Raw genomic sequence first — 54,424 nt, 5'->3', positions numbered from 1 at the left:
GTACCCTACCCAACCTTTTCACCGCCATGGTTTTGCCCAAACCCAATTTTATCAGTGGTGATTGCGGACCTGTTTACAGGGACTTGGGGTGAACAGGTTGAAAATGATGGGGTTACCCGGTATACCAACAATGGTGAAAGGATTTATACAGCAAGTTATTGGGGCTGATGTAAAGCGTCTCGGAAACTGTTATCCAAAGGGGTGGCTGAATCTCACCGTTATAATTGAATAATACAAATAGACTCCCTAAGTTGCTGTGAATGGTGACAATCGACCAATCAGATATAACCTTCCGAGCACGCTGCACATCAGCAGTGATATTGAGGAAAGAAGTGTGACATTATGATGATAAAGCATCATGTCTGATGCTGATCTGCTGGTAGATCTCTAAATGAGAATTTTAGCTTCACAATATCCAATAATTTCGTTCACACGGCATATTGAGTATTAAAATTGTAACATGTTTGAGGAAACTACTTTATTTAGCACTGAAAAATATTGAGAAATAAATTGCACAATTCTTACTTTCATGAATGATAACATTCTGTGTACATTAATTAAATATTTACTATTGAACATTTCTTGTCATTTTCATGTTTCATGGGATAATAATCTGGAAATTACCAACTCATACTGATTTGTGGGAATAAAACCTGTACCAATATTTTCCAACATTTCTAAGAGTTGTAGCACCCTAGAACATTATTTTCTTTTCAAAGCTCTGTATACCTTGTTTGTTCTCCTGTTTGGCAATTACATTTCAACATGAATTTTATGTTGCTTCATAGTACTTTCGTCCATAAAGCAAGCCCACACATGTCCATTATTGCATCAGGGATGTTGAGCCAGTTGTAATGAGGGCATTGTGGAAATTATATGTTACAGCTAGAGTATAATGCTTCTGATTTTTGTCCATCGTTTTTGTGTAATCAAGATCTTTCACCAACTCCTTGTAACCTATTCACCCCTGAATTCACTGTGAACAAGTCCACAGTTACCATTGAAAACAAGATGAATTTGGGCCAAACCATGTGGTGAGAGGGTTCAAGAATTGGTGCATTATTCCACAATAGTTGTAATACAGTTGAGACTCTCCATAATGTACAGTAGAAATCTCCTCAGTGCTTTTTTTTCTAGGTGATAGTAAAATTTCATAAAATGACCTTCAATCTGAGACTTAAAGTTTGTTATTGTTAATGTCATGGTTACCTTTGCTAATAACATCAAATTGGCGGTGAAATACCCCATCATTAACAGAAATTCCCAAGCAGTTTCACCTCACAAAGTAACTTTCATTTCCTGCTGGCCGTTTCAAATAGCGACATCACTTATGGAAAGAGATCCCTTCAGGACAAAAACAGAATCCTGCAGGAATTGTCAAGTCTCATTGCCAGCACATTTGCATGTAAACAGTCTTTGACACATGGGAGTGGCCTTTTGTGTAGAAGACTTATGAGCTCGAAGCATATTGTCTCTGGTAATTTCAAGTATATTAGAGGCAACAGAACTCACAAACAGAACATATCTAAAGATCAATTCTTCTGTAATTGCTACTTTTTAAATCAGAAAAATTACTTCTTTTTCATCCAAGCATGGTATTGAAAATATTCCGAGGAAGTCTTTGGTTGGCACGATGGGCTCTTTTATTTTGGCATTACAACTGCTTGCACTATGTCAACATCATTTATATGTTGTGAAACATCATTGTTTCGTTCAGATGTTGATCTCAATTTTGAGATCTAAGGTAATAAGAAAGGAATTTTCTACAATGTCATGTAATGGAGTTTATCAACAATTTAATAGCTGGTTGTTGTAAGCTGGGCGAGAGACTGTGTCACTTTTAACTCCTGGCATGTCTGTCTATGCTGTCTGTGGAATTCATGAAAACAGAAATGTCAATCAGAAATTTAGCTGGTGATCTGTACCCAACCACATAATACTCAATAATTGTGTTTTTATAATATTTGCTGGGTAGTGGTGAACTACAAAAGATTGTACTCCGTGAAGTCAATTTCAACAAAACTATGATATTATGATAGATCATACCCAGAAACTGATTCAGAAAGACGCTAACTTTTGCTCAAACTTTCCTCCGTGAAACTTTCAACCACTCTCTTTCAAAACCCAGAATAAATACAGTACCAGGGAGCACCATGCACATTTGGATGTCAAATTACCCAATATTCATCAATGCTTGAAATTCAAAATGGCCACCACACCAGTTACCTGTAACTCTATGGGGAAAAACAAATTTTCTAATTTCACAAAAGTAGCCAGTGAAAACTATCGCTTTCAAGGAAATCTTCAAAATGAGCCCCACAATTGGTGGACCAGAATAACTTTGTAAAAGTTTGAGAGTCTGAAAATCTGTCCCTGAGGCACTTTCTTCCTAAAAATAAAAAAAATTTCATCAACACTTCAGCCTGACTCTCAACTCCAGATACATTGTGAGAAACCAGTGAATACTAAGCTGAGAACACTTCACTCAACAAGTCTACGTTTTGACCAAGATGTATTATGAATGACAGCGGAGCAATTTGAAAACGTATGAATTATGAAATGTATAGCAACACACAACACGGCAATCTCACGTTACTCCTTTGCTTTCCTGAGTTTATTAATAACTCAAAATGTTACACTTCATACCACTTAACGATAAAATGTTCCATTGAAATGTAAAAAAAAGGAATTCTGTGAAAAAACCCTCACTCGCACTGTAATCTATTGAAAATGAAAGAAAGGAAAATCCCACTTTAATCTAAAACAGTTCGTTAATATTTTATGTTTGCTGTGTTTGTTTAAACCATGAAATGGGTTTGAATGCGCGCACATGAAAGGTTTATAGCTTTTCAGTTCCAGTTACTGCCTGTTTAATGGCAACCATTTACTCGTCCGAAAATTGTAGAAATGAATTATTCACATCATTTCAATAGAAAATCAACAAAATGGTGATGTTTCCATCCCCACCCATTATATTTCTGTCAATTTGTGCATTATTTGGAATTCTATTATCATTTTAGTTTCTTTGAAGAAGCTGATCAATATAAAGATGGATAAAACATGTCACCTGTTCCAAATAGAGGAAGACAGACGACAAAAATTGCATAACGTTATGGTATCTTTCAGAAATGTGCCATATGGTTTATGCTAATGAGCAGCTCTTACTGCACAGCAAACTTTAGTGTGAAGTGTGGCTAGGTATTTTTCACTCCTAATTGACAAGTTCAATGATTTCAAGGTTGATGTTGGAGTTGATTTTACATTATTTTGACATTCAGGAAAACACCCAACAAGTTTTGTGCCCCTGATTGTTACATGTATGTTGGTATGCATGTGAACTCACAGTTGGAGCATAGTCTAACGCATTGACCACAATGTCATCCAGTTATTTGAGCACATGTTTTGCCAAAACTATGTCATTTCCGACATCTAAAGTTAAAAAAAAAATGTGCAGGTAATGTGATGTGTTACATTTGGGTCACTGACTGATAAGTCCAAGCAACACAGCTCTGCTGTTTGATGATGAAAAATGCTGGGTGATAAATTTGCTGAGATTTGAAGCTGTCACCCCTGACTTAGCCCTGATTACGTTTTCATTTCGTTTTATTACGCAGCCGGAGGGCAATGATTTGTCTGTGTGCATTTAATAAAGTCAAATCTTGCCTGTGTAAGCTTGACAAACAGCCCGTGTTTGATCAGCTCTGGAGAACATTAGGTTTGAGTTTGTAATGAAACGTGACTGTGCATAATTTTGGGGCCAGTATCACTGCACAGTGATGGAGCACACTGAGATCCAAACTTTGAGCTGATTTCTCACACCACATAGATGGTTGATTGAACAATTAACACAATAAGTGACACTGTCAGCCTATGTTTTTTGATACATGGTATCTTGAGATTTTCTACTGCTACGAGTGAACACTTGTTGATTCCGTCACAGACTGGAGTCTGACTGAAGTTTAAGTTAGGGGATCAACGGATTGTTCATGCAAGTATTAAAGCTGAAGAACCCAAGCGATACTGGGATAAATTGCCTCTCTACCGGTATAATTTGTGAAACTTCACGGCAGTTGTCAAAGTGACTTTGTTACGTTATTTTTCTTTCATTTTAAGAGTGATTAGCTTTGTTCTGCTGATTTTAACCATAAAGTAATGATCAGAGTCATTGGATGGTCAGAACCCCACTTTTGCAGATGTAGTATGTATTGGTAAAATTTCTGACCTATGGTAGTATTACCAGATATGATGTCATCAATACATTTCATGATGTGATAGCAGGGCTTGTGTTGACATTTTAAAAATGATCAATCATGATTAATTAAGTGAAAAGAGTAAAAAATTTACATTTTGTAGAAAGAAAATTAAATTTTAAGTTAAGTCAGTACGCACTTTGAAAGTTGAAAACTTAAATTTGTGCTCAAACCTTCCTCAATGAAACTTTCAGCCACTCTCTCACCAAATCAAGAATAAAAATCAGGGGTCACAATGCAAAGTTTAGTACTAAAGAAACAAATTACCTAACATTTACCGATATTTGAAATTTAAAATGGCTGCCATCCCTGTGTTAACTCTATGGGGAAAGATATAAAATATTTGATTTTTGAAAAACTTTGACTATGAAAATTTTTATTACACCAAGAGCTTTAGAAATGAACCCCACAAGTGGTAGATCAGAAAAGAATAAAAATCTTATGGAGTCCGAATATCTGTCCCTGAGGCAATTCCTACCTTAGTGATAAAGTACTGCTACCATTTGCCCTTTAACTTTTTGATAATTATTTACCCCTGTCGCATAGCATGACTTGTGGCTGACACCATAAAAAAAACACTGTTGAAACAATTTTTGAAAACTCCAATAATACATTTTCACCTAAATCATAGAAGACTGACTGATAGAATCTTGGGTACGCACAAGGTAGTACACAGATTGTGTATTCCCAGGGAATCACAAGCAAGAGTGAAAACAAGGATTATGAGGAAGTAACTGCATTGTTAATGGAGAAATGTAGAGTATAATGTAAGATACGTTTTAGGGAAATGTTTACTGACTTGCTGCGCTGGCAGGGTAGCAATTTTAGAGCTATTTCCTAATCCATCACTGATCACCTGATCAAGGCACGCGTCCTGAAGGCTTTTCATTAGACAAGTCTGGTGTACCATAGGTGCCAATTTTGCAGTGCTTGCACAATGCCCCAGAGGTCTCACATTGTTAACAGCAGATGGAGCAGAGAATTTCACGAGAGATTGGTCTTTCTCTCGGCTGCTGTGATCATTTTAGCTGTACTGCTGCGTGTTGTAAGAGTCCTTCACCTTCGTGTTTTGAAACGCTGGTCATATTTTTCAACAAGCTGTTACAAAAGTACAGTACAAAGGTACTTACTTTGTGCCATATTCATATGAAAATCATTGTCCTTTTTGTACCTAAAAAAGGACAGGTCACAATTTCCTATTGAATTTACTTGTACTTTAGGAATTCGCCATCCAAATATCAACGGCAACTAAATTTTGGTTTCATCTGTTATCCATTCAATGCTCAAAAATAGACTTGGTATAAATACAGACACTTATTCATTGAACATTAAAATGACACAAAAATATTGCTAGTTGTGTTGAACATGAATTTTGTAATATATTTTGAGATGTTATGAGTAGAAATTTGAAAATCAACAAAAGGATTAACCTATGTCAACCCTATTCCCTTGTAAATGGGACCAACTAACCGAACCGTGTTCAACAAAGGGTCATGTGAAATCCTAACGGTGATAGGGATTTACTTTTGAGAAGTGTGAAACAGAGAATAATGTTCTGTCACAGTATAAGTACATGGTTACATGTGAATTGTAACTTCCTTGATTTGTTTTTTTACCATAAGAAAAATTTCAGACTGAAAAATTGCAAGCTGACTCTTCGCTAGTTTAAATACATAGCATTAATGGTACCGGTACTGTACAACAAGTATATGACATATGGTCTGGCTGGTGGGAAATTGATTTTTGACGGGTGGGCAGTCGGAAAAAAACATGAGCTGAAGATTTTCCAAGTTTCTGTGTCACTGTTACCAATTTTAGAAGTTTGCCATTTCACAGATGTTGGCCAGCTAACCCACTCACCACCCACACACACTGTAGTCGAGTCAGATCATACAATATCAGATTATGGGCAAATCTGAACCACTAGGAGTTCAATTGTTAATGTGTCCAATTAAGTCTGCCAGGCTGTTCTGCATGCAGTCGTATCTCCATGTCTAGCAGCTAGCTCTCCATCAAACACTGAACACAGCCAAGTCATTCAGTGTCACTTTGTAATTTTCATTTATTTATTGCCAAGCATCCTTCAACATGTTCCCTTCAGGCAGTGATTCAAACTGCCCTTTTGAGAAAGATGAAAGTCAAAAAAAGACCCTAAAAATGTAAAAGAGAGAGAGAGAAAAAAATGACAGAAAAAATGAAAGAGAGAGAGAAGGAAAGTTTATTATGTCTTTGTAATTGCGCATCAATTTATGGCATGTTAGTACTTTTCCATGAAATTGAAAAGCTTTAGTTTCTTTGTAACATGCACCTTTCCTTGTGAAATCAGTGACCCTTTGCAAAACAAGTCAAAAAGGCTGACAAATTGGCCCATGCCAGCACTCTGCAGCGGTAATGAGGGCCCTAGCTACTGAGATCTGTTAGAAGCCAGAGTCGTGTCTCGTCATGCAGAACACATTAACAAGGCAGAGCACATCTGATCCTAGTCTGCTAGTCTGTGTGGGGAAGAACAAGCGTCTTCTCATATAACCTCACAAATGGAGCATTTTTCTTTTGCTCAGGTCATAATGCATTTTTTCTTGATTGCCAAGCTATTACTAGTGAGTTTATGGTGGCCTAAAATATTACAAACTGGCAATGGAGGGACAAATTGGAGACTGCAGATTGTGATTGCTTCTGAAAGCAAGAGAATTTCTGATCTCACCTCAAAAGCAAGGCTAAAGCCGGTCAGGGATGTACGGGACAGTAAAATTAGCATAAACCGCAATATTTGTGACATCAAGTACTGATACAGCCCTGACCAATAATAACAAAATCTGAGTGGGCAGGATGGTCATGTCAATTTTATAAAAAATACGCTGCCTCCTTTCTTGTATAGATTCTAGTCATGATATCTACCATACCAGTAGATGTCCACACAGTCCACCGATATGCACCTCCATTGCCCTTTGGTTAGATCCAACCACACCATTGAAGGCAAATGGTTTCTATGGACTTTCAATTTCTGAAGGGTAGAAAAGGCGGTGTCAATCACTAGAGATGAGTGTTAGATTTGGCAGCATGATTCAAGAGATACCAACAGAACTCTCTATACAACATCAAACTGGCAAAAATGAGTCCAGGAATTTTGTATTTCACGTGGCACACTGGTATAGTAGCAATCTTATAAAAAACACAAAGACAAATATTAGACAATAGTGCAAGGGGTAATCAGTCGTTTTAGATAACAAACTACGGCATTGTGAATCTAATAGCACACACTGCTGGGGTGTTGCAAATTTGAACAGAAATGTGCTGTTTCCACTCAGAAATATTCTGTTTTATTCACCATGTTAGTTTAACATTTCCAAAGTGTCCCCCAGTATTTTTGTAAATTTATTGTGTCAGAAAAGAATGAATGATTAATAGCAAAATTCACTGAAGTCCATGAATGGATACATAGATGGAAAGTGTGTAACAGAATACACAAATACACTGTAAAAGGTAATGGACTTAAAAACAGCTGTGAATAAATAACCTTGTTTCATCTAACGCTGTTATTTTTACAGTAAAATAGAAATCTATTATGTTAAGCACAGAAAATCTCTGGAGTTTTTCAGATGGCAATGAATTGAAAAGAATAGATGCATATACTCATGTGATTCGGTTGCAAGTTTTTCTATGACAAATATTAAAAATGTAGTACCGAAAAGATCTCGCTGATATTGAAAGGTTGAAGATTTACAGGAAAAGAATTGAGGTGTTGAGTTGCTGTCAACTGTGTAGGAGTAGAAGTCATGCACCATCTATTGAGATTAGCATTGCGTATTCAGACCACGTTACTTGTACATCAAATATTGACTTACTCTGTGGCAGGTGGCAGATTTTTTATCGCTTGGCATTTCATATTCTTCCTGCTAGACATCTGACAGGCCTTACCGGTTCCTGATTGTGAACATTCAGAAAATCCTACTTTCACTTCATATGAAAGGGATTATCTATCATAAACCGTGCTCAATCACCTTTCTTAATCTAGCCAAAGAACTGCTGATTGCCAGATTCAATTCTCGTTATTCTCTGCAATCTTTTTGTGATTTTCCCAAATTTACTGGATGCAGTCCCCACGTTATCCATTCGTAGCTTGCAGAAATAGTGTCACTTATTTGCTTTGAGATTTTTGCCCATGTCCTGTTCCTAGATTGGTAAGAAATGAGATACTATCATGCATAGATATGATATTGTAGTCATTATTAGAATTTTGGATTTTAACAACTATTGCCAAAAGATCAACGTGATATGAAAAACATGTTCTTTTGAATTTATTAGATTAGATACAAATGGGACATAGACCCTCGTATTTCATTCCCTGTGGTGGGATAAATCGTAAAATTTCTTTCTCAAAACAATCCAAATATTCCTAGTTAACTGCACCTTCAGAACACCCAACACGAACCATATATTACCCTTTTAAGATATACGGTAGCTTGTACCTCAGAAGTTGTTTGAAGTTATCAACGTGTAAGAAATACCAAACATAGGTAAGACTGGTCACTGACTTGTCTATTGCCTTAAGAAAATCAGTTTGATAGTTATCTATCCTATACCAGGTACCTCTACCTCAGTTTCAAAATCACTTCATTTGTGAACAATTTGGTTTTCAAATGCTGCTAAATTGAATCTGATGTTCAGTGAGTGTACAAATCACGAAATAATCACTTATTTTCTACCGATGTTTTCAAGTGAATTAAGATTAATTCACTCTACTCAGGTTACATGTAGAACATTGCAATGCTGCAGGATAAATGAATTGTAAGTGTCAGCAATGGTGATTGGCAGATACCAATAAATGTTCTCTGGCTACTGAGTGATCCAGCCAATAGACACCACTGAGAAGTATGCACATGCAGGATAAATGAATTGTAAGTGTCAGCAATGGTGATTGGCAGATACCAATAAATGTTCTCTGGCTACTGAGTGATCCAGCCAATAGACACCACTGAGAAGTGCACATGCAGAATAAATGAATTGTAAGTGTCAGCAATGGTGATTGGCAGATACCAATAAATGTTCTCTGGCTACTGAGTGATCCAGCCAATAGACACCACTGAGAAGTACACAGATGCAGGATAATGAATTGTTAAGTGTGAGCTATGGTGATGGCAGATACCAATTAATGTTTTCTGACTACTGAGTGATCCAGCCAATAGACACCACTGAGAAGTATGCACATGCAGGAAAAATGAATTGTTAAGTGTGAGCTATGGTGATTGGCAGATACCAATTAATGTTTTCTGACTACTGAGTGATCCAGCCAATAGACACCACTGAGAAGTATGCACATGCAGGATAAATGAATTGTTAAGTGTGAGCTATGGTGATTGGCAGATACCAATTAATGTTTTCTGACTACTGAGTGATCCAGCCAATACCATTGAGAAGTACACAGATGCAGGATATTTTTGGGCAGGTCCCTTTATCACAATAAATTCTAATTGATTCCCATTGTATACAATGGTTTAATATGGGCAGTAAATTGAAAGATAGGGATGACGAAATTCTAGTAATAATTTATACTTTTGATCAGTGATAGTATTTTGTTGTTAAAATGTCCAAGACTTTAGGATAACCTTTTGAAAAGTATCTATATGTCAATAGATACCTTGGTTAGGTCATGATACAGTTTCAAATACTGCTGAATAACAACAAATAAATATGCAATAACTTGTTTTTTCCCCCACTCTATCATTGAGCAGCCATATTCTTGCAGGGGCTTCATAATTGTTGCTCACTTTACGGTATGATGGCTAGTGTTCAGGCTAGTGTACAGTACAGGTGGCATCTGTTTGAAGACCAAAACTTTTCAATCAATGGAATTTCAAATTGATGACAAGAATTGTAAAGATCACTGTTGCCATCCATCTTATGATAAACCCTGACACCGTAGTTTTCAATTGCTTGAGTGCATGGCATTGATTTCAAGGAAAGTTCTGATAAAAATTAGGTTAATAAACTTGGTGGGGATGTTAATCAATTTCAGCAAGTGATTGTTGATTTGTCGATTGTTTTACAAATCTCATGAAGACATTATATGAAACATTTGCCTTGGTGACTAGGGATGTGATAACCTATTTTGATTTCAACATTCATGGCAGACCAAAGCCAATCAGTGTTGGGTACACTCCGTGTGCAGCTTTTACCATTATGACTGTAGGGTAAGGCAGTCAGGATCATTGGACTAATCAGATAGAATTTGTGTAAGCGAAAGTAAGTGATCCTAAATGAAAGATTGATGTGAAAATGGTAAATTGAACTTTTGGTGAAGCTTCCCTTTGTAGCAGTCATGCATTTCAAACTACATCTCGGGGTTCAAAGACTTCAGACGCCCTATGGGTTACCTTTCTACGACTGTATACTATTTTTGGAATATAAAAGAGAGTAAAAAGCTGAGTTAATGTGCTACTGAGTCCAGGTGGCTTTCTTTTTTCTTCAGAATATTTCAAAAAAAGTGTTTCATGAATCAAAGTGCTTGTAAATAATTCAGATACAATTATTCAGTAGTGGACGTACGGCTGCAATTTTCTTTTTTATTTGAACCAATGAGGGCCATTCTGGGAAAAATTTTGTTTCTCAAACAAGTTAACTGAAAATCTGACATGAAACATCAAGTGAAAATTTTTCTAAGTTTAGTGTCACTTTTATTGAATTTATTTAATAATACCATTGAACTTCACAATGGGTCTTCAGGTGAAGGTGTAAAAAAACTCTCTTTCTTTCAAGTCTACCAATTTTTTTTTTTGAAATTTTGTTTAAAATAGACATGTTAGTTGGTGCAATGTGTATTTGGGTGAGGAACACTGAATAGATGTGTCCCTTTCAGATACTGATAGATCAGACATTAATCCCGGACATAATTTTTTTTCTTTTCACTTCAATATTAAATATTAAGTTTCACGTCAGAGAAAGAACATAAAACTGATTAAATCACACAGAATAAGCAGATAGATCATTGTAATGTAGAAACACATATCGAGAGATTTTATTTCATAACTACACCTGGATGATAATTTAGATACCTAAGCATCAACAATTGTCACCCCAGGATACTGGAATATATGTTTAATCGCTTTACCCCCTCTGTTTGGTCTTATTTATTCTTTTCAATTCATCAGTAGGGCATGTTTATTCGTATTTAGGGGAGTAGTGGATTGTGAAATGATATTGTATGGATATACCGGTACAGGAGAAATTCTAAATGTCAAGACAAAATCAAATCCGACGGGTTATTCGTCTACTGATTTGCCTGTATCTGGCCATTTTTCACTTTCCCTTTTCTCCAAAACAATAATTTGCTTTTGTCTGGCCAAACAAATTGCTGAAATAGATAATTATCGAATAAAGAATGGGTCGTTACTTCCACTGAACTTTTCACAGTGACTGCGATGCACCGTAAATGTTAAAAGAACATGGTAGATTGCCTCCATCATCCCGCGGTACCTCAGAGGGATTACCTACTCCCTAGATATGGACCAAATTAATGATATTGCCAAAGTAGACGACATTTACACAGCAAGACTACATCATCATGGTGCTAAATTCTCTTTTATCTGGTACAGTAAACCACTGTCCTTAACTGTGTTCTATACAACATATACCATAATTTGTAAGCGTTATCGTAGTACCACTGGGCATGTGTCTGAGTCAATTTAACTCTGTTGCTGAATATATGAGATATGAAATGCATAACTAGTGCTAATTTCTTTACCGTCAGAACTTGGGATTTTTTTTGAAGGGAGATTTTGTAAATAAGGAAATAAGTTTGGACATGGGATAATCTTAACAAGCTTCAAATGGCTTTTGTGGACTGAAATTAATGGCCTTGGAGTCCAATATATGGACATCAGGGCCTTTGAGACTCTGTGACTAAAGGCCATAAAAATTCATATCCGGTCCATAAAGATTTTATCATACACTGCTAGTAAACCCCAAGCGTATTTGAAGCCCCACAGAATTAGGGTTTATGAAGCTGAGGAGAAATATTAGAAGAGAAACTGTAACCTTATCACCATTTTGATTCAAAAAAACTACCTGACAGGCAAAGCTGACGTATTACCTCACCTGGCAAAACTGTGGATGAATTTTGAATATCGTAGTGTTTTTATATCAAATCAAACACTTTAATAGCACGTCAGACCAGAATAAAAGAAGTTCACTGATCTGCTTATTAGGGATTTCATTCAGGCAAAGATTTTAGAATTTGGTTGTGATAATGGAAAATTGTACATCAAGCCCAAGTACTTCTCCCATACCATTGTATATATGGGGATGTTTGTTCCGAAATTTACACTCTGCTCGTGTCATACGAAAAAAGTAAAACAAATTTACAAATCTCAAAAGAAACTGGCATGTATCAGTTTGCCTGTAATTGAGTTTAGCAATGTACATGACAGTACAAAATGTGATCCTCAGAGAAAGCTCTGAATTGTACCCTGCTAACCCTTTTGAATGGCCAGTTTTGGTTTTTGCCCAGTGATCTTCCTCAGTAAAGTTGAACCTGTGCATCGGGAGATGGGGGTGACGAGGTCAAATGTTGGAAAATCGGACATACTGTAATTTAATTTTCATGGCTTTGAAAGTGACTTGCTGCAAAGAATTACTGTTGAGGTAAACACTACATTAACTCAGACATATTCACTTTAATGCTAAAAAACCACCTGTCGGTCCCAGAAAATGGTTTCCTCTGTGAAATTTTATTTGTGCAATCACTTTTAATGGACGTTTATCTCAACTGCATTTGTCAGGAATGAGTTACCATGCAGAAATGATGATCATCAGCATTGCCATGGTAACACCATCTATTTGTGATTGGTTGAGTGATCAATAAACTCAGAACAATCCAAGTGCATTGTGGGAAATGTCTACCTCACAATGGAAACTTCATAGTGCTTGTCAAGAAGATGCAGTTCTTGGAAATTTATTTTTGCTCTGAGTTTTTAATTTCTTTTGAACCCACTTACGTGTTTCTGTACCCAGAGACATACAAAGTGCACAATTGCAATATTGCCTATGACAAGTGTTTCCCAGAAGTCAAAGACACCCATCTGGAGAGACCGGAATCCAATTATCATTATTAACTTATTTCATTTCTCAGAATGTCATAAAATGATATCAGGTCCCCTGTCAGTGTGGCTGTTTTCAAATTCAATTGAATTGGAAGGCAAAACAAATGTGACAGCCATGTAGTGGGGCATATGATCATGTAGTTTGAATATAATGGAGAAATGGATTTGGCCCGTAGGTCTCCCCCTCTGATAGTCTGTTCTGCATATCATTGAAGAGTCAAACCAGAGTGATTAAATTTTGAAGAGAAGTTTGCACAGGCTACAGAAAAGAAACGAAATTAATCCAAGCATTGGGAACTGTCTACATCTTGCAAGCTGGTTTTATGTCAAATTTTTTGAGAAAGAGTTGTTAAAAGTAAACCAAGAAACTCAACGCATTGTACTGAAGCTGTGAAACGTTTTGTGTCAACAGTTTCTGGTAGAATGTTATCAATTTTAACCATGATTTCTTTGTAGGGTCTTGGTATAATTTTGCAATGTGGTTAGATAAGTATGATAATTCCATTGCCAATTTTACTACTCTTCATATGCTGTGTATTGTTTTTTGCATACAGGATTTCAAATGTACCTGATTCGAACACTCTAATATGTTCAGGAACTCAAGATGTCACCAATTCTGTAATCTGAATACTAACATTTCTATCACAAATTTCAATATTGTGTTACTTCCTATTAACTAGATACCGTATTTTGTTTGCCTTGACGTTAATTGTGCAACTAAAAATTGTGATGCATCTTCAAATGCAAGCCCTAGCAGCTACAAACTGAGACAGTTTTTGCAGTTTTTTTTTTGTTTGATGCATCAATTTCACTTTCTCCGTCTACTTTGCAGAACATGGCAAATATTAAAATTCAACTAGTGAAGACAACTTTATGTAAACCAAAGTTTACTGGATGTGCAATGAGACTGCTGATAATTATATGTTAGTCTTTATAGAAATTCCATTGTCAATAACAAATTATACACTTGGCAGTATTCAACACTATACATATTGACAATGACAGGTCAAATTTTGGGTAATTTCCAAATTCTCCGTTCCCCATTGAGAATTAAAACTGAGAAACTGAAGTAGAAACATGCAAATGTAAAGTTTGAGGGTTATATAGAAAAAACAAACCTGTCAAGCTTACTGTAACTGTGGGCGTAAGGTTACGTGAGAAATCTAGCACTTCCTGGAAAAATCATGTGGATTCCTCAAATTGAATTATTTTTGATCAGGCAGGATAGAAAGAGTTTGGATTTGAATGCACTCTAGAGTTTTACAAAGAGATGTGGGAACTGAATTATTTATCTACAGCCAGTCTTCTCCATCTGTTGTAAGGGTCTTCTCCTGGGAAGGGAGACCATTGCTTTTAACAGGAAACGACAGAATAAGAGAATTTACGTGTCAATGCTGATTTAGTCAGTGCCTCATGAAATTCAGGTAACTGCATACTGACATGTCCGCGATTTCTGAGTACTGCACCCAGCTAAGCCCTTGAGAGAAATAGTTCTGATATTTTTGCAAGGATAGATTGCAATGTAGATAGGTACCTGAGCTGGACAGTGGTGTTGCATCTGTGTACGCGAGATTTGGATAGGAAAATGTGTTCATTTCCGAGAATTTGCCGATTTAGTATGTACATATAGTATATGCAAATGATACTACTCCGTCTTGATTTCAATGAATACGAATTCAATATATTGTTATGAATCTCATCGCAGTAATGTTTAGATAGTGAGGACATATGCTCCTCGATGGTCCATGAATACAAAATATTTTCTTATGAATTCAGTAACAGTTGGACGATACGGATATGCTCCCTGAGACCTCTAAATTTGAATGTAGTGTGGAATCTGGTTAGGATCACATGGAAATGATGTGGTTATTTCCTAAAACAGGATGTGTTTGTAGCTGATTTTGTTTTAAATGTCACCCACCCAGCAATGACTAGAGCTGTTAGTTGTATTACCATATCCCAAAATATTTTGAATGACGATATTACGGAGTCATGCAATTCAAATGGCAGTGATGGTATACTCCCTCAGAAGGCCTGAGTCTGACATTTCCCATGAAGCCTTGATAACTCAGGCATAACTTGTATTACATCTCTACCACCATAGTCTTGGTAGAGTTGTATACCTTGTACCACTACTACCATTCTAAAAGTTTACAATGTGAAATAACAGTATTGTACAAAAAGGTATCTTCCAAGCCATAAGAAGTCAGACTGTCTTCAAAGTTCTCCAATTCATTAGCCCTTTCACCCCCAGTTCCCTGTATACAGGTCCAACTTTACCATAGAAAACAATTGATTTGGGACAAACCAGGTGGTGAAAGGGTTAAACAGAGATCATCTTCCTGAGATAAGTCTACATTTGCAAAATAGAAATCCATTTTGAAATCGACAACTTCAACTGCAGTAAATTATGCCTATACTGCCTGTAATATCCACAGAATACCTTTCACATAGGATATCACCATGGTTCTTTTTACATTACCCAGTCACTGTGTTTGGAGATCACTGCCTGGGGCCAAGGTGAACGTGTTCATTACTTTCCCATTCACAGTCTTTGTGGTATTCTATCCCAGAATTCATCACTGTTACAGTGACATTTACGCGCACAAGTCAAACATCCCCGAAGTAGCGGCAAAGCCACAAACTGAGTCTGAGTCATCAAGTGTAGCATCAAGTTTTAATGAAGCGCTTCAGATCGATGTCTACCAATGATTTAACATTAAAAATAGAAATGGAACTTTCATAATGACAAATGCTCAATATTCAGATTATTCCTTTTTGATGGAAGAAGAAAGGATGACATCTTTGCAGCTGGTGCACCCTGGGATTGAAAGGTTGTGATTTTAAGTGCAATGCCAAATTAGATACTGATATATATAGCTCAAGTGTATGCGACCTTAAAAAACATTGAGCATGTATCTCCTTCAAGTTGTTACTCATTTTCTCTGATGGAAGGCATAAATGAGAAGCTTGAGAGAATGGAGGAAAATCATTTATTCTCTTTGAATGACCCTTGGAGTTTCACTCTGCATATACCGGTATACCGGGTATATCCATACACCAGTGTGGTTCAAGAGGCATTCATTTGGGCGTATTAACATGCATGTACCGATGGATCGTCAGTACATCTCTACAGAGTTTTGTTGGACAGTATTTACATGCCCCCTCCCGATGCAAATACATGATAAACATAGGCGACTACTGTATTTCTTTACACTTAGTAGGTTTCAAGTGTGTTTTGAATCTTGCCTCATACCGTATGTGAAGATGCTTCTGGATTTCTTTAATTACAACTGAACACAGTACTTGTAAATGTTTATCAATTTTCTCATGATTACTGCAAGGGAACTATTGCAATTACTTAACACATCAGTCTGTTTTACTTTTACCTTATCCTGCACTGAACCACCAAAAACAAGGGTGTAACTGTACCGGTACGTCCAATCAATGTGCATACGGCTAAACACTACAGTTACTGTACGTTGCACATTTGGCCAGGTGGTATATTTTAGTATGCAAATTCAACTCTTGGTTTCTTAGAGACAGTGTACTGGTATTTGTTATTATGCTAATAAGTATCCATGGCTCAATCAAACTAAAATCTCCAAACATACATTATCATCCTCATCATTAATTGAAAACTTGTTTCAGATCTTTAATTTTGAAAATACATACTGCACAAGAATAATTGCCATGGACAATTTGATATGATACAAAAATAACATGAACTAAATTCCCTATTACAAGTTTCCTATATGTTTTCTCCTGTCTTCTGTACAGCACCAGATTATGATGCCCCTTTCTTCCTTGACTGCTGTGGTCTGACAAGACGAGTGCTCCGAGACTTGAAGGAGGACTTTGGCTTTGTCGTTGGTCCATGGAATCAGGCCTACCAATATGACACGTTGCCAATCACCATAGAAAAAGAAGAAGACATGAAGCCCGGTGACTTGGTCTTCATATCAGCAGTATTTTTCAATCCAAAAGGTGAGAAATCCAACACTCTACTCATTTATATGGATGCTGTGTCTTCCAGGCTCTAAATCTTATCAGTGGCTGCCAATTACGGCCGTATATTCTTCAACCTCAGTGAATTTCCCCTATTTTTTGTCTGTAAATTATCAGCTTGGTTTTGTGTGTCAGTTTATTCAGGATTCTCAGGGAAGGTAGATGTGGGTGTAGATTGTGATCAGTTTGTGTCACTATTGAGGCCTGGTTGTCTTTTCAATGATGAGCTATTGTCAGGTCCAATTTGTTTGACATTATCTTGTGAGTTGTACTCTGTGAGTCCTGATAAATGTGACCAGATTGTCTCTCAAAATCAATGCACTTAGAAAACCTCCGTATACAAGGGTATTTGCAAGCTTGTCAAAGCAAAAAATACAAGCTATCGGTACAATTGTGAGCACTGCCTCTGAATACTAAAATCACACATTTCTTACTAAATGGCTACTTAGCAATAACTTTTGATAATACTTTCACAATTTTATAGAATTTTTGTCTTGAATATCTGCAGGTTCTCGTTCTACTCGCCAAAGTATACTGAAACACCTATTTTGCTTGTCCGCTCATGTACCGGTATGTGTATACCGGTACATGAAAAATGCCCTGTTAATATCATCAACATTTGAACTCTAGTCTGTACCAGAATTCACTTGTCAACAGTAACGATGCAGTCTGTACAGTACATGTACAGGCTGGTTTGACAAGCTCAATACCGTACCTCAACATGCTTCACGGAGTAGAATAAGAAACTGTAATTGACAACAAAATCAGAGAAAAAAAATCATCCAATTTACAGCTGTATAAAGTTGTACAAACATTTATCCCTGTCACAAGCAATAGAAAAAATAGAAAGGCAGATATTTATGTTCAAGAATTTGACATCATCTTATGGCTGCATGCACTATCTGAACTCCTGCCAAGAAAATAAAATTGAGAAAATGCAGATGAATAATGTATGTTTGCTTTTTCCAGCTGACTCTAAACAAAATTTAACACAGAAACAAGTGATGACAGAGACTTTAATTTTCTCAGTACATTGCAAATCTGTCTGCATGATTCAGTCTACGTGGGCAGGCTTGTAATCCTGAGAAGAGATAATTTCCTTTTTCAATACTTTTGTTGGATAATATATTGACTGCCGGCTCTTAGTTTATTAAAACATGTTGAAACAATTGTGTGGCATTTGTGAACACAGCCTTGAAGCAAAGGGCCAGCTCTTTAATTTACTGTACCATATGTGTACACAAAATTATGAGTCAAGACAAAAATTCATTGATCAACAATATTGAATATAGGGTACATCTAAAGGTTTGTTTACAAGTTGAGTACTGGGTATTTCAACACGTGTTTGTGGGAAATAGACCAAGAAATTAGAGTCTTTACATAAACAGAATAGATGCAGCCATAGATACAGCTGTACTGGCTAAGTACTGGTGATTAAACATTATGTATGGTACATCTTGTGGATTTTTCATATAATCTATCGATCCTCGTTCACTCATTCATCCATTCATTTATTCATTCTTTCTTTCCTACACTCATTCATTTATTTTGTTTATTCATTCACTCATTTATTCATTAATTAAATAGGAAATTTCCATTCATTCATTTTTGCGCACCATTTTTGAAAAATGTCTAAAACTGATTTCATAAATCTGCATTGGTAGTGACATACCATTTTTTGCGTCATCAATTTGTCTGCTAGTCAAACCGAAAGCCCCCTAGATCTAGGTTTTCTCAGCATTTTGTAGTCTGACAAAAACTCAAACGTTACACACATTTGTATAGGAGATTTAGCATTGTAAATCTTCACTATAGGAGGCTTAGCGTTGTAAATCTTCAATTCCAGACAAGACATAAGCACTAGCATTCTCTCCACTTCTATCTTCTATTTGACCTAAGGGTGTGCTATCATTTCTCAGTACCTGCCTGTTGCAGAGCCTAAGTGTGGACATCAATCATATTTTGACAAAACATGTGCATTTCAATATGACACTATACCCTGGGCTACATATACATCAGAAATACATTATGCAGACAAGTTCTATTACTTGTCAGAGCTGTCTATACTTTTCTATGGACCGTTTTAATACCTCTTTAAGCTGTCAGTTTCAAGTGGTAATACAGTAATGTATTACAGAAATTAAGTTTTTCATGACCACAGCTTACAGACATATGATGTTAACAACATATTATACTACGAGTATGAAAAGCCTTACATCAATCAATGTTCAATTTTGACATATTTTATTCCTAGTTTTACAAATTTGTGAACAGCCTTGCTTGAATGTCGCACCTCAAACTGAGCCATAATTCCATGTTTGTAATTCAGATGTTTAATTAGTTTCTTTGGTTCCCATGCAGTTCTTTCACAAAGAGTAGTGGCGATAACGTGTTTGATAAGGAAAAATTCAAAACTGTGCAGTGTATACATTTATACATATAGTGTGACATTAAACAGTCTTCTTTGTCAAATTCTACGCACTCTTTAAATTCTCAGACAACCAAAATGATAAAATGTTTGTATATGCTACAATGATCTGCTGTGCTGGTAAACCATCTAACCACTGTATCCTCTATTTTGTAGTCAACCAAAATGATAAATGTTTGTATATGCTACAATGATCTGCTGTGCTGGTAAACCATCTAACCACTGTATCCTCTATTTTGTAGTCAATCACATCTCCACAGCTCAACAAATATAACCCCTCAATATATAAACAATTGTTTACAATATCAGCAAAGCATAAATGAAAAAAAATCAAAAATTGTTTATTGTTGTCACAGAGATCACATTGCAAAGTATAAAAAATTCATATTTTAATTCTGACTTGAATTTGTCACCAGATTGCTTAAGAAAGTAATAATTTCAAACAGTAGCTTTCTTATTTACAAGAAACTTTAAACCCATGATTCTTTTACCAGCAACTTTATTGAGTTGCAATAAGATGATGAATCGTGCCACGGTACATGTCAACTCCAAGAAATATTGCTATGGAGATTTTCTAGGATTCATATTGTCAACGACTCCTTCTGAAAGCCTTGTAAATTACAAATTTCCATTTTGAAATTGTTTAACATTGTCATTTTCAATTATTTAAAGGTATATTTGACTCATTAATCAAAACGACTTTGATGGATTTGTGTAATAGATTATATTTGTCATTAAGTTCTTCCATTTTTGTATATGTACAGCTCGCAAACAGCGTCACAATATGGTTCACGTTGAGATCTGGGCAGGAGATGACATAAAGACAGTGGGTGCAAGATGGCAGAAGGGGCATGTACAAGTGTTTGATTCCTACAAATTTGTATCCAAGAGCTACCATAGTATGGTATATCACTTCAAATCCATCGATACCTGGCTGCAAGGCATCTGCAAAAGGTAAAAGTCCTCAACAATGCAACTTCTCAACTCATTGTTCACTTTTGCTTTACTATACTGCGTTGGCTGTCAGAAATCTGAAAATAGGTCTTTACAATTTCAGCTTCCTTTTTCATTGCAATTCAGCGTTTTTCTCTTAGACATCCCTGTTGGCCGGGGCTTCCATTGTACTTTATTTCATCATCTGTGCACCAAGTCACACTTCTTGATTTTGTTGTTGACAGAATGCAGTATAGTTGCTAAACTTTACAAGGTTATATATGTGTGTATGCAATTTGGTCAGTAGGTGCTTGTACATGTAGATTCTGCGCGACTGACACCTTTGAAAAGATAATATACTGGTTAAATGTATTAATGTTGCTCTCAGTTTGTTTTAATAAACAAAATACAAATAAATACAGCCTGTGCAGGTATGTATGGCATAATGGTTAATACGTGGATATAAACTTTGATAAGGTATTCATTAGATTTTAATTTAAAAAACTAATTAATAGTAGCTTCTTGAAAGTAAAAGAAATCAAGTCAGCTTGTTATGGAGGTACCTTTAAGTGGTATTCACATAATAAAATGGCTTTGAAATTCCCAGATACGAAAACCTTCCCTACCAATGGTACATGTCTTAGCTCTGTCAATTCTCACTTAGAAGTTTAGTATTACAATCGCAAAATATTTATCATAACATAGAATGATCAAAATGTGATGCGTTCATGCATTTTTTTGCCCACTCCAGTTACTGCCCGGAGCATCCATGGCGCAAGTCCAAATATGAACCTGGAAAGAAGTCAGTTTTTGCTCTGGAGGATTCAGACATAGAGGAAGACGAAGCGGCAGAAGATTTTGATGATGGGGATTACGTGGGAGATAACGCCACAGAGTATTGTCATGACAACAAGGAGGACATCTCAGGGAACTCCAGAACTTTCTTATCAGGTGAAGTAAGAAGTGATGCAGGTGACTTGATTGACATGACGACACAGAGTCATGAAGGGGATGTTGTAAATGAAGTTTTAATGCATGAGCAAAATAACGAGGTGCCGGGAGTCCTCTCCACGTCTGAAGATGACACAGGCAAACACAATAAAAGGACTGGAGACAGCGTTGAGGAGGACGCTGTGTGCATCAATGAGACCGAAGACGATGACAATTCCTTCAGTGACAACTGCTCAATCTGCGAGATGGGCACCAGCGATGATGAAGATAGGGACGTTGATTGTTGCTGCGGCAACGGCGGCGAGGATGAATACGTCATTGATAGTTACTATGGTGAGATAGAGGATGAGAGTGAAGATGATGATGAACCGTGTGACGGGGACGACAAACAAACAAGTAAAGGGTCTTCAATAGGCGGCAGGGGTTAGTATATTGCATCTTATTCAGTTTGCAAACCATGCTGAGATATTTTACACGAAATTTTTTGTTTGGGATATTCTTTTGCCTTTTTCACATTATCACATCCACATTTTTCAATCTGTAAAATCTGAACTTTAAGCAGAACTCTGCGTAGATTTTGCACCCACCTGGAGATGCTGAAACAATAGAGAGAGACATGCCTGACAGACAGATAGATATGAATAGCAAAAGCACTGATGCAATAAACGTATTTTCCACATCACTCACTGATAGCAATACAGAAATTTATTTTTGATGCAGCTATTAATGCTGAAAAGTTGAGGAGGAAAACAAAAGATTAATGCTCCGATGATTCCTGCCCTTATCATAAATGACAAAAGTGGATAAATAAGCTCACTCACAGACAATCACAAATTGCACTTCTTATCATCCTGTGTCAAGTTCTTATCAAAGCCGAGTTGAAGTTTCCATTACAAGTTTACAGATAAGTCCTCTCACAAGGGAATTGCAAACAGGCTTTGTCTTAAGTGTGAGGAGATAACCACATTAGCGTATAATGTGTCAGGGGAGAGTTTTTTGGATGCTCAAATTTTCAACATACTTTTCTGATCAGCTGTTTGAGCGAAGTCATTTTGAAGACTGTAGGGTTTTCACTCTCTCTCTTTGAGCCATAGAATGTGACTGTGGCAGCCATTTTATATTTTCAAAAATTTGAAAATTTTAGGTATAAAATGTTCCTCTTGTCTCAAATCTTTTCACTTTGATTTCTGTTTTTTATACTAGAGGGCGTGGTTGACAATGAGTTAAAGTCACCTTGTAGAAAGTTTTGGCAAAACTTTAAAACGTCCTGTTTTGAGGCGTGTGACTTGTCCCATACTTTAAACCATATCATCAGTTGTTTTGTGTCGACGCACAAGTTCAAGTTGTTCAAAATTTTCCATTATTGACACTGCAGAGTCACTTGCATGTAATGAAAGTTTCAATGGCTTGATGTGGTCAGAAAACTATAGTTAGTAGTAGTGTGAGCATGTTGGCTCTGAAGATACTGTATGCCTGTGCAGGATTTTCTTAGTCTTTTAGTTATGCCTCTGCAATGGCAGTCAATACGGTATACCTTTTCAATCTACCAAACTGTTCAGCAAATCGTTTGCTTTGAAAGAGAAAGACTGTGCAATATTTGGCAAATTGTAAAAAACTTGCCATGACATCGAAAAGTGGAGAACATTTTTACCCTGGTAGGGAAAATATTTTTGTAAAGTATTGTATTTCATGGCATGCGTCATAGGTGGACTAAGGATGTTGGAAACATCTTTTTAGAAAGATGCAATATTCTTCTTGTGAAAGGATATCATCCTTGGTGATGATTGACAACATCATCTTTACAAAAGAGAAAATTGTCATTACTACTTAGATGAAGTCATTAGTCCAGAAACTACAGGTGCAATTTCATAAATAATCCCTCATCGGAGAACCAGATTAGTGAGAGATCTAGACAGACAACCCTCTCTGAAGCAAATTTCAGGGTTTTTTTGGCGAGAGAAAGAATAAAAATTATAAAAATAAGGGGAAGCTGAGATGATGCGTGCGTTTGGAAAGGAAATGAAGACCGTCGGGATGGAATTGACAGATTTGCTCAAAGCTGATTGATGACTGCGGCTTTGAGTCGTGATTCTCTGTGTAATTCATTATTGTGTGAAGAGATTATAATCAACTATGGGATTACAGAAAAGTTTAATAAAAGGAACAGCCTGACGTCCGTATCCTGCAACTACTAAATGAAGCCGTGGTTTCTTTTTGCTTTCTGCAGCCATTTGGGAACTGATTCCATCGGTGTTATTTCTCACTTTTCCTTAACACCAGGGTCTGGTTTCTGATGCATATCACATTTGCATATAATTTCACCACCACAAAATATTTACACAATGTTGGACTTCTGTTGTAGGGAAAATGAATTTTCTTCGAAAAGGTGAATATTCCGTGAATACTTAATTAAGACTGTGGAGACATGTCTAACATGATTGACTACAGAGAGGGCTGTTTTTATCTCTTAATTCTTCATGAACAGTAATTCACAGTGAACAGCTCAAGATAATTTGTGTAAATTCTTTTCCCTGTTGATTTAAGAGACAGACAACCATTTAAAGAGATTTTGCTCAAACTCCAATCATTTTTGTCACAAATGTGGCCAGACCACATCCAGTTAGTGCCACGATGAGCTTACAAAAACCAATGCTAACTCTATATCAAATTATTTTTGTACATGTTTCTTTCATTATTTTTCCCATATAACAGTGAATTTGAAAGATAGTAATAAATGCTCAACGTGTTTTTTTTCGCAAAGAGGACTATTGTTTCCCCCTCCCCATCCCCCCTGCAAAGGTCAAAAGCTCAAAGACACAATTTGGAGGACGCTTCAAAACTTGCTTTCTCCTGAAAAATTCTCACTTCTAATTTCCTCACAAAGAGAATAGTACTCTCTTGTCTCCTCCAGTAACTGTCCAAATCAAATTTCCCGGAGCAAACTTCACTCACCTTGTTACGACCAAATCAAATTTCCTCCGAGGCACGTCCTCGCTTACATCTTCAGGAAATAGAATCTTCATCCCATGTCTCACTTGGCAAAACGGAAGTCAGAATTCCTGTGTTACGGTAGACTTAAGTAGCTATTTCAGTCTTAGCCTTGCATGCTCAGTCTTTGTCGCATATTGCTTTCTTGATAGCCAGGAGATAGATGCTATGTCATGGCTAATTAGTGCGACATTTTTATGTAAAATTGTACTTTTTAAACTGAACGCTACAATTAGATCTAATACAGAGATAATTACGTCCAATCTAGACCTGAGCACCTTATTATTGACACAAAAAGAATTTAACTCAAGTGAAGAAACCAAAACAAGCTGATAATGATTGAATTACTTATGGAAAATAAAAGTGACCTATGAATAGTTTTTTCTTGAGTCTTTGAGCTGCCGTATATACCTAAATGTACCGAAAAATAGTGGCAAAATTTGATATAAATATCATTGAACACTAGTACAAATTAATACCAGTAGACAGACTTCACATTACTGCCAATGATACAGATTTATCTTTGTGTTCAATTTATGTTGATACATGATAACATTTTTCGGAGCTTGTGATTGTAAATTTTCTGATTAGTGTACCTGTCCAGACAAACTACATAATGTCTGCCTTGTTTATCATTTGTAATCATATTTAATCTGATAATCTCCAAACATCATTTCTCAGTATTCTCTGAATAGTAGCACCCTATGAATGGCTCTCAATAGTGAAAATACGCTACTTCCAAGATGCTTTCTCATAAACACAAGCTGGTCTCCTGAGAGACAATCTAATGAATGGCTGAATTGAAAACTCCCAGCTCTTCTTGTACAAATAAAGCTAATAAAAACACCTTATTCAACCGTTGAATATGTTTAGAAAAACTAATGTTGCAAAGGCATCATCAAATAAACCTTTTTTGCTGTATTTTTTTTGATATTGTGAATGAAAATTTGATTAGGACATACAGACATACCGCTTTGAGTGAAAGAGGATATTTGTTTTGCAGTGACTATATCCTCTGACAGAACAATAGACTTGATTGTGTGTGTGAAATTAAATCTTGGAATTAGGTTCAGCTACTAGTAATTCCATTCAGGATTGTGTATTTTCAGCTTGTTAAAGCAATAATTAGAAAACTTGATGAGGAATTTGATTGCAAGAAATTGTGATTACAAGAAAGCTATAAGGGTTGTGGAAACGCACTGACAAATTGTACAGCCACTGATGAAACAAACATCTATTCATCTACTGTTTTTTTGGTGTACCTCTTTGAAAATGAAATGTAGGAACTGGAGAGAGACAATTTCTTGAACAGCTAAAACCAAAGGTTAGTACAGAGACAGCAATAAACCATGATGATGTCATCATAAACTTAGATTTGTTGGAAATATTGATATTGTACAGTGTTTAATATGAGTACCTGGAGGAATTTTAAAGATCAAAAATGATGCCTGTCTTTTTACATTCTTTTTACATGAATGTAACATTTGTTGTAATAGAATACGTGAAACGTGGAATTTGAATGGGCAGTCGTAAAAACAAATTACAGGATAACTGAGTATAGAAATAAGTTGATTTTGACACTTTTCTATAGACATTTTTGTTTGAACTGCTATCACATAATTTCGCTTTGCTTGTTTGAAATGAACTATACAATAGCCAGTGAGTATCATCTATTTTCCAGCAGATCCACTGATTTTAGATCAGTAGAAACAGCAGAATATGATAAACAATTTTTGAAGTTTTAATAATATCCTACATGAAATTTGCACAAGTGGACAAAGCGAAATATATTGCAAAATGTGTGTCATATATGACAACATTGTTAATCTTCACAACATATCAGGGGAAAGGGAATTACTTTGTGTTTGTCTTAATTGTTAAATCAGGATTAAAAATTGCAAGCTCATTTGATATAGTTTTTGATATGATGAAAGAAAATCACCCTTAGGCCAAGAGCATCTTGATATTAGGAGAAAATAAATCAGAGATATTTCTAGAGATGCACCTTATGCCTATGTTCCGTTACAGGGTATTGTAAAACACCAAATGTTAATAGAAGGTGTCATTTGAAAATGTACCTGTAGTCTTATTTTGTTTGTCCTGCTATGACAGTGGATCTGTACATCCACTTGGTAATCGTGTGTATTGAAAGTGACACAGATGGACATGAGAAGTTGATGATCTTCCTCTATTGTTATTGAAAAATAAATCTGCTTTCAATATTACCGTGGCAACTCCTTCCATGCCATGCTGTCAAGTGAAGTGAGATGGTTGGGGCTTGAGAAATTGATTAAAATGAGGTCTTTTGTGAAAAAGTTTTGTGAAAATGGGACGTTGAAATGATGTGAAATGTTGAAAATGAGTTTGCGTAGTACGTGTCGGTTGTCTGTTACAGAGCATTGAAAAGCTGTAAGACTTTGACAGGAATCATCTGGGCCGCGTATTCAAATTGTGATGTACGGCTATTATTGAACTGGGCTGTTTTTGATAGGCTACGTCAAGCTGCATTGGGGCTTGCACAAAATGCATACAGGCGCAGACATCAATAAACCACTCAGAGTGATAAGAAGGGGACTTGACAGTTTTCACATTGGAAATGTCAAAAGTTAGCCGAACACGCTAATGCGCAAATCTAATTTGGCACGTGGTGAAATTCTGCCTGGTGTCACATGCTATATGTTTACAAAGGCAGCGGCTTAGCCTGACACCGCTTGTGTCTTATCAAGTGGTTTTCCACAAAAGTGCCAGGATATTGCCCTGGGGGAAAGTGAATTTCGAAATGTGTATCCTTATAATTGGTAGAATTAAAATAAAATTACTGGTAATTTTCATGGTGAAATTACTGGCTCGACTTGATCACTTCAAATCTTAACCACGAATACCATACTACCGGTACATGTATGATATTGTTGATAATATACCGGTAGCTACGTATTCTTATTCTTTAAAGTCAAATTTTTCTCTTACAAAAAATGCAACTCTTATTCAAAATTCATTTGTTTCCAAAACATCAGTACTTCATAGTCTTCATGTATCTTTTTCTTTCACAATATTGAAACCACTGTGTTCTGAAAAAGATTGATAAAGATTCACCTCAGTAGCTTACGTAAATATCATTATTTGTATGCTCCTAATGAACACATATCAGATGGACTACCTTAAATTCCAAGAAAGTAAAAAGCATGTTATCTTCACAGACTGCTGGATAACACTCGTGAAGTCCCTAATGAAATCAACTGTACTTTTTAATGTTATTACATGCATTGTCGTCTTGGATACCATAATTCTGTCAATTTCCGTATTGTATTTGCATATCATTAGGTATAGTTTGCAAAAAAATACTAATGGGAAGATGACAGAAACCAGTTGAATTGAAACCTTAGTGTCCACACTTGAAGTGAGATATTTGACAGGTCATTGTTGTGGATTTGAAGTACCAATTATCATTAACTGTTAATATTTTGTTTGCAATTACACACTGATAATTGCTCAATCCCACAGCTCAATCCACTTGTACAGAGGATGGTAAATGTGATACACTTGATGCTCTTCAACACACTTAAAATATGAAAGTCAAAAATTTTTAAAGAGCACATTGCCATTCTAGAAAGTTGATGAGATATGTTCCAAAGCTGCAAAATAAAATACAATTTGTAAAGTGAAGTTATATGATTGATATAATTGAAATTGAAGAAAAAGGAATTTTCTCATCAATTCATGTTTTTAAACATTTTGGTTTTTACAAATTTGCATTTTGAAACTGTAAATTTGCATAATATTATAAGTGATCACAGATTATGTATCAATTGAACTTGTTAACTTGCAGAGTGTATCCAACCTCCTGTGTTGTCTAGGTTTTCTATGCCTGCTGTAATGACACGTATCAATATACTATATAGTATCAGAAATACCCATATCAGTTTCTGTATATTTCTGTTAAATTTTTGATACTTATAGCTGAAAACTTCCCCCACAATGTTTCTTTCTCAACTCAGCATCAGTCTTATCATTGGCCAGCATTTTATCATTGGCCAGCCTTTTTTCATCGGCCAGCATTTTAACTCGACAACACAGAGCAGTATCTTTGATAGATGCAAATAGCATTTTTTCCTGAGACATGTCAGTTGCAATGCTGTCTTGACAGCAAGATTTATGGTGCAATAATCATTGGAAAATTCACATCTCTTAATGCCCAGATTTTTATCAAATTTAAAATGGCTTCCCTCAGAGCCAGCTGTATTTGAAGAGGACAGATTGTTCATGTACAAGGGTTTTACTCTAATCTTTCTTAAGGGTATACCCCATCCTACTTCTCTGATGAAACCATAAACTTTGTATCGTATATATCAAGGGCAAATACGTCAGTTCTTTTCCAGTTTAAACTTTTGTTTTGTTTTTGTTTTGTTGATGTTCTGTATGTAACCCAAAGCTAATCATCTTGAGAGTTAGTTGACTGTGAACATCATTTCCACTCGCAGAGATCAAAACCATGTCACAGATGACGATGGTTACTGCAGAAGCAAGAGTGACATGGTAGTGAGAAAAATTTGTGTTTTATCACTACATTTACCAGACTGTTTCACTTATCCTACATTCTTTCAACGTTTATTTGTAGTTGTCAGAGGAGAATTTGCATTACCCTGGTAGTGCATTTTTTATACAATTTTAATTTCCTCAGTAGAAATACTGTAATTTTCCACTACTGTAACAGTGGATTGACAGAATAGAAGATATGTAAATGACCGCATACATAATGAAAGACTCTGATTACCTAGAACTGCTGGTTTTGGTTGGGTTACAATACAAAAAGTGCTGTTCTCACAGTCACATCTATGCTGGAGTTTGACACCACTGTCCTTCAATCACAGCCTTGTCACTCTTTCCACTGGGTCAAGCAAGATACCTTTTTAAATCCACTGGGTTTCAATGTACACTCCTGGAAATTCCTTGAAATTCCTTGAATTTTAAAGCCTCCTGGAAAGCTGTTGAAAAGTTCTTGGAAATGAAATTGAATCCTGGAAAGTCCTTGAAACATTGATAATCCACCCACAGTTTTCAGAAATATAACAAGATTATCAATCACGATATCGTAAAAATGTCTAAAATGTTTTGCATTAATGATACCGGTACCTGGAAAATGGTATTTAGGACCTCGAAAAGTCCTTGAAAATTGCTGAAAAAGTCCTTGAATATTTGATAAATGACTTTTGAGTGTATGGACCCTGAAGCCATTAAAAAATTCTTTTTAGAATTTTCTAATGGTGCAAAGTTAATCATCAGAACATTGTTAAGAATATGTAAACTGCTTCTCATTATGTAGCGTATCAAAGCAAATAAGATCACTTCCTTAATCTTTTACATTTATTTATTCATTTATTGAAAGCTCCTACTTGTAAGAATATGAAACCTTTCTGTAATCCTGTAATCTCATACTGAGAGACAAAGTCAGATATGTTTACAATTAATGTAAAAGGTTTCCATCAAATGTACAAAATGTCGAATATATTTTCTTGATAAATGGATTCATTAATGGAATGTGTATCAAAGAACATTGTTTGAATATGCAAATTAACCTCTAGTTATTCTCAGAGAAGAATATCTATGGGCCTAAAATCCTGCACGATTTAAAATTACAGACATAAAACTTTTTTGATTTTCAACAGAAATATACCTTATGATATGCAGTAAAATCTATTCATGAATCAGCACTAACAATCTTTGCATGTCATGATCTATTTCTATCCAAAATGGAAGCTGTATCCTATCGGAGTGTTTAGCTCCATAAAGCTCTATTTCTGTGTTCTCAAGTGTAATGTATGACGCAGAGCAGTTGACACATATGATTCAATTTATCAAATATTGTAAGAAGACATAATGCAAGCTTATAAGTATCATTTGAAATATGTTTTGTACATTGTATGACATAGTAATATTCCCACATCAGGGAAGGCAAAGAGCCTGCTAATGAAATGTCAGAATTATTGATTATTTCATTAGGAGGCTTGGAAGGTCAGCCAAGTTTCCATTAGTGACCTTTGAGTCATTAAAGTATAGGATAAAGCCCGAGTACGAGGGCTCTTCTGGTATATAAAGTCCAAGCCAACGATAAAATGTCGAGGCCGCAGGCCGAGACATTTTATCGTAGGGTTGGACTTTATATACCAGAAGAGCCCGAGGACGAGGGTTTTATCCGACTTAAAAAACTATCGCCCCTAACTGATATATTTTCGTTTTCAATGTGTTTACGTCAACCGTCCCTTTGTCAATGTAACATGTTTGGGATATGAATTAAAACTTTTATTTGTTAAATAGCCTTCCAATGTAATGGAACATCCTATAAATGCCCTAGGGCACATACATAAATGCCCTAGGGCACAGCAGATTTTGGTTGCAGCTGGTTTCCGCTGTGTTACCAAATTTGAATATTAAAACGTACCAGATGTCTATAGAATATGACATGTTCACTTTTGATTGGACAGTACTTTACTACGGCGCTGTCATTCGTTTCTGGAATTTGGTGACCAAGGCTTTATGAGTAAATAAAACACCCTGAATTGAGCACTCTGATTGGTCAATCAACAGTAGATAGATTTTAAGTTGCTGCATAAGACACACTTTATGATGAAGGACTGTAACATTGGGAACGGTTAATGCAGACTACATGCTTTTTACCCCTAAATAAATGAGTAGAAATCATACTGTGAGTGTGAAAGAAGAAAAGCCATGTTGAATGTCATCTACAGTTCTCTGTGTGGTTGATGCTTTATCAAATCGGCTTGCATTGATTGGTTGGTTTTAATAATCATTTGCAGTGCCAAGGTGACTGTGTAAATTATATATATATATATATATATATATATATATATATATATATATATATATATATATATATATATATATATATATATATATATATATATATATATATATAATATTCACATACACTGTATGTGTATATATGTATATTATATATATATATATATATATATATATATATATATATATATATATATATATACACACACTCACACACACTTTATGTATTTATGCATACAAGTATATAATACACATGTAAGAGAAGGATGCATAGACAGTTAGATATAGATAGACAGATATATAATATAGATACCCATAGATACAGCTGTAGATAAATAAAGAGCGAGAACTGACATTAGCTTATTCATACATAAACTATTTCTTCATTGTTACCAGTAATCATGTCATTTCCTATTTATCCACACTATGTGTTCAAGTTTAGCCAGTGGTCTGTATGCCTTTCACAACATACATGTATAAAGACACTGTACCAATCTGATAATATAAGCAAGACTGACCTCTCAGATTTCAAAATAGTCCAAAAACGTACCCTAAGAGTCCAAAAATGTTGTCGTAAGAGAATTACACACATCACTGTCAAGAACATACAGGAATTCCTGGTTTGGTTATCCAAAAGAAATTTGTCAATTCTGTTTTGTGAGCTTTTGATAAATCATTCTTGACAACAGATGTAATAAACAAGGTCTGTATGTAAACTCCTCAAAATATTTTCCAGAAAGTTGCTCATCTATTCCGACCATGGACATCTTTTCAGAAATGATGTCAGCTTACGTCTGATCAGCTTGACATCTCTTATGAGATTACAGCCAATTAGGCGAAGCATTTAGCCAACTGTGCTTTTCCATTCCACGCATTGGTTTGACTCAAGTTTCACTAAACTGTGTAGACAACTGCCTCGGGGAAAAACTTACTGTGCATTGAGTCATGTCTCTCTGTCTGCATTCATTGCTATGGAAACTTAGAATGTGCCTTTTGTACATGCAAACATGTTAAGTGTTGTTCTGTTTTGGCCATGCTATTAAGACACATGCCTCTCAGTGTATGTGAACCCTACAAAAATGGAAGGTCACCTCTAATAGTGTACCCTATGCTATCTAAGTTACAATGGAACATGTAACTGCAGAATAGTGGACCCTTCCTCTTGGATCAATCAGCTTTTCTAAGGCGTCTTATAGAGTAATTGTATTGAAATGTACTCCCTAGAATAATTATAAATAGTGATATGGCTGATTATTGACCCAGTATTCTCCAGTTCTTTCTACATTATGGTACACCATCTTGTTCTAACTATTGCTCTTACTGTATGTTGAAAATTGTGAGTTTTCTAAAATCGTCCAAAACTGTTTTCTACTTTTCGCAGGAGGTGAAAGGGGTTCTTCCAACTCCACTTCCAACAACAACTCGGGGCAAGGGAACCGAACACCAGGCGGGAATCGGTCATCCAGTGGAGGAGACCAAAACGAACAACCGAACAATCAGAACAGTACAGTGAAAAGTGGCAAAAGCAAAGAGTCCGGGCCAGCCTTCTACATCGGTGGTGGCAACGGAGTGTCTCTGTAAGTGTCATCTGAAATTATCAGATCAAAAGTGTGACAGATTTAACTTTGATCAATCGTATCATGACAATTTAAAATATTTGAGACTAACAGTATTTACACAGAACAAGCACAGACACTATCATGTACACAGCAATATGCCTAGAGTGACAAGACGAGTACATTATGTAAATTACACATGTTGAGACTCAAACATGATCTACCACATGGAGAGTGACCCATATTAGTATATACTAACAAACACAAAAACATACTAGGTTAATGACAGAAAGACACGGATATTAATTAACCCTTTGAGTGCCAAAGTCAATTTTTGTCGCCTTTATAAAATGTACCCCAGTCAAATTTTTTTCAGATTTTTGCCAAAATTTTGATGAAAAGCTGTAGCCAATGAAATGTGAAACCCGTTTGGCCCAAAAATTATCAAAAAAATTACTTAAAAATTCATAAATACTGGTAAAATGTTGCACTAAAATTTTGGCGGGAAAAATTACAACACTTAAAGGGTGACATCATTGATGTTATTTTCTGGCATACACATCCAATGACAGTGTGGATTGACACCAAGTTAGACAATAGTTGCACAGCAAGCTGTGCATAGTCAAAGTGACTTCACACCTCACAACATTATAAACTACTGCATAACAGAGTTACTATATCTCACAAGATCTGTGACATACATGATTCAAGATGTGAAATAATTCAGCCTTGTGAACAGATATTTTGAGATTTGAAAAGTCTCTCAAGACATGCCCAAAAATGTTATTTCGGCAAATATTATATCTGTATCCTTTTCCTACAATGAATATTTTATCACTGGAAAAAGCAAAGATATTTTCATTATGGAAGCAAACAGCCAGATTGTATGCTTCTTGAACTGTTTCTGTATACCAAGGCTTGCATTCCCTGTGTTATGTGGTCTGAAAATGTTTTTATGAGCAAAAATGAAAGTGAATTTTGGTATGTAGAATGTTCACACACACACAAAATGTTTTTCTCTGCCATTAATCTGAAATGAAGATGAAAAATAACAATAAACAGAAACAATACCAAAATGCAAGGAAAAAAACCAATACCAATAGTTGTACGATTCACGGGAAACACACTTGGCTGGTGAAATCATGTATGTCACAGAACACACTTGTTTTTTGATATTCATGTTCTATGATAGTGTTCTAACAAGACAAAGGGTTGTCTAAAGTATTACAATGCCCCATGTTAACATTTCATAACAAAACATTCACCATCCCATTTCTGCTGTCACACAAGTTTCAAAACCCCATGAAAAATAATCCACTGATAAATCAATCAGTCAATATCATTACCGATACATTCACATTCATTTCCAATACCATTTCATCAGCTTGCCATCACTGTATTTCCTCTGCACCGCTCCCCCTCTCTACCCCAGCTTTGCTGTTTTCTTTCTCCTTGGAAATGAGATAACTACCGGTAATATTGTTGCCAAGTCAACGATGCTCTATCTTTTGAGGCATATCATTGCTACATAGGAAGCCTAGATTTGTAAAACCCACCATTTTATCAGCAAATTGCTCACTGGCTTCAAGCAATAAATATTTGATGCAAAATTGTATTTCACTTAAATATCTACAATTGCAATCTTATTCAATCACATTTCCCTTTTTTGAAATTGATACACATCCTAAATCCTGTCTTAGCAGTTGAAAATACACGTTGTAGAGTATACTTTCACTAGTGATGTTACCTGTTATCTTGCCAAATTACAAAAATGCCATTTACGAATTGCTGTACTGTTCTAACAAACGCACTACATGAAAAGGCAGTGTTCAAATATTTAATAATCCAATTTAGAAACAGAGATTGAATCGTAGAATCAACTAATCTTGGAGAAGTAAAGTGCCATATAATATCCTGTTTAAATACTAAGTATGGTGCAAATATCAAGGAAAAATCTCTGCGTTGAAAGAGATTTTTTTTTTCTTTTTTCTTCCATTAGCAAACAAATTATTCATTTAACAATGTTTGGAGAGTATTTCTGTAACACAAAGCAACAAATGAAATTCTATAAACAGAAGATATCTCTCCTTTTAATGAAATTATAATTGATAAATTGATAAGTCAAACTTCTCAAAAATATGCAGATTTTGCATAAAATGTCGTTTTGTGAAAATATTGAGCAAATCTGAATATGTATGAATGGCTTTACTCAAGGTGACTGTAAGGTCTATATTCTAATAATTTATATCCATGAAATGTCAGATTGTTTGTTTGTCCTGGTATTAAAGTTAGTTATCTCATTTCCTATTAATGTTCATTGTCTGCTCAATCTTGAATTCCTCCTTGTCCAGTGTGTGCTGATATGCTTTGATTCTTGTCTTGCTCATGTCCCTGGATGCAGTGTTACGTTAACAACCGATAACTGAATAAACAAAAAACTCATCTAATCTGTGTGTCAAATTTTAACATATCCTGATTTATCCAGGAGCCATTTGTAACAGTATTTGAATGGAAATCTTTCTGTTTTGACGTTTCATATATTGAACAATGATGTGTAGTTCTGCATATAATCTTCTGCAAGCAGTCTTTCTTATCAAAAGAATCAGTCCCGCCTGTGTACCGTACTGTTACAAAAAGTGTGAAATATCTTAATCTTAGCAATTATCCAGGGGAAAAAATCACATTTCGCAAACTTTTGTCTGTCAAATATTAGTACCAAATAATATGGACATGCAATCAGTTGAATTGGAATTTCGAAACACACCACCTCAGAAATTGTTGGAGTCTTTGTAATTTCCAGTGACATTAAGATATACAGTCATTTCATTTTACTAATCATGAAACATGTCACAATTAATTCTGTGTGTCATTAATTTATATTACTTTATTATGCTTTTGTAGCCGCAGGGATTTTCCATTTAATGGAAAAATAGGATCGTCAAATTATACATGTTTTTAGCTCGGTTGGAGGTTGGATCAGTTTGGCCCCGTAATAACCCAGATACAATCAGAATGTCAAGGTCATCAAAGCGACAGAAAAAGCAGGCCATAGTCAGGAGAAAGTCAGATGTTTCAAATAAACAAATGAAATTTTCAAAATGAACACATTTTTGAAAACTCTGTAAGTTTTATGTCAATTTGTTGATGTTCACACAATCACTGCATGAAATTGAAATGTAAAATGTCAGTTGCGTAATGTCACGTGCCTATTCTTTCATAGCCTATCATTGTTTTCTCCCTTTTTTCTTTTTTTTCTCCTGCTGTGTCTTTTCCACTCAATAGAGTTGAAGAGCCTCTCTTAGCTAAAGGCTGGAAGCGCATTTATGACAGATACAGTCATGGCTACAAGCTGAAATGGGTGGAGCTTAAAAGTCACATCAACTTTTCCACTTTCAAAGAAGGTATGTCCCAGTGTGCATGCCAAGAAGCGTGTTGCTTTCCCTACCACCTCCCCATTCCCCCCCAAAAAAAAAAAATTTGCATACATCCGTTCCGCAATACCGTCCCCTATCACTGTCACAAAATCGCAAGACCAAATTTGAAATAAAACCCTTTCTCTTACAGAAGCATATTCTCATTAACCCCCCTACTATCTACTAATGGTGAATTCCATTACAACCGGCAGCCAATGACTGACACTCATTGATTGTTTGTCTTTATCAGAGTTGAAACGCCATTATTGGCTCGGGGATGGCGTAGGATACGAGATAAGGCTAGCGACGACTTCAAACTGAAATGGGTGGAACTCAAATGCAACATAAACTACCAGTCATTCCGTGAAGGTTGGTTTTCCCGATAAGGATATCTTCCGGGATGTGCACCAGATATTCCCCGGGATGTGCACCTTATCTCATCTGATATTACATTAATTTGGTATAATTATGCTCCATAACTGCACCCTATCATTGGCACTCTTCTCTTTCATACTCAAGTCTTGTAGAATAGTTTCATCTTCCCAAAATCCTCACAACTTCCCCATCTTCCGTAGTTATCATTCAGTTGTAACTCCCAGCAAAGCTTAATCAGTTGCTTTATCAGCCAAGAAGTGAAAAAAATAATTTGAAGAAGGGTACATCAGACCTGAATTTCTTAAGTTACAAAGTTTATGCTCATCTCAACCAGTTGTCACCATGACAACAAAGCATATTAATTAAGTAATTAGTTGATACATTTATATATTTTATTATTGTCAGTATTTTCCTGTTCATGAGTGTTTGTATACAAGGATGCAAGAATGATGGAAAATAAATAACGTCATACAAGATTGGAACCATTCTGTTGGTAATTTGCATCCCAGACAAGTTTCAACATTACTCATGTCTTGACGCTAGCCATAAACTACTTTGAAATTGCTTTTCAAAGCATTAAACGCAGAGTCACGACATGTTCTTTCATTCCCCCTTTGTGACCATTTCTTAGCGGTGAAAAATATTTGTTTTGAAAAAATTGCGTGGGAAGCAGACAATGGAGATACCGATTAAAAGTAAACTCCTGAAGGGCATTTTGTCTTTCACTTCAAGAAAAAGATCGAGGTCTTTGTTCTGTGTTTGTTCCCATGGATACAACTATTCCCCGGGAAAAATGAATGACTTTATAATTAGAGATTGTGTTTTGCTTGCAAAGGCTACAAATAAATTTATGATGACATCACTTGCCCATGGTACATTCCAAATGGGAAGTTATCAAAAAAAGTACCATTCTAGTCATGTAAACCGATCGCACAAATTTTCAGAACTTTTATAGGAGCATTTTATTTTTTCCAGTGACTGTCCTTATTTTCACAGGAAATACTCATTTGATGGTAATGACACAAAAATGATGAAAATCCCCTTTGATTTATGTTGTGTTCCTCTCAGGGATACTGTCGTAATCAATTGTGTTTGGGATGAAAAGGAAAATCCTTTCCAGCTAGCTGACATTTATTTTGTGTGAAGTCACTGATTCATTCACGATTTGATGACGGGGCTTACGGGATGAGTCAGACCGTAAATTACTCCAATCACACAATGGTAATATTTGGTTGATTTTCTTTTTTTATGTTCGTGCAATTGCCGCGGAGGATGCCATCCTGGGGCCATTTATGATTGACAGCGACGGCTTTCATGATCTGCCAGTCGCCGGCGATGGAGGCCAAATGATGGCTTTTCTAATTTCAGTCACAAAACATACTGACTCTGGCAATCTCAATATTTGATATTACTGTTAGCGGTCAGATCAGCGGGGAATGCAAGCTACCAACAGGGACAACTCCACAAAGAGGAAAATTTAATTGTAGATGTCATTCTGTCGGCTATGCTTGCCGCAGTGTTTGCAGGATTCATCAAATTTGCATATTAATGAAATAGCTGCTTCACATTCACCCGCAAGCTTTCATCTGTTTTTATAACTTTGACCATAAAAGGTAAAAGTTTTCACCAAAAATTGAACCAGAATAAGCAGTTTGATTTTATGATATGGGAAAAATGTCCCATAATGATACAAAATGTGAAGTATTTTATCGAGCGATCAAAAACCATAACAGCTGGAGCAGAAAATTGGAAAGTTACTTGTACAAAATGAAATTCATGAATTATAGTGAACTCCTAGATATAAGGGTTAACCAAATCGAGAAGTTGTAGAATTGTGATTATAAATATGGAAAGTGAGGGCGCAAATTCTTTTGTCAGTAACTGAGAATAATTTAACCTTTCATGATTGTAGAATATGAAGGCTAAAGTTTAATGATACAATTCTGTATATCATGCAAGAAACCCATTGGAGCCCAATCTTGTAACTCTTCCATAACACATCCAAATATGAAACCAAATTTTTTGTCATTTACAATAACTTGAAAGCAGGTGACCGTTCATGTATGTTTGGTTATGAATTGATAGCAATTTGAGTTTTATATCGTTCACATTTTGTTATGAAAATTGTGTTAGGTTAGACTCCGGGATTTTAATGGTTTTTTGATACTTGACAATATTGACTTATTGAAGGCAGTCAGCCAATAAATGACACCCAGGTTTCCCCTAGTTATTTCACAAGGTTGGTATTTTATGCTGTCAAAATATGGGAACAGTAATCAGCAAGGAAAAAAAATGAAAGATTTTCAGATGATTGATTTGGTATGCCAGTTCCAATGACATGATAATGGGTCATTTGAATTCATGACATTGTTGTCACTGAATGACAGTACTGGTTGCTAACATTGCCTTGTTGATGGAGTGAAATCAGGGTACAACAAACTTTGAGAACCCTTTTAAGTCAGGATTGAAGATGTTTTAAATCAACCTTCAGTAGGTTGTGGGATTAACAATCTAAAAAAACGTTATTGAATTTTTAAAATGCTATCATCATAGTATTTTGGGTAGTGCATAAAATGTTTAAGGATGTACGAGCGGTAAGCGTGCGTGGAATTTGTCACTTCCCATAGGATTACATTGAAATTTGCTGGAAAATCAATTTCTACTATTGTCATTTCATGAAAATTTGCACAAAGCTCAGTCTAGAGAAATAAATGATAGTGATCAAATAAAACGATATAGTCACCGCGCTAACTTTTGAGATAAACAGCATTGAATTATTTCGTCCATAGAAAATGCATTGGTGAAAAAATGCTGACTCAGCATTTGTTTTCTCATAAATAGCAAAATTCATGGTCATGTATCTCAAAAACGAGCGCGGTGACCCCTATATTTTATCATACATTTTGATAATACTTACAAAGGAGAATCCAAAAATCGACAATTTAGAGAAATGACATTACTTTTAATTTCATCGATCGTACATCCTTAAGTCGCATCATACTTAAGAAAGCTAGAAAGTTCATATACCTGTAGAGGCGGCAAGATCTTGGACTCTTTACATATATTCTAACACTAGAATGCATGACATATCCTTGGCGTTTGGTGTGGACGATGCCACATTGGCCAGATTTTCTACTCCTGTAATTATAAGTGGCAGTCTGTAAGTCTGGTTTGGTTTTTCATTTATTTAAAAACTACACCCCCATTACAACTGTCACTTGGTACAGTCCAAAGGTTTCACTCCGATTTTATGATGGGACCTGCGCACAATGATTAGGAAAATGTAATAGTTGTGAAAAAAGATGGATCACACTGTATGTAGTTGCCATTTTTGCCCAGACCGCTATTTCCAAAGAAACTTGATGTTATTGTGAAGAATTTTTAGAAAATACATACTTTCAGCCATAAGAATATTCCATAATCACTGTGTCCTGTTATCCAATAAGGCATGAATTTAGATGTTCATAAGTGTTTCTTGTCTTGCTTGTCACACAATCTGCCAATCTATATGCAACATTATTCATGGAGAGTTGACAAGGAGAAATTTTCAAAATTTCTAAATGTACTCACAGAACTCAGAAATATTGGGCATTATAATTCTGACCTGTACAAAGGTTTAAAGTGTGTCCATGGCTGTAGGTTGATGGTTTGTGATCTGCGTGAGTGAGCTTTGTTTCAAAGGAAAACTTAGTTAATATGCAGTTATTTTATTCATCAACGTTTACATGCACCGATATAATACAAGACAGACAGGCGAATTGAAGTCATGGGGTGTCAATGCAGTTAGGAATTAAAATGGCTGCTCACCATCGATGTTTTTTGGTGAAGCAACACACTACAGGTGTAAAAAAAATTAAATACCAAAGAAAATTAATATTATTATCTGGTCATAAAAAGAAGTCAAAACTTAGAAATAGTATGCTTTGTTCAAAATACTGTTGGAAAAGTTATTGAAGCATTCAGTAAGCTATAAATTTGTTTGTTTTTTGATTTCTATTTTATGATCTCTTAATAGTCTTTGAAAAACAAGACAGAATGATATGCATCGTTATAAAAATTTCTATAATTTTGATTGACAAACATGTATATGTAGATTTTATGATACATATCGTATACAAAGTTTTACCTTTCACCTTTCAAACAAAAACCCAAACAACCCCCCGGTAATCTCTGCTATATTTGTGTAGCTCGGAGCTTTAGTCCTAGATTGATGGTCCTGACATTTAACAGCAAATTCACCTAATGGTTTCGGCTTTGTCTACGCAACAGAAAATATCACGAAGCCATGCACTTTGATTTTTATCGTGTCAGCCATTATGTCCTGGGACAATAGCAGATAAGCTAATTGTCCCACCCCCTCTCATTCAGTAAAATGTCTTCCTATCCCAAACTGATAAATGATTGAAATATAAAAATTCAGTGCCATTTCCAATTTATTTCCAGGCAAGCCGGGTTTACAGTGTTCCGTATTTATGTAGAACCGCTGTCATATTCATAAACTTCAAGTTTGTATCAAAGATCCAAGGATTGCCCCGTGAACTTTCTATCATGTATTTTATGTGAGAAGCCAATGTAGAATCCTTTATCGTAAATATCATTCCATTCAACCTTGAAGAAAACATCAAGAATTAATGTATTGATGTATTTTATTATTCTTTTATTTGTTTACTTTCAAATATCATTTTTCTCGTCAATCTCGTAGCATCCTGTCAAATGAGAAATCGTGAGCCCTCTATCAGCTAGCTGACTGCGCTGTGTGACCACATAAATTAATCATGTGATTGTGTAAAGAGATGATGCTATTGGCTAATCAGTGTGAACAGTATGGTAATGTTTTGCAAATTAACAACAGCAGTAGTGGGATCCAAAATGGCGAGTATTTTTCTCTCAGAAACAATATCAGAACAGTGAAACTGAGAGTTTTCAGTGAGTCATTTTATCATTGCAAGGGGCATAGCCAGACATAAAACGTTGGCTGTGTTGAATTATGGTCATTGAGAAGCAATCATCAACAGAGTTATTCCCCATTCCAGGATGAACAGAAGGTTGCTTCAACACGGATGGATATAAGAATACCTGTACATGAAATAATTATAGTAGTCCTCCTAAAAGAATATTTTGTGTGAGATTGATAGACCACATACTCTGTAATTGTGCACATTTAATGTCTGCAAGATTTTTTCATTGATTCAGACTAGCAAAATAAAATCACATTCAGTGTCAGTCAGCTAAAAATAGTCATGTTTTTTTCTGACGAAACTTTCATACATGAACAGTATATGTAACTTTGCTGCTTGTTTGGATTCAATTCCCTCTACCCACACAATATCCCAAATATATCCAATGCCATTGCTGTAGACTACGGTTTCCAGTAGCAAGCAAATTTACATGATTCCAATGTTACGAAAAAGTATTGGAAGTCACAGAAGGAATGAGCCATGTTGATCCTGAGTGGGAGAAATAAATATGATCTAATGTTGCCCCATGTTACTATCACTGAAGCCATGCAGACGGATTTCAGTTTCTGCTGTACAAAAGTCTGAAAAATGCCTCAGTGCAAACGCATTCAAATATTGTACATTGGGTTTTGATCAAATGATAAGACACTAGTGATAGGTACTTGAAAGTTTACCACATTACCTGGTTGTAAAGTCTTGTGTGGCAAGGCAGTCTAATCTGGGAAGTAAAAGCTCAGCGGTACATTATCTTGACTGAAATGGTAGTAAGCCTACTTAAATGTTATACTTGTATAAATATTTCATAGAATGCCCCGTCAAGGAGAAAGGACGGGGGAGAAACGCATCAGAAATGAGATAAAAAATGAAGATATCACTACTGTAGAAAGGATTTATTCCATTCTCAGTAAATTTTGTATTAGTTTTTGAAAGCAACAAGGCATTTTGTGCATTTGCCATTTCCCAGAGGGCCAACGAAGCACAGAAAACAAGTTCTGATAAGACTTTGATCTTTTCCTGATTATATCTCCTTACAGAAGGTTTTAAACCATTTCCAAGTATACAAGGTTTCCTCAGCACCTTGTATGATTGTGATCTGTTAAGCTTCAAATGCATCTTGGCTTGAGTTTGCCTGTCATGTATGAATATGTTTTTGCCACCGAAACGACTTGCCAGTTTGAAATTTGGTCATTTTTGACCACAGAGGGCGCTGTGGTGTAAACTCCAGCAATTGATCAGATTGTGTTCGTTTGAGAATAGAAGCAGAGTGCTACAAAGTAGAATAAGAAACTGTCTAAAATTCAATAAAGCAGAAAATCAAATCCAAAGTACACAACCAGGAATTTGTTTCCTCAAATTGTTTCTCTGAACGTTTCCAGGGGAACAGCTTGTGAACAGGATACCAAACAGCAGTCTCCTAGCAACCAAGGTTGGCTTGATAACTAGCCTACGGGAGTATGAGAGAGTGATGGACCGTGTGAAGAAAGGAACAAAACAACCTAGGCTACTCAAGATGGAAGAGTTTGTCCCAGAGTCCTATATCCTGGACTATAAATCTGACAGAGATGCGTTCTTTGGAACTTTCAAAGGTGAGTCCAACGTACATTTTGTCCATGTATGGAGTCCACCGTATACATATGTCAATGCAATGTAACCAGCGTTAGTCAGTTTAATCCAACAGTTTGCATGTATTTTGGTTTGACCAGTCTGTAAGCATATATGAGTGGAAGGAAGAAGAGGTTCGCAAAATGCAAATATCACAGAATGCATTATAGGATTATACCCTATGATTGGTATGCTGATGCATGTAACACCAAGTAGTCTATGTTTATCTATTCAATAACAAATTTTCATGATGTTTTTTGAAGTTTATAGTACTCTGCAAAATATTGAAAATTTCATCTTCTTTCATGAAATCCATTCCCTTGCCCTTGACAATTTAAATGGAAAACTTCAACCAGCGCTGCAATGGTACATCCTTTCGGTAAAGTTACATTACAGTATATACATGTTACTAAAGATGCAAAAAACTAAGAAGTTTTTACTCTCATATTATTTAAGATAAGGCCACAAACATGCTATCAGGAAGATTTGAAAATTTCATTCAAATTTTATTCCAGAAACTTCTCATAAAAAAGTCAGTTCTGAGAACTTTGTGATATTTATGATATTTGAAAAATTGACAGATGATACGAAATGTTGTATTGTGTAATACAATACTGATGATAATATTTGAGACGCTAGCAAAATAGCCTAACTTGATTTCAGCCATACACTCCTGTTTTCTGTCCTTACCAAAGCTTTTAATATGTCAATACTATTCCCATTCCTATTTTTTGTCACAGAAGGTGAGACGTGGATCTGCAAACCCACTGGTATGAATCAAGGGAAAGGTATCTACTTAGTGGATGACATCACTGAACTCAAGAAGAAGTACCTACCAGCTGATGAACAGGAACACAGTGCTGCACCACCAACAACGCAACAGAAGAAGAAATCTAGGCTTCCACCAATGCAAAGACTCATACAAAGGTTGGCAAACTTTGACCTTTGACACGAGTCATCTGAAAGCAAAGCTAAACTCCCGAGTTCTAACTGTACTGAAAGCATGTTGAAACACCCCACTATTCAGCTTGTCAACACAGCATGTATATGTGTTACATGCACAGTTATTGTTGACGTTTTGAATTGCAGTCCGGACCAGAATTCACCTGTCAACAATAACAATGCCGTCTACACATGTACGTACTGAGTTGACAAGCTGAACACTGTGTATCTTAACATGCTTTGGGGAGTAGAACAAGAATATGTAGTTGACATTAAAAAATAAAAATAGTGAAACAAACATCAAAATATACAGTTGCTGTCCCTTTAAAGTCTCTTTCACAACTCGTACATGTTGTATAGGATTTGTGCTTGTGCATTATCATTTTCGTTTAGCCATCAAGAGAAGGATTTTCAAACTTCACAAGAGATTGCAATTTTTTTTTAACCATGTTGCTGTGTATTTCTATTATTTTGATAGATATGTTCCAAACCCACTTCTTCTGAATGGTAAGAAGTTCGATGTGAGGGCGTACATGCTGGTTGGCTGCACCAATCCACAGATGATTTTCTACCACAAGGGCTACCTTCGACTCTCTTGCAAAGACTATGACCCCGAGGACAAAGACCTTGTGGCACATCTGACCAATCAGGTGAGTGGAAACAGCACATCTGACCAATCAAGTGAGCTGAAACTTGATTGACAGGAGGGATGATGAATCAAGCTTACTCAACAGTTCAAGATGATACACAAAGTTGTCATGTATTGTAGAAGAAAACTGGGGGTTTACAAGCAAGCTCAAAATTGTGTCATGTATTTTAGTCATGGCTCTGCATTTAAACAGTTGTTTGACACAAATAATTCACATAAAACACATGCAAGAGTAGAAATACTCTCTATTTCTGTTCTGGAAGTGCACTAGGAGGATAAGAATTTGGGCCAAAGGAATTCATCTTTAGAAGTAAGCTGATGATTTAGGATAAAATATCTTGCCAGTTGCCATCAGAATGACACACAGACTTACTAAATTTCAACACACTTACATTGCCCACAGTATGTCCAGAAGAAAGACCCTAGTTATGAATCTGTGAAGGAAGAGACATGCTGGAGTATGGACAAGTTCAACGACCATGTAAATACCAACCTTGCCGAAGAAAAGGGATTGCCAGAGAATTGGGTGTATGGCTTCTTTACAGTAAGTGATACTCCCCTCCCCCTGTTCTCCCCTGTATGTAGATTTACCAGGATAATGAGTTATAAGTTGTTCAAATCTGCATTATTTACTTTGTTTCGAAGGGGTTAATACTTGTTTTTATGTCAGTATTCAATATAAAAATACCATAAGACTTGTGTGAGTGAATTACGGAATATGAAAAAACAAAAGCCATACAACTTTTTTGTCACAGAGGGCAGGCTTCATTTTCAAGCTCCTATTTTAAAGGGCTTTGACTCAACAGGTTGTTTGTAGTGTAACACTTTTCCCATTTCTTTTGTTACCATAGAAACGAATGAACCAAATCATGCTACAGTGCTTCCACTCAGTCAAGAATAAACTGCAATGCAAGCTGGGATTCTTTGATCTCTATGGCTTTGACTTTTTGCTGGATACAGACATGAAAGTTTGGTTGCTTGAAATCAATGTGAATCCGGCCTTACATGTCAATTGTGAAGCACTGATGGAAGTCATCCCAGGTGTCATTGAGGAAACTTTAGGTAGGTACATTTACAGATTAAATGCTTAGTAATCTGTCACTTTGAACACCACTCTAATCAAAAGCCTGGTATGGTAAGTTTTCAAATTTGATAACAAAATGTCAACAGGAAGTACCTTTTACACAAAAGACACATGGTCTATAAGAAGATGCTTCCCCAAACCAAGTGAGAGATTAATATTAAACACTACATACCAAAACCAATCCCACCCCTCCAATCCAATCATAAAAACAAAAGTTCACTGTTTATGTCGTAGAGGGCGCAATTAAAAATCTACAACTCTTGCAAGAGAAATATCTTGAAGGAAAGGAGGTGTTTTTTTGAGGGCAATATAATGGAACATCTATTTTAAATTTCTGAACGTTTGACATATTACCCGCGAAGAGGAGAAACAGCTTACTACAAAGTAAAGAATGACTGAAACCTTTCGTCTTTTTTTTCTTTTCTTTTCTGGTGACGTGAAAGTTTCCACCTCAATATAATGAGTTGATGTCCATATGAAAGTAAACCATGCTTTCACCTTATTAGCCCAGGGAATGAATATAGGTAGCAACATTGTTTATTTGTTTGACTTGATGGACACATAATTATATAGTTGATATTGTTCAGTTTTAGGGCAGTTGTGTGGAAGTTCATCATACATCAACTGTTTTTTTGTCAGATGGTTGTCTGATTTCAATGTCACTGTTATTCCCAACACAGATTTAACCCTGGAAATCTTTGAGAAAAGTCGGAAAGGAAAGCCAATCATGCCACTGAAGGCATTGAAGGGTTTCAAACTACTCTACAATGGCTCAGGCAGCGGGGGAGGTGGTGGAGGAGGGCAGTCGACTGATAATGCCGTAGTCCCCCGCAGTGCCCGTCCACGCAGCATGGCCAATCAAAGGGCCAGGTCACAATCACCAGTCAAGCGGCGACCTGGCGTGTCACCGACGAGAAAGAAGGTGTCACCGTATTTAGCACCGACTGAAACACTAGTGAAGTCATCGACTGGAAGCAGATCATCAGGGGCAGCATCATAGCTTCAAAATCTCTTCCACAGATAACATGTTAACCTTCCCTACCTATCCTGTAATCCCAAAGACCCTGTTATACAGGTTCAAGCACATCACCGACAATGGTACAAGCTGTACCATAAGTTGTTTCTTAAGGGGTGAAAGTAGTTTGATATTCTACAGTATCATTCCATCGATTTTAGCTTTACCAGAATCTTCTCTGAAATCTCAGTGAGTTTTATATGCCTGGGTTTTTTTTATGTTTTTGTTCTCAAAATGGTTCATTCCATTGTTTTACCAAAGATAAGAGTTGGAGGATGAGATAAACGTCATCCCTGATAGAAGTTCAACAGCACATTTCAATAGCAACGCAGTCTATATTTTGTATATCTATGCAGTCTTCCTATGTGCTAGTGTCTTTAGTGTTGGAATTTCAAGATGACAGCTAATGGTAACTTACACCCGAATAACCCATTGTATTGCCAAAACAACCAGATGATTCCAGGCACAATGAAAGTTCCTTTACGTGGGGGGTATTGCACTAACATCAATGCTATTCTGGATCAACTGATCCATCATGACAGAGAAAGATCAGCATCAAATTAAGGTAGAACACGCCTCTGGGACAGATATTCACTCTCAAATTCTACAATTCTTTTCTGATCTACCACTTGTGGGGCTCATTTGAAAGCTCTTGGAGAAAGAAAACTTTCATCATCTTAGTTTTATGAGAATCCAATAAATATTTTTCTCCATAGAGTAAACACAAGGATGGTGGCCATTTAGAATTTTAAATATCACAAAATGTTGGGCAATTTGTTTTGCTAGTTCCAAACTTTGCACGGTGACCCCCAATTTTTATTGTTGATTTGGTAAGAGAATGGCTGAAAGTTTCAGTGAGGAAAGTTTGAGCAAAAGTTTTTCACTTTCGAGGCGCATGCTACCTTAAAAAGACATTGTTGAGATTTTGATTCTATGTCAATCAGGGTTTCTAAAAGTGGTAAAAGAAAACTGCTTTCAGAGATTTTTAATATTTGATAATGCTGTCAGAAAATCTCAATACTTTATTTATACTTCCATCATAGAAGATGATATTGTATTCACTTTGGTTCATTCCACTGAGTACACAAAAAACTTGGATGAAGTATTATTGATTTTGTGTTTGAGATTTACCTTTGAACTGTAGAGGCATTTTTTGTATATTTTGACAATTTTATACAATCCTTCACATTTTTATGTATGTATTTATGTATGTATTAGATTGCTATTTGCCAAAGTCAGTAAATATTCAAGAAAGTAACTTCCTTGAGGGGAGGAAAATATAGTGTGCTCTCTTACACCTAGACCCAGTCAGCTTCCCCTCCCTATAACTGTGCTTTAGTGCTAGTCTCATTGATAAAACATGCCTTGATCTGCTGGTATAATATGGACAGCAGTGAGTGCTTTGCATACTGTGTTCAGGGATGGTAGCTTAGTCCAATCTGGATAATATAGGCTTGCTCATCCGTGTATCTTCCAATTCATGGATTTTACTCTGTGTATTATCTAATCATTGAAAACAGGTCTGATTTAATTTAACATTTACAGTTGATGTCATTCCATTGTTGCAATTCAGGTGTAAATGCAATCAGGTTTGCCTATCAGACACGGGGAACTTTATGATTTTTGTCAGGGTACTTTCAGTCTGCAATGGTCGTCTGCCAAACAGGTGTTTATCCCAAATAGGTCTGTGTGGTATTGTCGATCACTTGGTAGACTGGGTAGGTCAACAAGGCTGGTGTTTAGATGTTGAAAGACCAGACGCAGCAAGTGCTATTAATCTAAGAGGTTTCTTGATTGAGTATCAAGCTGAAGTCTGATTCTGATACATGTGGTAGATAGATAGATATACATAGTCTTTGAATTAGTAAAGGCACAGCATCAAGTCATATTGATTATGCAGTATGGGTGTACAGTGTTCTTGGCTGATTTAGTATCTGTTTGATCAATAATTTTATTAGGATACAATAAAAATGAAGTAAAATTAATTCATAACTAACTAACTGTGATGTTTAAACCCTGTTTGTCCTGCAGATATATTTTAATTAATTGCAATTCATGATCGGGGATATTGATAGGTTTTTGCATCAGAAACTGAATCTGAATCTGAATTTAAGATTTAAGCCTAATTGAATTGACCAATCAGAATAATCAAATCACCCATGCAGGCTTTTATCGGCCAATCAGGGACACCATATGGATCATTCCAGCTGCCATTATGATCTCTGCTGTGGCCCTGTTTTATTAAGAATCTTTCATGAAAACATTTTTAAATGCCAATGTGGGTGATCGCAGAATTATCTCGGTGAACTGAAAATGTGTTTCACACTCATAATGAAAATGATCTAAGGTATCTTTAAAATATATCAGTGAATCAAAATGTATATTTATTATCACAATGTGATCAATGTTCAACACTGAATCTTTTCACCATACCACATAACCTTTATTGTACTTGTGTCATTTTGACAACTAGAGTCATTTCAAAAATTTGTTTCTCCTACAGACTAAGCAATAATTAACCCATCATCAACAATGTGACATGCAATCTTACATATTTCATGTGTTTATTAATATGTATAAATATTTTACAAAATCAAGGACCATCTTCAAACCTGTTGTGGAGGCAACATATTGCTATCAGGTTCGAAAAGGCTTTTGATATTGCCGACATTTTCATGTAGAGAATGTTGATTTTGACTTTATATCCAGAATTTACTACTCATGTAGTTGTCAATCAGATTATAATATAAATCAACACATGATCAAATAATATGAAGATGACCTGATATGCAAATTTCCCTCAGCCAATGGGCAATCAGTATACAATTCTATGGGTAGTTATATAATTTCTGATTCAATATCAATTCTTTGTGATAAAATTATCTCTGAAATGTCAAGGTATATATTTTCTTGTCAGTGAATTACAACAAGGGTAGGCAGTAGAGAAAGAAAAAAGGCCGTCCATTCAAATACCATGAAAACAAGGTCAAGTTGAACGATTTTTGACAGTATATTGCAAATGTTCAGGTTTTACAGAATATTGGGTTTTTTTTATTTTTAATTAGGTGCTTTCAAGTTGAAGTGTTTTGAATGTAGCAGAAAGGTTGAATTTACAGTGAAGTTTTCATAATGAATTGATTGTGAAAGTTTGCTTGAAACTGAAATAGTATTCCTAGCTTTTACTTATAGTACACGCTGCAGTTGTCTTTATCTGTGGTATACCGGTAATGTACCGCTGTAAGTTTCAGTTTGTGTCTTGTTTTATAAGTCCGATAATATTCAGGTAATGTCACAACTTACAATAAGATGATGGTTTTCAGAAATCCATGACAGCCAGGCTGCTGAAAATGATCGATGAGATGAAGAGATATTAAACATGAAACAGTCTGTTTGTGGAATATTTCCCATTTCGGTCAGATGTAATATTCCTGCCCAAGATTTGAGCCATTGCAATTGCAAACTTTTGGGACATTATCATGTAGTATTGATGTCATACCAATCTATATTCCATCATAAGGCTCTCCAGGTACCCAGCACTGTGTAGCATAGGCTGAAATGGTGAAAAAGATTGAAGAGAAAAACAATAAACAATGCCTTGACATGAGTCTGGCTTCATTGTTTGTTGAAATTGATGAGACAAAATGAAATCCCAGAAATGTCCTTTTCATTAGTTTTATCAATGCGTGTAATCAATGTCATTGCCCTTTCCAAGATCTTCAGCAAATCAAAATATTCTCTCCTTGTCTTCCTGCGTATTTGTTTTTGGTCTCGTTAGTCATTTTGCCACACCTCAACAGACATCCAGGGATGGTAACTCGCCTTTACCAACAGACACCAACACATTGACACATGGTCAGTTTGTTACTTGCTACACTACAATACACGACCTGCTGATATCTTATGCCAGCGTTTTCGATGACATCATAGAAATCAGTGCATTGTGGGATATATTTTAAACACTGGTTCATATTCTCGACTTTTGCTTCATACCTTGAGCAATACTCTTGACCCAGTCACAACTTCATTAAGTAGTCCTCTTTCAAACTCACCGAACCAAGGTCACTTAGAGTGACCGTGATTGAACACAGATAAATATTGGATGATGTTTGTCAGTTGCTGTTCAAATGCACTGCTTTATATTTGAGGTCCATGTAGGATTTATGAGAGTGCATCTGCTTTCTTGTTTTTTTTGGCAGCTGTACATATTTTTCATTGTAATGCTGTGTGTAGCGGCAGCTCCGTAGCTGCACTTTGATTGGTAACTTTCCCGTTTGCAAAAATGACTGTCAGTTATGTTTCAAATGTCACCTGCGTAGGTGTCTTCACAAAAACGAACAGAATACTCAACATGAATATCATGATTGCTCAGAACAAGGTCCTTGCATAATAGTTGAACTGGAGCACATGACTTCAAAATTATTCTGTATTTTGCATATATGTAAAATACCAAACTTCTATCTAACAAATTTCTCCAAAGTTAAACAATGCTCAGTGGCACTTTGAATGATAATTAACATGTTCTCTGAAAGACGAAACATGAAATTGTCTGTACAAACGTTAACCAGGTCACATGATGTGATATTTGCATATATGGAAATTAGTAATTAATTATGAGCTACAGACCTGCAGCACCGTAACACACACATTGCGTTTATCAGTATTGAGACAATATTTACCAAGTGTTTCTTGTATGGTCTTTCAGTATGTAATTGGAGACATTTGTACCTTACATAGTATTTCTGTATATTTTGTCATTTTTACATGTACCATTACTTTAATGTCTTCACTATCCGTCCACAGATCTATATGATATAGAATACAAAAATTGTACGAAATCAGTATTTGAAGTTTTTATCTGACAAGAGATGAGTATTCTCATGATTGATGAATAAATTCATAATCTCATAATCAAAATACTTTCTTGTTATTTAATCTTTTGTACCACCCACTTCCCCAAATTTTAATTTTGTTTACACCTTTGGCCTATACCCTTTCTATGGTTTCCTGTTGTCAAGGGTACAAATGCAAGGGGTAGTCTCTTCTTATTTCTGGCCATTTCGCACAAAGTGACCATAAAGCTTCCACTAGTTTTGTTTTCAGATTTCATTGTTTGCAAAGCACAGTAGATACACATACTATTGTAACAGGCAGTGCCTTTATTCCATTATGTTTACATCACTGAAACTGTATGGAAAGAAAGTCACAGGCAGGTAGGCTACAAATAACAACAAAAGTGAACATTGGAAATGAATGGATGAGCAAAAATCAAGCTGTACTACTCTGCCTCACAAACCTGTAATCATAGGCAGCAGAAGCGAGACTGTACTGTGTGACCAGCAAAACTATATCTGTATAAATTTTATGTAAATATTGTTTACGAAACTGAGGTGAAACACCTTTGCATATCCACATATGCAAGATCTAGTAATATATGAGTTCGCTTACCCAACACTAACCTGTAAACACTAAGTGCCATACATTTGTATGTGTATTAAAATGCCATATCTCGCCGAGTCACAAATTGACACAGTATTGCCTGTCGCTTGGCTTCTCTCGTCAGAGCAGTCTCTATCCGGCAAGGCGTTCACCCCACGATCTACGCAACAGGCTATCAACTGGCTGTGGGTCCATAGCTGTGGTGTTTTCTGACGGGATTCCTGCGTTTTACATGCTGGTTTTGACTTTTGCGATGTGGTGGCGGGGTTAAAAATCGTAAAAGTCAAAACCAGTAAAAGCCAGGAATCCCGTCTGAAAACACCACAGCTAGCTATCACCAAGCCTGACAGTCTGCTGAAGCTCATTGTTTCAATTTTATTCTGTTTTTGATATTCATATGCTCATAGACTTGGAGCAAGTCTGTACAGGATGCAATATCTAGTTGTGGAAGATGCGACTATGCAACGGTATGACGGGATTGTTTTTTCCTGGTGGCTAAACGAAACAAACAAATAAGATAAAGAATAAATTAAAACCAACAAAAAGGGCACACTCTTCAGTTACAAAGGCGTAACTTAACTTCACAAAAATAACAGAGAAAAGTCGACAGTGGTAATGATAACCTTCACTCAGGTAGCTTAAAAATTAGTCATTAAGGAAACTGAGATGAATGTTTACCAACAATCACAGAAATGACGTATTATTATGAATGTTGCAGATAAATGATAACAAGATAACTGAAACTTCTTTCAGGCGTTGCAGCAGAATTTAGAATAGCATGCATGGAACATGAATCTTAATTTCATTTCATTACTTTTGTAAAATCAAAAAACTAGACTGAAGAAGAAGGACACGTAAAGTCACAATACAGCTGTATGCCTGATAAGTTTAACGCAACGACAAAAACATTGGCAATAAAAAAGGCTGTATTACCTCTTTCAGTCAATCACCGTGACGGTTCTTTTCTCTCAACAAGTTGATTTTTTCAGCTATTCAAATTTCATCCATATAAATGATCCCATATTCTTGGATTTCTGTATAAGTCAGTACATTGTAAGTTATTGAGTAAATCAAATTCTGTGATAATCGATGGAGAGTACGTAAATTTAAATTTCTTTCTAGTCATTATCAGTGATTCAGAAAACTTACAATGGAGGAAGATCAATTCTCAAAACTTTTCGACGGTGGCAGAAAGTTCGGAAAAATGGTCGAGCAAGATGATCCTAGAGGACACACTTGACCTCCGGGACTGGGCAGATAAACTTCAACTCTGACAGGGAGAAATGCGAACAAATTTCGCGAAACGCTTTCTCGCTGGCATAGACACCGTAGTTAGACATAACATTTAGGGAAATGGTATGGATTGTATGTCGTTAGAACAACCCCAGAGACAGTCTTTCTGAACCAAGTCTTGTTGTTCACATCCGAATTTTATTTACATAAACCTGAGCAGACGGAACAGTTAAAACTTCTTAATTGTTCACATAATTCCCCAATTTTATCTGCATCGTTTCTACTTTATCTGGCCTAATGGCTTATTGCAAAACGGCTTTGATATGCACGATGGTAGAAAAACTGATAGGATCTGTCCACAACATGATGTAGTTCCCGACAACTCAATAGCGTTGATCGCGATTTCGGGTTTGTTACTAAATATAGCTGCACGCGCGCGACTTTCGGACAAATATGCTGAAATTCGGACAAATTTTGTTGTTGTATGCGCGGAAGTTGTTGCATAGTGTAGTCTCAGTCATCAATTCATACAAATAAGTGTGCGCTAACTAGCCATTCTAACACTCGCAGGTTTTATTTTCGTCGTTTATGCGGAAAAAGCGGACAAATGTTTATTTATGCATATTAATGAGAGAGAGCAGTGACGTCATTTGCGATCAGCGCTATTCGGGAGCGATGAATGAACTGTAATA

General features: G+C 36.0%; 1 protein-coding gene across 1 annotated transcript; it reads left to right on the top strand.

Moving 5' to 3' along the window:
- Positions 1-16,444: 16,444 nt before the first annotated feature.
- LOC139137822 (protein polyglycylase TTLL10-like) lies at positions 16,445-50,808 on the top strand. The gene is made up of 12 exons (XM_070706088.1): positions 16,445-16,463; positions 17,126-17,332; positions 20,546-20,735; positions 21,466-22,088; positions 32,851-33,046; positions 36,308-36,426; positions 43,148-43,357; positions 44,114-44,300; positions 44,794-44,965; positions 45,368-45,508; positions 45,816-46,026; positions 46,729-50,808. Exons 1-12 carry the CDS (start codon positions 16,445-16,447, stop codon positions 47,046-47,048), a joined length of 2,595 nt encoding a protein of 864 aa, XP_070562189.1. The 3' UTR covers positions 47,049-50,808.
- Positions 50,809-54,424: the final 3,616 nt, after the last annotated feature.

The sequence above is a fragment of the Ptychodera flava genome, chromosome 7, assembly GCF_041260155.1.
Source record: "Ptychodera flava strain L36383 chromosome 7, AS_Pfla_20210202, whole genome shotgun sequence".
Classification (NCBI taxonomy): domain Eukaryota; kingdom Metazoa; phylum Hemichordata; class Enteropneusta; family Ptychoderidae; genus Ptychodera; species Ptychodera flava.
Note: the sequence above shows the minus strand (reverse complement) of the source record. Positions and strands in the feature narration are given on the sequence as shown.

Coding starts and splice junctions, on each gene's coding strand:
- LOC139137822 (XM_070706088.1), top strand. Junction 45,509..45,815: donor GGGTGTATGGCTTCTTTACA/GTAAGTGATACT, acceptor TTGTTACCATAG/AAACGAATGAACCAAATCAT. Junction 46,027..46,728: donor TGTCATTGAGGAAACTTTAG/GTAGGTACATTT, acceptor TTCCCAACACAG/ATTTAACCCTGGAAATCTTT.